This window comes from Bidens hawaiensis, unplaced genomic scaffold (genome assembly GCF_021521415.1).
Source record: "Bidens hawaiensis isolate Kalapana, Puna unplaced genomic scaffold, B.hawaiensis_p1.1 tig00005944_1, whole genome shotgun sequence".
In the NCBI taxonomy this organism is placed as follows: domain Eukaryota; kingdom Viridiplantae; phylum Streptophyta; class Magnoliopsida; order Asterales; family Asteraceae; genus Bidens; species Bidens hawaiensis.
The window spans coordinates 917,738-989,826 of NW_027491393.1; the positions used below are offsets into that span (position 1 = coordinate 917,738).

The window sequence follows — 72,089 nt, forward strand, 5'->3', positions numbered from 1 at the left end:
TAAGGTATACTACTAGTTGCTTCATTGAATCTTGGGAAGTTATTCGCAACAAACCCAAAGCACATTTTTCTATTAAACGGTGGGGACAGAATTGCTCTAAGATTCATTCGCCTTAAAACAATAGTTTGTAATCTTGATTGATTGTCTTATACAAACTATATACTTTATATACTATCCAGAACCACATAACCAACAAGATACACATTTAATGTTTTCAGTTCCGAAATAAACAAAAACCAGCTAGTAAAAGGGTGGGAATTCGTTTCCAGTTTTTTTTGGTTTTATGTTATGAAGAAAGGACTTTCCAAAAAGCATGATCAAACAATTGTTTTTGTGTAGAAAGAATTAACTTTTTGTGTAGTCTGAAACGTGATGGTTATGAATGGAAGACCTTTTGGAGGCCGACTTTGTTGAATTAGTCAAGATGTGGTCGGATAAAGGGGAAGGGAACACGTAAACTAAGGCTTCAAAGTGTGAAATTATTTAATAATGCGCAGGCAATGTTATATTCACCGAAGTGTTTAAATATTGGAGCTAGTGACATCGTGGTGGACACAATTAAAGTTATAATTATTCTATTTCTAAACCGTGTTATCACTTCACTTTGTTAGCGTGAATTGCAAAATATATTTGTTAAAAGATGATATTATGATTCAATCACAAGTCCCAGCCACTTCACTTTCTTTTTTAACCACCATTTAACCTGGGATTTGCTTTACCATCATGCAAACTACTATCATTATACTACCTTTATCATTATATTTGGTCATTGTATTTTACGTGTCTTTTGTTCTTTTCAACTTTCTTATTTCATTACCTATTGTATAAACCTGAAGAAACACCAGTCGAACCCCGACAGATTACGAGTAACCTGAGGGTTAGATAGACGTTTCCCACGAGGGGTTAATTCCGGCAAGATGGTTCTTCCGATAACCTGCAAAACAGACACCGTGAGCTCGTCACTAAGAAAGGGGGGGGGTTCCTCCTTGTGACCACCCTCCGGCGTGAGAATCAGTCTATATTACTCTTTGAATATAAAAGTATATTATTAATACTAGAGCAGTTATCAGGTAAATTATACAAGATATTAGATGATGAAATGATATTACCATTTGATGTCTTTTATAGCCGAATGTGGGTTTCCAAGGAGGTTTAGCCGGCCTACTACTCTGCCAACTGTGGCCTACGCACGTGCTCTGCTGGTAATTGGTGGATAGGTAGCGGCTGACAGTGACCAGGCGTGCTGTTCACTTTTCCTTTTCCACCAACTACAGGCTAGGCACGTGGTATGGCAGGAGTTGGTGAGCAGGCGGCGGCTTTTGGTCACAGTGCTGTGGCGTGTTGTCTGCCATGCTGCTGTCAGTGAGCTGTCGTATCGTTGGTCAGATCTTTTGTCCATACCTCGTCAGGTATCACACAAAAGATCCTCCATTATTATACGGACTGGCTCATTTAGGCGGGAGTTTTCCCCCACCCGCCTTTATGCGGGAATGTTCCCGGCTTTGCTCATTCCTTCTTCAGGTGACTACTGAATTATTACGAGTCTGAGCCTTATGCGTGTAGCCATGCTGCGCGGGTGGCCAGTCCCTAATGGCGGGTATCCGCACCTGCGGGAACAGGGGATACTTGGAAACCATAGGGAGGCATTTCCTGCGGGACCAGCTTGCGTACCGCATGTGAGGTCGTCACAACTCTGAGCGTGGTGGGTCCTGCGGGTCTGGTAGGTCGCGGCGCAGACGTCCTTATGGTGAAGTCTGCGGGTTCAACTGCGCAGACATCCGTTTAAGGAGTCTTGCGGGTCCTAACCACCTCTGCTGGGACCTACCTCTTCAAGTCCCCCCAGTCCAATGTTCTGCTCATGAATGTTTAATAAAGTGAGGTGAACTTTTGGACTTAAGCAAGGGGTTTTTGAAAAGGGTTTAGTTTTATGGGTTTTCCGCGGGAAGTCTTACCCACGGGTTTCCCAATGTCACACAGAATTTCCCAATGTTCTGCTTGATCTCTGGGATGATGCGGATAGGTCTGTAACCTCCCTGCAAGTCAGGAGCGTTTAGAACCTTTTGTGTAGATTCTCCATGAGGTCTTGGGTGGTTTTGAACATAGTGATCAATCATGTTATAACCACCAATTCCATCCTGAAGTTTCAAACAATCTAGTTCTTGACGTTCCCGCTATGCGGGGATGTTAATCCCGTTTCTGCAAGCATGGCCCAGAAGATCCTTCTTGGTTTCAATTCCCATGGAGTGCTCGGTATGCGAAGGGTTTTGCCTTGACGCTGTACCCGCACTTCGTCTTATTAGTTACTTTACTCCCAAGGTATCCCTGGCGTTAAATCCCTGCAGGGCTAGGTGCGTGAAGGGTTTTGCCTTAACACTGTACCCGCACCTGACTTATGGTTGCCGAGGTGTTCCTGGCGTTTAATCCCCTGCGGGCGCTAGGTATGTGAAGGGTTTTGCCTTAACACTGTACCCGCGCCCGACTTACAATTGGGTGCCGAGGTATGACTTTTTACGGGTGTTAGGTATGTGGAGGGTTTTGCCTTAACACTGTACCTGTGCCCGTTTTGTAGTTGGGTGGAATGCCAAGATTTTCTCGGCTTCACTTCCCTGCGGGTGCTAGGTATGTGAAGGGTTTTGCCTTAACACTGTACCCGCACCCGGCTTCATAATAGGGTTTTTCCGGTTTCCGTTCCCTGCGGGTGCTAGGTATGTGAAGGGTTTTGCCTTAACACTGTACCCGCACCCGGCTTCATAATAGGGTTTTTCCGGTTTCCGTTCCCTGCGGGTGCTAGGTATGTGAAGGGTTTTGCCTTAACACTGTACCCGCACCCGGCTTCATAGTTGGGTTTTTCCGGTTTCCGTTCCCTGCGGGTGCTAGGTATGTGAAGGGTTTTGCCTTAACACTGTACCCGCACTCGGCTTACGGTCAACTGGATAGCCAGGGTAAGGGGTTTTTCCCGCTTACTTTTCGAATCTTTGGGATTTGCGCATGCATATTTAAATTTATTCTAGCGCTTTTCCTCATATTCTAGATAGGTTAACCGTTCATCGCGTGGTTGTCAATAGATCTAGGTACCTTTCATGATTTATGCGGTTAAAACCTGCATTTTCATTCAGTAGGGTGACCGACATATAACTATGACTGACCTGCATGAAGGTTTTCTATTCTTTGGGTTAATGCGAGTTTTGCCGCTTTCCCCATGCAACGACTTTTGCACTTATGTACGCGGTGAAGACCAACATATCCGTGTGAACAGTTTATATATGAATGCAAAACCATTAACGTCGATGTTTTAAGGAGAATCATTTCCATTAAAAGCGGCTCTTGGCCGGTACAAACTTGGAATTGATCTACATGTAACATTTGCGTAATTGAGCTCCGTTCCATGTTCGTGGGACGGGAGTGCCATCGAGCCTTTCAAGCCGGTATGCGCCCTTTCCCAGAACTTCTTTGATAATGTACGGCCCTTCCCAGACCGGTGCCAGTTTTCCTGGGCGTTCTTGGTTTGAAGCCTCGTTGTTACGCAATATGTAGTCTCCTACATTGAAGTTGCATAGCTTCACCCGCGTGTTGTAGTACTTTTGCATTTGTCGTTTGTAGTTCTCTTCACGCGCTGCAGCTAAGTTTCTGCGCTCCTCGGTCAGCATAAGGTCTAACCGTCTCTCCGCGTCGTTGTCCTCTGGTTTCATCATGACCCTTGGTGAAGGCAGACCAATTTCGACCGGGACCATGGCTTCGGTGCCATAAGTGAGGCTGAACGGTGTTTCTCCTGTACTTGTCTTTTTCATTGTTCTATGAGCCCACAGTACATGTGGAACTTCGTCCACCCAGCCAGATCTGTGTTCCAGCAACCTTCTCTTTATGCCATCAACGATGCTCCTATTTGCTCTTTCCACCTCACCATTACCCTGCGGGTGTGCCACTGAGGTAAAGGTATGGGTGATTTGAAGTTCTTTAAGCCACCGTTGTAGGTTCTTGTCAGCAAAGTTGGTGCCGTTATCGCTCACCAAGTTTTGTGGAAGCCCGAAACGACAGATGATAAACTCCCAAATAAATTTTTTGATATGTTTCGCCGTCGTTTGGGCTAAGGGTTTTGCCTCTATCCACTTGGTGAAGTAATCGATGGCCACCACTAGGAATTGAACGTTTCCTGCTGCTGTAGGGAATGGGCCTGTCACATCGATGGCCCATTTCTGAAATGGCCATGAAGAGGTGACTGGAACAAGATCATTCTTCGGGCGATGCGTGTTAGGTGCGTAGAGCTGACAAGATCTGCACCTTCTGATGTATGCCAGCGCATCCGTATGCATCCCCGGCCAAAAGTATCCCGCGTTGTTCAGTTTGGCTACAACTGCGCGTGGACCTGCATGTATCCCGCAGATGCCTTCGTGTACCTCCCTTAGGAGGTAGTTAGCATCTTGGTCGTCAACGCATCTTAGGAGGGGGCCGAGAAAGTTACGTCTGTAAAGTATGTCATCGATTAGTTGATAATTCAGTGCTTTACAGCGTAGTTTTCTCGCCTGTGCTTTTGACTCTGGCAGTATACCCGCCGCAAGGTAATTTATTATTGGTGTCATCCATGTTTCTGTGCCGGTTTGGATGACACATACCTCTTTGTGCGGGACTGATGGTGCGCCCAGGAGTTCGATGCGGATATCTTTTCCCAGATGGGTGAAAGCCAGTGACGCGAGCTTACTTAACGCGTCCGCAGACTTGTTTTCGCTACGCTTGACGTGTATGACTTTACAACTGTTAAAATCGCGCATGAGGGTTTTTGCTTGAGCGAGGTACAGGGCCATTGTGTCGTTCACTGCCGTGTACGTCCCGTTAATTTGATTGGCGACTAGCATGGAATCTACATGGGCTTCCAAGTTTTTCACTCCCATCTTACGCGCAATCCTTAACCCGGCCAAAAATGCTTCATATTCAGCTTCGTTATTCGTGCTTGGGAAGTCTAGCCGAATAGCGTAAGTGTACTCTTGGCCTGTTGAGTTGGTCAGCTTTAACCCTGCGCCTGAGCCCTCGCTGCTGGACGCTCCATCAGTGTAAAGTCGCCAGACCTCGTCGATGTCTTGTGCTGGAGAGGGCTGAGCCTCGTCCTGGCACTCCTTCTCTTGCGATGCGGGGACCTCGGCAATAAAGTCTGCCAAGACCTGGCCTTTTATAGCTGGTCGTGGCTTGTATTTTATTGCATATTCCCCCAATTCTATTGCCCACTTGGCTAGGCGTCCCGACAGTTCGGGTTTGCCCAAAACGTTTGCAAGTTTATAATTGGTGAGAATAGTAATTGGGTGACCTTGGAAATATCGTCTTAGCCTGCGTGAAGCCTGCACCAGCGCTAAGACTAATTTCTCCAGGGTAGAATACCGAGTTTCAGCGTCCGTTAGGAGGCGGCTAACATAGTAGATTGGCATCTGGATGCCTTTTCGCTCGACTAACAGGACGGCCCCGGTCGCTCTGTCTGTTGCGGAGAGGTATAGGATTAACTCCTCTCCCGCCTCTGGTGCTGTGAGCGTTGGAAGTTCGATCAAGCGTGACCGAATTTCCTGAAAAGCTGCTTCCGCTTCTGGTGTCCAGCGGAAGTGCGTTTTCTTTAAACAGTTTCTCAGGGTCGACACGAACGGGAACGCCCTTTCCGCATGATTTGCCAAGAAGCGGTTAAGCGCAACTAGGCGTCCGTTCAGTGTCTGAGCTTGCTTGATGGTAGTAGGTGATTCCATTTTGACAATGGCCTCGACCTTTTCAGGGTTCGCTCTGAAGCCATCTTTTGTAACGATGACTCCTAAGAACTTCCCTTCTTCCATCCCGAAAGAACATTTGCTCGGGTTAAGCTTCATGTTTATCCTCCTAAGAGTGTTGAATGTTTCTTCGATGTCTTTCAACATCGCTTCCGGGTCAAGACTTTTGATGACCAGATCATCCATGTATACTTCCAGGTTCCTTCCGATTTGGGCGTGAAACTCTTTGTCCATTAGGCGTTGATATGTGGACCCGGCATTCTTAAGTCCGAATGGCATCATTTGATAACAGAATGTGCCATCGGGCGTCCGAAATGCGGTCTTATCTTGATCGTCAACGGCCATGTGGATTTGATGGTACCCTTTATACGCATCAAGGAAGCATTTAAGGCGAAACGGTGCTAACGAATCTACCTTGAGATCAATTTCGGGTAACGGGTAACAATCTTTGGGGCATGCTTTATTCAGATCTTTGAAATCTATACACATGCGCCATTGTTTGTTAGCCTTCGGTACCATAACGGGATTTGCAACCCAAGTTTGATATCTGCTAACGCGTACGATGCCTGCGTCAAGGAGTTCCTTGACTTGGGTTCTACACGCGTTAGCTTGCTCTGCCCCCATTACTCTACGCTTTTGTATGACCGGCGTAAAAGCCGGGTCACATTTGAGCTTATGCTCCGCTTTATCTCGAGGTACACCAGTCATATCTGCTGGTTTCCATGCGAAGATATCAGCGTTCTTCTGTAGTAAGCGCTTGAGTAAGGTGCGTGCGGGGTCAGTGATTGTTGGGCCAATGGTGACCGCCTGATCGGGGTATTTGCCATTGAAAGCCCATTCTTCTGGTTCGGTGAATGTGTGTTTGGCCATTTTTGGTTTGGGGTTGGAAGAAACAGATGCGATACATACCTGGGGAACGCCGGTGATCATTGCTACACCTGCCGCTGTTGGCCATCCCATCATGCCATGGACCGAAGATACAACGGCATTGAACCTTGCCATCCCATCTCTTCCGAAGAGGGTGTCATATGTGTGATGTGGTTTTCTCAGGACAACGAAATCCACATCTTCTGTGCGTGAGCGGTTCCCATCCGTAAGAGTGACGGGGAAAGATAAGATACCCAGGGGGGTGTTCGTGCTGCCATCGAATCCTTCCATCGAGGCGTAGACCGTTTCTAACCGCCCCTTGTCTTCCTCATCTAGCTTGTCAAAGAACTGTCTGTACATAACCGTTGATGAAGCGCCGTTGTCAACGAGAGTGCGGGAAGTGATGTAATGCCCCAGCTGGGTTTTGATGATGATGGGGCCCTCTTTGCTAGGTCCTCCTGGCACTCGTGGGAAACGTACCTCGGCCTCTTTCCATGCACACGGTTCTGTCGCTCGTCTCTTCCTACCCATGATGTTACCCTGGACCATGTGGATACTGATGTCAACTGGCTTTCGCCCGTTGTTTCTGTATCGGTTGTCATTCTTCCCTCCGTCCTTGATTGATGCCACCAGGTGTCGGAGTCTGCCATTCTTGATGAATGTTTCGATAACATCTTTCAAGGAGGAACACGTTTCAGTATTGTGGCCCTTTATGCCATGGAAGTCACAATACTTGCTTTGATCTGCATCTGGATGCTGTCGGATCTTCGGAGCTCTTGGCCATGGGAGTTTCTCCGTGGTGAATACCTCCGTGACACTTTTAGTGAGCGGCGTCCACCTGGGGTGCTGATCCAACAGCTGTGTATTACCTCTTTCGCCTGCGAAGGAGCGAGAGCTAGATGAGGTGTCAAAGTTTACCCTTGACTGCCACATGTGTAGCTTCCTCCTTTTGTTCCGCTGGGCGGTTTGGACATTCTCTCTAGTTCTTTGCGTATAGAAGTCTGTAGTCTTGGGCAGATCTCTACCCAGTTGCTTCTCTGTTTCGGCAAAGCGCTTGGCTGCCGTCATGATGGCATCCCATGTGGATGGCATGCCATCTTTACCCGTCAACGTGCGGATAAGCTCTGGGTAATCCGCGCCTTGAATGAAAGCTGCGCGAACAAGGTCTTCGCTTATAACACCCAGACTCAGCTTCTTTGAGTTAAAGCGAGTAATAAAATCTAGCAAAGGTTCGTTTTTATCTCTAACGCAGTTGAGTATTGTCCATTGTTCTTCAGTATATTTCCTCTGTTGACTGAAGTGTTGGCTGAACTTGTGTTGAAAGTCCGCCCAATCAAAGATGTGGTGGACCGGTAGACGGTCAAACCACGCTCTTGCTGCTCCAACCAGTGTCATCTGGAACATGTAACACCACGTGGGCTCCGTCCAGTTACTGACTGTTGCCCCCGCTATGAATCTGTTCAGATGATCATCCGGGTCGGATATGCCGTCGTAGGTGCCAATGTTGGGCATCTGTTTGGCGCCTTTTGGGGCGATTGCTTCCGCAATGTCCCTTGCAAACTTGGAAGTTCCTGCGTTTGCAACCGTAGGTCTAAAGGTTTTGGAAAAGTCACGAGACTTTGCCTCCGCGTTCCTTTGTTCGAAAGGCTTTCCGCAATTTCTTGTTTGGAAGTCTGTTCCCTTACGCTTCCCTTTCACCCTAAGGCGAGGGTTTGCGTCGGAATCAGATTCCTCCCAATTTTCATCCGAGGATTCGCATTCACTGCTCATGTTGAGCTGGTGTGTGCCTCCAAATTCGTAAGCCTGTTGGACGGAACGCAGGCGTTCGTCTAGCTCGGCTTGGAACTTTTTCTGACGTGCCTCCGCCCACGCCTTAACTTCATCAAGAGTTTGGTAGGGGAGCCTCGTTCGTTGTTTCTCTATCTGGGTATCAGTGAATCCCAGTGAACGATTATTTACTCCACTTGTCCCGGCTTGGGTAGCTGGGGTAGTGTTCGTAAAGTTTGTGTGCTCGGTATTCCCCCTTATAGCTGGGGTCATAATTACCGGAGTCTCTTGGTTACTCGGTTTCGGGACCGGAGTATCCTTAACCATCTTTCCAGAAGTTTTGAAAAAACTGGAGAAAAATAAAGTTCTAGCTTTATGCACGGATGGCGCCAATGAAGAAACACCAGTCGAACCCCGACAGATTACGAGTAACCTGAGGGTTAGATAGACGTTTCCCACGAGGGGTTAATTCCGGCAAGATGGTTCTTCCGATAACCTGCAAAACAGACACCGTGAGCTCGTCACTAAGAAAGGGGGGGGGGGGTTCCTCCTTGTGACCACCCTCCGGCGTGAGAAGTCTATATTACTCTTTGAATATAAAAGTATATTATTAATACTAGAGCAGTTATCAGGTAAATTATACAAGATATTAGATGATGAAATGATATTACCATTTGATGTCTTTTATAGCCGAAGGTGGGTTTCCAAGGAGGTTTAGCCGGCCTACTACTCTGCCAACTGTGGCCTACGCACGTGCTCTGCGCAGACGTCCGTTTAAGGAGTTTTGCGGGTCCTAACCACCTCTGCTGGGACCTACCTCTTCAAAACCTTTTTCTTTTTACATAGGAATTTCCAAGCATCACATCACAATCTGCAGCACTGTATTCTTCAGAGAATGAATTGCTTTAATTTTCTACAAAATTGTTTTTGTTGGTAATTTCGGACTCTAAGTCAAAAGTTGGTGAATATGAGCAGGGCCGACCCTAAGGGTGTGCAAGGTATGCCACCACTCAGGGCACATCTTCACATAAGGCCATTTTTTTTTCACGAGAAGAAGAATGGTATTGTTTACAAAACTTTTCTGGCTATTAGCATGGAGTTGCTGCTGTATTTTCTGTAGAATTGAGAGAGAAGACATAGTAATAATAATATAGCATGATGATGGTGATATCCATACGAAATGTAAGAAAGAAAGTATTTTAATATTTTATTATTTTGTTTGAAAGGTGTGGAAGCCAGCTCTGTTCTATTTTACTACTTCGTTGATTTTTTAGTTGTATGTTATAAATTCTCATCTTATCTTCTATCTCTAAACTAAAAGTTATACTAAAATTCATTATATTTTCTTTCTATTTTAATAAAATAATACTTTTTATAACTTTTATCATTACCTTTTCTCTTTTCTTTACTTACAACCACTTTCAAAATATATTAAAAAATTATAGGAGGTGAACAGTAGCTTTTCAAATATACAGAAAAATCACTACTTTCTCTAAAATATAAAAATCTTCACTCATAACACCCTGAATCACTCTCTAAATTATAATAACTAAATAAATGTATAAAAGTTGAGTTTTAGGATTTTTTTTTTGTATTAACGAACTAGCTAATTATTATGTTATCATAAACTTTTTGATTTTTATCATCTTATTAATATTTAAGAATTTGTTGTTTCTATATAAAAAATAAAATGTCTTCAAAAATATACGCTAAAAAACCCAATATTATCTAAAACAAAATTTAAAACCCAATACTATATAAAACGAATTAATTCATCTACGAAATTTGCTTTTAATAATGTTAGGAAAGCCTCGCTATTAATTTAACCTTGCTTTATTAATCAAAACAATAGCAAAATGGCAAACGAAATAATAACGATCGAATGAATCAAGGGCTTAAAGACTTATTTTTTCTACCGCACAACGGCAAATTAATAACAGGTATCATCTATTATTGTTATTTATATAAGGGGCCCATTTTTTAAACCCACATAGGGTCCCTAAAGGCCCAGATATTCTCAGGGACGACCCTGAATACGAGGGAACAATATTGACAAGTAGATCATAGTTAGTTATGTTTTCTAATTACAATATGTTTCCTAATAAGTAAATGATACTTTATGAAGTGTTTCATCAAGACAGAGTGCAAACGAGAAACAAACGTACTACACCGCAGGCCATTTTTGAATAGTAAAACTCAATCTTTTAAACACTATATCGATAGATCTTTGAGTCATAACAATACTATGTATGACCCGTTGGACTCAGCTAGCAATTATAATTATAATAGGTAATATATGTATTGCGTAGCAAGTTAGGTTAGTCTGTATAAACCGATTTATGGTTAAACATTATAAAATATATGTCAAATGCAACCGAGTTAATGTTCATCTAGAGAACACATAAGACTCAACCGAGTTAGTGTTCATCAAGAGTCAAACCAAATTAGGGTTTAAGATATTGTTATTAGTTTTTTGAGTAATATTTTCTAATTAATAAGTACGTGAGCGTTATTCATTTAGTTCATGTTTGATTATCGATCGGGACTTGAATTGGTATTAGAGCAAAGTTCAAAAAATCGAAATCAAGATTACTGGAGAGAAGAATCAGAAGCACGTAATCAAAGAAGATATAGAAGCTGCCGTTCGAAGTAAAATAGCGCAAGCAGCACGTGAAGATTTTTTTTCTATTCTTTATTTGAATCAGAATTATACTTTTTGATTGGTTCTTTGGTAGTTTGGTTAAATGTCAAAAGGTCACATTCTTGAATATTATGGTGCATGAGGAATTTGAAGGAAAAAGAAGCAGGTTGTTTGACTTATGTGGCTTCCACGAAATCAAAAGAAAACAAAAAAGTTATTTTGATGCTGAATTTATATTGGTTGTTTATTGGGTTACGAGAACTAAAGAAAGGATAAAAACGATAAGTTCGTTTGTTTTTCCTTTGTTGGTTGTTTTTCTTCGACCTAACAGGGGGTGTTTGGGATTACTTATTTTCATTAACTTATAACTTATTAGCTTTTAGAAAAAGAATAAGGTGTTTAGGATTGCTTTTAATATGAGAGGAAAAAGTTAGTAAGTTACACTTTTGTAACTTATTAACTTAATGAAAAGTTGTAAGGATGTAAAATAAGGAATCCGAAACACCCCTAAGTAATTTGTTTGTTGGTTAAACAAGTTGTCTGATCACTGTTATTGGATTTTTGATTTTTTTTATTTGGGTTGGATAAGTTGGTTCAATTTAGAGTTCGTATTATTTACGGATTGAACGAGTTACGTTTAGGCCCAGAGTTTGATTTGTTGGATCAAACCGGTTGCTCACTAAGAAGATCAAGGAAGACGGGTGTTCATTCAATTAGATGACCAACATTGCAACCAAAGGAGTGGATATATGATCAGTTCATACGGCCGAGTGATTGGTTAGGGACAAGGTCACATAGGTGGTTGAGTTCGGGAGAGCCGAAAAAACACATCTATAGATCAAGAGAAGTTTTGGGGAGGTCTGGATAGAGAAGATGAGGATCAAGATGGTTGCGAAAGCTGAGATGGTCAATCTCTACCTATTTCGAGTCGAAAATTAGAGGTGATTGTTGGTAATTTGGGATTCTAAGTCACAAGTTGATGAACTTGAGGGACCAATATTAAATTATTGACAGGTAGATCATAGTTGGTTATGTATCCTAGTTGTTTTGTGATTATAATAGGTAATGTTTTGGATATCAAATTTGGTTATTCTGCGTAAACCAAGTTATAGTTAAACATTATTGAATATATGTGAGATGCAAAGGAGTTAGAGTTCATCTAGAGAACATATAAGATTCAACCAAGTTATGGTTTATCAAGAGTCAAACCGAGTTAGGGTTTGAGATATTCTTATCGATCAGTTTTTTGAGTTATATTTTCTGATTAATAAATAGGAGTTATTCGTTTAGTTCGTTTATGATTATCGATCAAGACTTGAGTTTTGACCCGTTAGATAATGTACTTGAATTCCTTTAATTTTCAGTAATTTATGCTTACAAACAATAGCTCCAGCTTTCCTTCCGAACGGTTATTATTATTGTTGGCTTACTTTTTAGATTGATATTCCTTCATAAAATGATGTTGTTGCTTATGTTTTTGTGTTTTTTTGCATAATCACATGTACAGGTTTGGTGGCGGAATTAAAAAAATGGGTTGATGGACAATCAATCAATCATTCCCAGTAACAATCTCACAAATAGCAAAGCTTAGGGTCTGGGGAGGGTGGGATGTAGGCACACCGTACCCATATCCAATAAAATAGAGAGGTAGCTTCCAGAGAGACCCTCAGCTCTAAAAATCACATGTATGTAAAAATTAACAGGTAAGCAAAGTTCAATAATAATATAATTAATAGTAGCACTTAGTAATAATAATAGTAGTGATAGTAATAATAATAATATTATATAGACATATTGAAATACTAAGAATAAAATACAAGAAAGAGACTACACAATATATATGAGAAGAGAATAACATAATGTCGTGTGACCAAAAATAAGGTCAATAGAAGCACCTAGGGTATTACTTTCTCCCTAAAAGTCAATAACCTTAATTCTACGTCTCCAAGAATTTCTATCCTCAACTATGTTCTCAGAGAGGTTTAGGTCTAGCAAATCATGCCTAATCCTCTCATCCCAAGTCAATTTAGGTCGGCCTCTACCCCTCCTCCCCTCTATAGTAATGTTTTCTACCGATCTAACGGGATTCGTTGCCTGTCTTCTCTTCACATGTCCAAACTATCTCAATCTCCACTCTCTTATTTTGTCTGATATGTTAGCTACCCCTAATCTCTCTCGAAACACATCATTTCTTATTCGGTCTAACCTTGTGTGCCCACACATCTAGCGTAGCATTCTCATCTCTGCTACCTCCATCTTCCGCTCTTGTGCCTTCTTAATGGCCCAACAATCTGTTCCATATAACATTGCAGGCCTAACTGCGACCCTATAAAACTTTCCCTTTAGTTTAGTTGGGAATCTCCTGTCGCACAATACACCTGTGGCTGCTCTCCATCTACACCATCCTACCTGAACTCTATGGGCCACATCACTGTCTAACTCCCCATCGCTTTGGACAAACGATCCTAGATACTTGAACGTCGTTGCCTGCGGAACCACTTGCCCTTCAATGGTGACCTGGACGTCCTCATTGTCATTTACTCCACCAAAATCACAGAGAAGGTATTCCGTTTTAGAGCGACTAGTCCTTAAACCTTTTCTCTCTAAGGCTGGACACTTCATAGCAAGTGCCAAAATATATACTTATAGTTTAAATCACAACGTACACTGCTCATAGAGATATAATATAACACGTATGTATAATTCAACCATCACATAAGCATATACGGAGGAACCTAAGTGAAAGCGTACATAGAAACGAAAGTTTTCCATTTTTATGCATGCGCGTCGATTGCTTTAGCCCTTGATTATGATAGCGGCCGGAGACGGTTCAAAACCCCCTGGAAAAAGAAAAAAAGACCAAAAGCATTTTCATATTGTGAAATCTCAGTTTACATTGCAATACAGAAAACGTGGAAATAAAATATATTAAGAGTCCCAAGTTTTTATATTGAGGCTATCAGATTAAAAACCATATTCATGCAAAGTGGCATTGAAAATAGGACACAAAAAACAATTTCATCCTCACTTTTTTTATATATAAAATAAACAATATAAGTAGTTCTGTCACCAATTCCTTGTTTCCGTCCCCGTTAACGTGAACTTAAAAAATAAAAAATATATATTCCATGTTTGGGTTTATTTCTCGGCAGATTCCTTCAATCGATACCCACCATTATAAACATAAACACCTCTTACGGTTTCTGGTATAGTCATTATTCTTTTCGAAAATATGAAGTTACTCAAAGCTTCCCATTTTCTCATTTTCCTTTCAATAACAGCAACATCCGTTGCAAGTCAGAAGTTCGCAAAGACAGGGTGCAAAGATACATGCGGGAACGTGAGCATTCCATACCCTTTTGGAATCGGAGCGGATTGTTCCGTGAACCACTGGTACATCGTTGATTGTAACTCCTCCAGGCCTTTTCTACCAGCACTTAACCATCTCGAAGTTTTAAGTGTAAACTTGGTGAATCAAACAGTCACTGTTAATACGCCAAGGATCACGGACTGCAAAAACGCAGTTTGGAATAGTGGTGAGATAATGGGTGTCGATCTTGGTGGGAGCCCATTCTTGTTTTCCAAACAAGACAATATATTTGTTTATGAGGGGTGTGGTACCGCTGCTTTGATGGATAATGGGAGTGTCGTCGCAGGGTGTTCAACGGCTTGTTTCAATGTTACACTTCGAGAAAGAAACGACTGTTTTGGAAACCGTTGTTGCCAAACTGCAGTTCCTCATTATCTTAAGTCATACAACATTAACTTGACAAGCTCTGAAAGCCAAGGGGAGGACGGAGCTTGTGCGTATGCCTTCTTGATCGATAAAACTTCATATAACCAAGGAAGATTTTCTGACCCACTTATATTCAGGAATTCCTCTTTTCTTCCTGTATCACTTATGTGGATTCTAACAAATTCGGATAACTTTACATGTTGTAATGAGGCAACCCCAGAAGAATGCACAACGGATATTTATAATGGTACTCCAGTAGATACGAGGAATTGTGGCCGATACCATGCTACAGAGGACCCTATTTGAAAGACGGATGCTATAGCTATGGTAAGTAAATCAGTATACATTATCAGTTCTCTTGTTATTTTGCTTTTCTAGATTTATGACTTTTACTTTTAAATTGAAATTAAATAAATATTTAATGCACTGTAATCATTAAAGAACGATAACATGAATTAAATGAAATTAAACAAGGAAGAAAGGTTTATTATCTCAGAAAGAAAATTACAATGAAAAATTGCACACACAAGAAATAAGAAATATATATATATATATATATATATATATATATATATATATATATATATATATGGTTTGGATCAAATACAAATGAAATTAACGTGCTAAACGTGAGAATCAGGTAGAGTAATTATATATACAAGTAGAGTAATTATGTAATTACACCATAGAGTAATTACGTAATTACTCTATGGTGTAATTACATAATTACTCTACTTGATTCTCACGTTTAGCACGTTAATTTCATTTGTACGTTAACCATCTCTTATATATATATATATATATATATATATATATATATATATATATATTTATATAGGAGATGGATCAAATACAAATAAAAAATTTGTACTAAAAATACAAACTGAACAAAATCATCACACCACATCTCCATCTTCTTCCTCATTCAACCACCAGACCTCATCTCCATCTTTTTCCTCATCCACCACAAAATCACCAGACTCTAATCACTCCACCGCCAACCTTCGCCACCTTTCCTTCAACCAAGGCTCCGTTGCCTCGCAATTCCCCATGGCAGCATCGACCTTCTCAATTCCCCACGGCGCACCTTCTTAATTCCCCACCACGCAACCGCCTCTGCCTAATTCAATTGATCCTCTGGCCACCATGCCTCCGCCTCAAACTCCCAACTGTCAAGCGCTTATCAATTTTGTCACTGTCCGCATCCATCAGATTCCGGCCACCGAACCTCGTCGATCGTTGTTTCTTATTATCGTCATTCGTTCCTAGGTTACAATTTTGTGAATCAAATTGAATCTTTTGCGAATATTGATTGCTTAATTGAAACCTACAAATTGAAGTAATACATCAATTGAAGCTAATTGATATTTCCAATTGAAGAAAATTGCCGTGGATATTTGAGGAAGATGAAGAAGCATATTCAATAACTACTCTACATACAATATAATTACTCTATTTGAAACATGTAGTGTAATTTGAGGAGGAAGAAGCAGATACTACAATTACTCTACTTACAAAATAATTACTCTAGTTGAATTAGTATAATTTGAGGAGGAAGAATCATATACTACAATTACTCTACTTACAAAATAATTACTCTAGTTGAAATAAGTAGCATAAATTTGGTGTAATAGTATAGAGTAATCTGTGTTAGTAGTGTAATTACATTTATGAGTAGTGTAATTATTAGTATACTAATTTATTTTTTGTCGCAACTCTATTTGAGAACTGTAATTACACTATGTTATTTATATGTTTAGTATGTTAATTTAATTTGTACAAAACCTTCCCAAATACACACACACACACACGGCGTATATGTCTTCGTGGCGTAAATGACACCCCCCCCCCCAAGTTGGAGATTGAGAAAACCTCAACTTGCACAAGAGCTCGCTAAAATGAGGCACTGGTAAGCTTTTTGTAAAAATGTCAGCAAGTTGATCTCGGGTGTTTGTATGCACCAAAGTCACGAGGCTCTCTTGTAACTTCTCTCGAACGAGATGACAATCGATTTCAATGTGCTTAGTCCGCTCATGAAAGAAAGGATTCTTTCAATATACATTACAACTTGACTATAACATCTGAGTGTGACAGGAGTAATGTTAAGAACATTGAACTCTGAGAGAAATCTTGCCAGCCATGCAAGTTCGGCAGTTACGCGTCGAAGAGATCGATACTCGTCTTCAGCGGAGCTCAAAGAAACAATAGGTTGTTTCTTAGATTTCCAAGAAATTGGAGATCCCCCAAGTGAAATATAAAAACTACCGATCGATTAAAGAGTACTAGGACAAGCTGCCCAATCCGAATCACAGAATGCCTATAAAGCAAAGGAAGGATTGTTGTTGAAGAATAATCATTGAGATAAAATGTCTTTAACATATGAAAGAGTGTGAAGTGCTGCATTCCAATGAGACATTCTCAGTTCTTGCATGAAGTGACTCAAAAATTGAACAGCAAAAGCAATATAAGTCTTGTGTAGTCTTGTGCGAGTAAGGTAATTAAGTTTACCAAGTTTCCTGTATCGTAAAGGGTCATCATGAACGACTCCCTCATGAGTTTTCAGTTGTAACTGATGAGGCAATGAAGAGTTAGTGACAGAAAGATTGGAAGTATCAAATTCGGAAAGCATGTCCTTGGCGTACTTGCGTTGGCACATGATAACACCTTTTGTAGTGTAAAGAACCTCCATTCCCAAAAAAATAATTGAGACGTCCCAGATATTTGATTTTGAAAGATGAATCTAGGCAAGTCTTGAGACTATTGATCTCTTCCAAATTGTTCCCAGCAACTAAAATGCCATCGGCATAGACAACAATATAAACCATTGATGATCCCATAGACTATGAAAACAAGGAATGATCATTATGAGAACCCACATACTCCCCTTGACTTTAATGCGGAAGACAATTTCTCATACCATTGTCGAGAAGCCCATTTCAATCCATATAACGATTTATGAAGTTTAAGCACCTGTTTACCAGGGAGTTGCATACCAGGTGGCGGTAACATATAGATATCCTCATTTAAATCCCCATGAAGAAAAACATTATTAGCATTAAGCTGAAAAAGAGGCCAACTTCGTTTTGTAGCAATAGCTACAAGGATTCGAATGGTGGTCATCTTGATAACAGGAGAAAAATTTTCATTATAATCAATCCTCTCTTTTGAGTATTGCCTCGCACCACCAATCGTGCTTTACAATGCTAAAGTGTCCAGTCAGCGTTGTGTTTAACTTTAAACACCCATTTGAATTTAATAGCCTCCTAGAGGAAGAGGAAAGATAGCCTAAGTATTAGTCTTTCCAAGAGCTTGCATGACATTTTGCCATTCAGGAATACCGACAGCTTCTTTATACGAAGTAGGCTCATGTATATCCAAGATCGCTTGAGTGACAGACTGACTGGAAGGAAGAAGAAGAAGAGCAAGAGATAGGAGAGGAGCATGAATTAGTGAAAGTATGGAAACAATGATGAGAATTTTCAGAGTTGTTACAAACATAGTCACTTAAGTATAAGGATGGAACAGAAATTCTTGAAGATTGTCGAACAGGTTCAGTAGGATCATTAGGAAGAGAATTAGGAACGGGAGATGAAGAATCAGGAACATGAGCAGGAAAAGAAGAATAGGATGGATCATCAAAAAATTTATTGATGAGATCGATGGACGGGAAAATGAAAATTTCTTTGGATTTAGTGATTGAAGGAAATAAAGCTTCAAAGAAAATAACGTCTCTTGATATGATAACCTTGTTCGTATCAAGATCATATAATCTATGAGCCTTTTTACCAAGAGGATATCCGAAAAAAATACAAGGCATAGCCCTTGGTTTAAATTTATCTCTTCCATGAGACAATGTGGAAGCATAAGCAAGACAACCAAAAGATTTCATGTGAGCATAAGAAGAGACATTTCCAGTTAAAACCTCATATGGGGTTTTATTATGAAGAATTTCGGTAGAAAATCGATTGATTAAATGTGTCACAATTAAAACACAGTCACCCCAAAACTGTATTGGGAGCTTAGATTGAAATATAAGAGCTCTTGAGGTTTCAAGCAAGTGTTTATGTTTTCGTTCAACAATTCAATTCTATTGAGGGACAACTACAGAAGTGGTTTGATGACTAATGCCTTTACTCAACAAATAAGCACTTTGAACACACCCAGATCCCAGTTCAAAAGCATTATCGGATCTGATGCATTTCACATTAGTGCCAAACTGGTTGCTAACCATTTCAACAAAAGATTGAAGAATGGGAAATGCATTGCTTTTAGTTGAAAGCAAATGTGTCCATGTGGTTCTACTATAATCATCCACAATGGTTAAAAAATATCTAAACCCATTGTAAGTACCTGTATGATAAGACCCCTAAACATCAATATGGATTAGCTCAAAAATTTTACTGGTACATGTGGTACTAGTAGAAAACGGCAGTTTACGTTGTCCTGCCTTAGTACAAATATCACAATGATCAATAGATTTTTAAAGAAGCATTAGAGATAAAACGTAATTGCTTTAGTTTGTAGCTTGGTAAATGACCAAGGATGTTTTGCCAGAGTTCAGAACTTACAATAGAGTTACAAGCATTATTAGAAACAAAAACAAGAAGGAAATTTCCTAGTGGCTTCCAGGAGGTAAAGCCTATTCAGCATATCACCAAGAACATGTGGGCTCTTCAGAGAAAGGGCCTCCAAGACACATGTGGAGTTATGAAAAAAAACAATACCATCAGTGTCAGAGCATAATATTGACACAGATAAAAGATTATTTCTAAAATATGGAACTAAAAGAACATTTGACAAGGAAATGTTATCAGTCAAAGGAACAATCTCATGTTGATGGACTGTGACAGATGTTTCATTTGGAAGGGTGATGAAAATTGAATTTTTGAGAAAAAAAGCGCTTGAAAAAAGATTTTGATCATGAAACATATGATCATTAGCACCAGTTTCAATAATCCATTTGGAATAATATTTTGAAGAATTGCAAGACATTATATCTCAGAAAGAATCCTGATTAATTTTCGTGGCACTGTTAGCAGCATATGTGGTTGAAGTACCAGGTTGAACTTTAGATTGCTACAGTAAAGACATCAGATCATGATATTGTTGCTGAGTGATACCTTGCTGGTCAGACTGATTTTGATCACTCTTTCCTTTGATCAATTTTTTTCCCTCAGCAAGATTAGCAAACTTCTTTCCTTTAGTAAACTTGATATCTTTTAGAAAGCCAATTAGCATATAGAATTTATTCACTGAATATCCATTTCTTTTACAGTGAGTGCACACCAAAATCCTCTTATTCTCCCCCGTTCTTTCACTGGCGGGACCTCCACTACTTGCGTTCATAGATGCAGAATATGCAGTGATAGTAGTGGTGGTGTGAATTTCCTATTGCTTCTCATCCTGCATGAGAATCCCATATGCACGATTGATAAAGGGAAGGAACTATATCATCAAAATATTACTTCTGATCATGTCATACCTAGGATTAGGGCCAACAAGGAACTGAATAAGCCTCTGATCCTCATCTCTTTTAGCAAAAGAATGGGCATCTCCATAAGTGCATAAAGGAATGGTATTAATTGCATTTAACTCATCCTAATTGGACTTCATCTTAGAAAATAAGTAGCAATATCACTACTGCCCTGAGTGATTTGGCAAAGGTTCTTTTGTAATTGATAAATCTTAGCACCATTTGCCTGACCATAACGAGAATTAAGCTCATTCCAAAGAATCTGATCAGTTTCAGCATATAAAACACTATTACAAATATCATGATTGAGAGTGTTAATAATCCTTGATATCACCATATTATTGCATCGTTGCCACAAAGCAAGATGTGGTTCATTAACCGGTATGATTACATTATTGTTAATGAAACTGAGCATGCTTTTAGATGAAAGAGCAATCGTTATTGCTCTTTTCCAAGCTCCAAAACCATTTTCATCAAAAAAAAAAATTGGAAACAAGGATCATATCGGGATGATCAGAAGGGTGAAGATAAAGAGGATTTGAGGAATCAATGATTGTTTCGGAAACAATGAACTGTTTCAAGCTGCCATTGGAAAACATAGCAAAACGAAACAAGCGTACGAAAGGAAGGAACAAAAGACAAGACTTATGCGTCGTATAACATATATGGCGCATAAGAATATACGCTTGAGACGTATGCACCGTGTAAGTAAGAGAAACTTATACGGCATATAAGAGATATACGCTCACAAGAAAGAATATTGAAAGACTTATACGACGTATAAGACAAAGATCAAGACTTATGCGCCAAGAAAGATATATGGAAGAAACTTATGCGCCAAGGGAGCCAAGAAAATTTTTGACAAGATTTTGAGTAAAAATGAATAAGGAATGATCTGAAATTTTGAAAAACATATAAAAACCAAGAAAATGATATGTTGAGAAAAATTGGTGAAATTTGAACGGTTAAATCTTCTGAAAAAGAAAAAAGTTGATAGAAAATATTTGAAAAGAGGTATATCAAGAAGGTTACAAGATCAATACTTGAACAAACACATAGAAATGATCAACAAGATGATCGGAAGATCAAAAACAAAAAGCTGATGAAGAGGGAAAACTGGTGAATCGAGAAAAAAACGGTTGAAACGAAGAGCAGGATTAAGAACTTTGCTCTGATACAGTGTAATCGTTAGAGCAGTGACATGAAACGAAATGGAAAGAAGAAATGAAACAAGGAAGAAAGGCTTATCATCTCAGAATGAAAATTACAATAAAAAATTACACACAAAAGAAATAAGAAACCTATATAAATAGACTAAACATACACGGCGCATATGTTATACGGCGTGTAAGTTAGACGTCATATAACATATACGGTGTATATGTCTTTGTGGCATATATGTATACACACATACCCTTGCATGCACACCGTTGCTAAAAAATACTCCAAGATTTAGAGTAAACTTGTAGGTCCGGGCACGTCCGTGAAATTTTGGGTACTGTCCCAAATGAGTACTAAAAACAGACCCCTATATATAATTCCCCCCCAAAAATCTACGATAATTGTGTTAACGATAAACCAAACAAAACTGTTATAGCAATAAACAAATACAAAGCAAAGTTAAACGATAAACAAAGACAAAGTTAAACAAATCGAATGACTCCCCTTAAATTCTTCAAAACAAAGTTGTTGATCAATTCTTCGTAAATTATCCTCTCTAGTCAGTGATAATTCATTGATTAAAACTGTCAAATTAAAGTCACCCTCATGCAATGTTGTTCAATCGATTCATGAATTGCGCCCTCACCGCCTCACACCTTGTTGTTCGACCAAGATTATTAATGTGGCATTCGGCCTTCACGGTTCGTTCTCAAACTGATATAGGTTTTCAAACAAAAATATTGGTATTTGGCTAATTACTAAACATATATATTTTGTTTTCTTAAAATAGACAATAAAATAAAATAAAATATTGTGGGCTAAACAAACTGAGTATTGGAGTAATAGGCTCTCTTACTCTTTTGGTTTGTTATTATTGTTTTTTCTAAGAAAAATTATAACCAAAAGCTATAAGAGCATTCACAATGCAATCTCAATCCTCATAATTTAATCCAAATACGCATTTATGCATGAAATTTGTTCATTTTTAAAATTAAATTTTCAATATATATATTCATAATCAATTAAATAATACAGATGTTCACTCAAAACCATATTTAAGTATAGCGAAATTTCTCAAAATAAGCATTTATGAAAATAAAGTTCTAGTTTTAGGTATCATTTACAAAAAATTCCAGAGATAGATATTATAAAATAGACGTGACGAGTAGTTTGTAGAAACTAATTAGAACTTGCCACGTGTCCTTAAACTAACCATAACGAGCACGTTCACTAATCATTTACTTGTCACGACTAAATAAGTTTCATGCCTCGTAATGTACGCCCACGAGTAACTCATAAGTCATTTAATCGTGATGAGTAGATTATAAGATTAAACTAGTCGCGATGAGTTAGCTACTAATAAACTACTGGTGTAGTGAATTTAAACCGGGTAAACTAGTCGTCGCGACTAAATGACTTATGAATTACTCGGGGGCGTTGATTACGAGGCATGAAACTTATTTAGTCGTGACGAGTAAATGATTAGTGAACGTGCTCGTTACGGTTAGTTTAAGGGCATGTGGCAAGTTTTAATTGGTTCTACAAACTACTCGTCTTGACTAGTTTATAATACCAATTTTTGGAATTTTTTGTAAATGATACCTAAAACTAGAACTTTGTTTTCATAAATACTTATTTTGGTAATTTTCCCTTAAGTATAATATGGGGTGAATAGTGAACACTCAAATATGAGGTTTTACTTTAGTTTCCCATATTATTCGGGGTATCAGGTAGGAGATGAGGACTACAACATACGAGTGAAAAATGAACAAAATTACTTATTTACTTTAGAGCAATGTTGTAAAAGTAGGACTATAAGGCCGAGTACTCCTTGAGTACTCGATACAAGGTATGTAGACGAGACGAGTTTCTTTAATTCCACCTAGTTATTAAGAATTGCGCTAAGCTAGACAAACTCAGCCAGAATCACATCTTATCGGTGAATTTGGGCTGATTTTGACTCAAAAAAATAAAACATAATTCGTATTTCAAGAATATTAAAAGACAAATATCATTTTTTTAATTAATAATTAACAATATTAGAACATTTTATTATTTAAAAATGTATTTCTTTTTTTATATTAATATTCACCTTTTTTGTTATAAATATTAGTATACTTATGATACTTGACATATATATAATATCCATAAATTAATTTTATTTATATTTACCATGTATGAGTACTCTCCGAGTACTCCTCGAATACTTCGATTACATCCAACTTCCCAGTCGGCCGCCTAGGGTCCACCTATCGACTTTTGCAAGCTTGCTTTAGAGTGAAGTGCCAAAATCACTGATGTGCTTGAAGTAGTTTAATATTTATTAACTAAATTAACTGAAAAATAAACACTAAGTAATACTCTAAACTCTCTAAAACTCGACTAAACTACTAACTGGCAAGTGAACCGATCGACTCTAGTAAAGCTAAGTAAGTTCGGATATCAAACCCACGAGACTCTTTAAATTACATTTATTAGCTAATTAGACTCGACTACAAAACACGACTTATTAATTATATTTGTTTGGGGGGTTTTTATTTAAAATACTAATTTAATACTATAATTAAAAACTAATTAAGAAAACAACTAATTTAAATGAAAGCAAAGTTTATTATGAAAATAAGATGATAATAAGAAAACTACCTAGGCTAGAATCCCCTAAATTTCAGTAATGAATTAAACCGGGAAAATGTTTAGTTTTGGAACTGGGATCGTAAATTAGACACTTAAAAGAAAACCCGAACATGACCCCTTGACCCTTCTCAAGAGACACGTATGGATTTCTAACAAGTTTTAACGCACACCCGTCAAATTATTTATAATTTAGTTCCTTTATAATGAAATCATACCTTACAGCGCGGAAATCAAAGACAATTTACTATATTTAATTGATTTGATAAACAATAATAAATAATCAACCCTAGACGGACTCCCTACGAAGAACTAAATCTAGCAAGATTAAATAGTAAAGACTTATCAATAACCTAGCACTTTACAGATTTAGGTTAGCAGCACACTTAGGTTTATTCGACAATATTATTCCTATGACCTTATCATGACATCAATCATAAAATAATCAAGAACACAAAGTAATTGACCTAATAGCAATTCTATCATATGAAAAACAATAATCAAGGAAAACTATGGAATAAAACTCATCAAACAATCCTAAGCATTCATACGCATCAATCAAATATAAAAAAATCTTTTACTAAACCATAAAAACCATAACGATAAACAATCCCAAAGTCAAATCAAAACTTCAAAATAAGTTCATCTTAAGCCTAAGTAGTTCATGCAATTTAGCCTAGCATCTTCGGTTTAAACAAAACAAGCAAGTAAGAATTCATGGCGTAAAATAAATGAAAACGAAAGAAACAAAAGATAAAACCCATGTTCTTCGCCTTCAACCAATATGCGCAACACCAGCTGATTCTTCGACTCCAAAGCTGCCAAAATCTGCCCTCGAACTCCTCGGAACTCACCAAAATCGTCTGGAACTTCAGGGTATGCTTAAGGGTGAGTTTAGGGGTCATTATATAGGAAACAGGGGTCCAAAAATAAATAAGGCGGCCAAACGAACGAACATTCTGGAATTCCACACCGCCTCGCCACGCGACGGCCACCTTTCCCTTGGCCACGAGGCGCTCCGGCCTAGGGGGTGGTCACCTGGTACGGTTCACTCCTGGTTCGGTCTGGTTCGTTTCCTGATGGCTCGGTTCTCCTGTTCGGCTTGTTTTTGCTCCTTTTTCGCCATCTTTTCACCGAATTTCAAATCCTAAACCTAAAACATAAAAATATGTTAGTAGTATACAAATCTTACGAGAAACTGAAAAAAATTAATAAAATAATAAATAAAATGTACACGGAAATTAAGTATATTAAACGTTATATCAATCACCCCTGAGGTTTGCTCAGTTATGTGACGTTCGTCCAAAATGGTTTGTTTGTGCAACTAGACCTTTCTTGTTTTATAAGTTGTCAATTTTGTCTAAAACAATAAAGTTGTCTATTTTTTAACTTTAATGAGTAGAAAATAGTCTTTTTTTATTTGTTTTTTAAATTCGATAAGGGATTTATGTTATTTTTTCAATGTTTATGGGTGTATATTGAAAATTTTTTAAAGTTTATGGCTGAACAATTTTAAAATTTTTACTAATCTATGTGTTTATGAAATTATTCATATCTTATGAATCTATAAGATATTTTATTATGTATAGTATTAAATTTAATTTTTTTTGTTTTATGTTTTTAACCACCCGTGTATCACACGGGCTATATCCTAGTAACATACTATATTAAAAACTGAAAATATACAAACTAAAATTAAATTAAAACTCAACTACAACTCATGTTATAAAAAAATGAGGAATAAGCGAGCCGATTTATTGAAAAATAAAATAATCTGGAAAAGTTACAGAAAAGTCTCCTTTTAAAACCGAGCTTAAGCGAACAAGAATTATTAATTAATTATTCCCTTAAATCTAGTTATTGAGAAAGCTATAGTTAAATGAGTGTCGGTTCGTTGTTGACCCGAATGTCGGTATGAGACCGGATCCGGGTCAGTTAGGTTAAAAATGATGAAATATGACTAAAACATTAAAGGGTCAGAGGCTAGTTCGAAACGATTCATGATGAAATCGAAAAGCCTCGAACTAACATTAACATAACTTCTAACGAGTCGGACTGCACTTGACCCCCCAAAATTCTAACGGGCGGGCCTGCCTTGGTCCTCTGCGGTTCTGCATGGCGCGGCGGACCTCTATCGGTGGGGTTGTTTCTTCCTCCTTCGCGCGATGCGGCGGAGCAAAGCCCACACGCCGCATGATGCGATTGGGGGATGGGGGTAACTACCTTTGGTTTAGATAGTTTCTATATTAGACTGAAATGCGCGAGTTTTGAGTTAGGAAATTATGTGTATGTGAAACTATGTGGGCGAGCCATAATTAAGAAACTATTAAGTATTTTGGAAAAAAAAACTAATCTCAACAACTAGATCCTAGATTTAATTACATATATCTATTTTTACTCTGTATAGAAAACTATATCTTTTTTACTTAAACTCACCCTTATATATATATATATATATATATATATATATAGGGGAGGGTTAACATACAAATGAAATTAACGTGCTAAACATGAAAATCAAGTAGAGTAATTATATATATAAGTAGAGTAATTATGTAATTATATCGTAGAGTAACGATATAATTACATAATTACTCTACTTGTATATATAATTACTCTACTTGGTTCTCATGTTTAGCACGTTAATTTCATTTGTATTTTGCAGTAGCGTAATTACTTTATTCATAGTAATTACGAAATGTTATCGAGTCCTAGTTTTCTTTAATTCATATTCCTTTTTTGGAACTCATTTTTATTTGATTAAAATCACACACACATGTATGTATGTATTGGGATGAGATCAATAGAAAACTCCTTTTAAAAAGAAAATTTAAAAAACTTTTAAATAATTATTTTTAATTTATATATATCAATATATATATATGTGTGTGTGTTTCTATTTTATGCGCCCCGCTATACGGCGTTGGCCAAAACCACATTTATATAATTTATACATTTTTTGCTACAATCCTTGATTACAAATACGAAGTTATTTCAGACTTGCTATTTAATTTCTCTTTTCCCTTTCAATAGAAACTCCAAAATATGCCAAGACAGGATGTAATGATACATGCGGGCGTGTGAGGATTCCATACCCTTTTGGAATTGGCACGAGCTGTTCTCTTAACCAATGGTACACAGTTGATTGCCACTCCTCAAAGCCATATCTATCTGCACTTAACCACTTGGAACTCTTGGGCGTGAGTTCGGAAAATCAAACAGTCACTGTTAGTTCGCTTAAGACCACTAATTGCCAAAACCCTGTTCTGAATAGCAGTGAGATTATGGGTGTCGATCTTGGTGGGAGCCCCTTCTTCTTTTCCAAAGAACACAATATATTTGTTTTTGAGGGTTGTGGTATGGCTACTGTGATGGAAAATGATAGTGTGCTCGCAGCTTGTTATGCGGCATGTCATAGTGTTACACTTAGGGATAGAAACAATTGTTTTGGGAAGTGAAATATGACGGTGATAATGGACATCTCAGTCAGAAGTTCATCACTTGTATTCCTAAAGGAGAAGGAACTTCACTGGGTGTAATTCTAATGTCTTTAATTTCTTCATGCTTAAAAATTTTACACCCTATATTCGAACGATCAGATTTTAATTATGAACAATCAAAGTGGTGATCGATCAGCTGGAATTCAAAAGATTCACACAGTCAGTCTTACAGTCTACTTTTGATATTCAAACATTTTTATGAGTACAACACTTATGTTGAAATAGGATGGAAGCAAAAATACTAGATAGGAATATCTTTGTTTATGGGTAACATCTGTGACCGAAGCATTAATTTTATTCGCAACGATTTAAATGAAATAAATTAAGCCCCAGATATATTATAACTAACAGACATAATCAAATAAATAATTAAACTACCAATTTAATAAAGTTACAAAACCGGTTATTTAAAAGTGTTGGAGGTCTAGATGACAAATAGAACTTTTCATCTCTAAAATAAATTTATTAACTTCGAGTAGTGGGTCAAGTTTTTTATTATTAACTTCTTTAGTTATTCTACAAAATGAATTAAAAGGCTGAGAAGGAGTTGTAGGAAAAAAAAACTCTAAAAATAATGAAAAATTAATAATAAAAATCGTAACTCAAATTTTAATACAAAAACGGAAAATGTAAAAAAATAAAATAAAATGTTTCCACTGTCTTTCTCGTTCTATAAAAAAATGCACAATGCTAAGTGTCTTTTATTAGAAATGGTTATTTGATTTGTGATTTTTCCATAAGCTCTAATTAGTTGCATCTTATGGCAACATAAATTTTCAACGTTATAAATTTTTTTAGCGTACGGTGCGATAAAAAGAAAGTTGGAACACATAGAAGAATATATGAAACCACTCTGCAAATATTTAATTATGTGTACTTGTAAATTAGCATTTTTTAGAAACTGCAAAACAGATTAAGACGTAATTAGAGAAGTTCAGCTAGCCATTAGTCTACTTACTAACGGTTGGCTTTGTATTGGCTTCATTCAGGTGTAAGTATAAGCGTGGGTGTACTTTTTTTGGTTGCAATTAGCTATTTCTTGTACAAGGTGATTAAGAAAACAAAAGAAAGGAGGCGACGAAAGAGATTTTTTAAACGCAACGGTGGATTACTTCTAAAACATCAAGAAGAAGTTGACCCGTCTTTAGTTGATAAAAGTCATAAAACAATACTTTTCACATCACGTGAGTTGGAGAAGGCCACTGACAACTTTAATAAGAACAGGATTCTTGGAGGAGGAGGCCAAGGTACGGTCTATAAAGGCATGTTGGTGGATGGAAGAATTGTGGCTGTTAAGAAATCAAAAAAGGTTGATGAAAACCAGTTAGAACAGTTCATCAATAAGGTGGTAATTCTTTCCCAAGTCAACCATAGGAATGTGGTCGAACTATTGGGATGTTGCTTAGAGATAGAGGTGCCGCTGCTCGTTTCAGAATACATTCCGAATGGTACCTTATATGATCGGCTTCACAAAGAAACTAACGAGTTTCCAATTTCTTTGAACATGAGGTTACAAATAGCTACAGAGGTTGCAGGAGCACTAGCTTACTTGCACTCAGCAACTTCCATTCCAATATACCATAGAGACATCAAAACTAGCAATATACTTTTGGATGACAAATACAGAGCCAAAGTTTCCGACTTTGGAACTTCACGGTTGGTCACAGTAGAGCAAACACATTTGACTACCTTAGTTAAAGGTACATTTGGCTACCTTGATCCCGAGTATTATCGATCTAACCAGTTCACTGAAAAAAGTGATGTTTATAGTTTTGGAGTTGTTTTGGCTGAATTGTTAACCGGAGAAAAGCCAATTTCCAAAAGTAGAGTTGGTGAAAGGAGAAGTTTAGTTACACACTTTATGTCAGTCATGGATGAAGGACGAGTTATGTCTATCTTTGATGCAATTGTGATTAAAGAGGGTACCAAAGACGAGCTTCTAAGTATAGCTAACTTGGCAATGCGATGTTTAAATATTAAGGGAATGCATAGACCAACAATGAAAGAAGTATATGTAGAGTTAGAAACCATACGTATGTCGCACATTCCCTCTACAGTTCAAATGAAAATCAGTCCCACTGTGTATGGGGAGGAACTATCAACGATAACTTATGGAGAATCATCATCAACATTCCCGAGTTTTAATGACATCAGTCATTGATGCAAAAAATCTTGGTCAGCGTTTATTGTTCAGTAAATTTATGTTGACATATATTTTCAGGAAATGTAACAGAATTAACTTAGTGTCATATATAAAAATGAGTTAAGTTTGAGAAAACAAAGTACTTTAATTTAAGCAGTTATTCTTTCACGAGTTAAAAGAGACATGTAATCAATGAGAAAAATACAAAGCAACGATTCAGCAACTGCAATGGTGATACCCTATAGCACACCACATACTCAGACGAAGAAATATGTTGATGTTTATACCATCAGACAACAAGGTATCACCAAGAAAAAATTGAAAAAAATTGAAGGTCGTGAAAATGTTTTAAAGCATGTAGTGACAAGAACTCAATATAATCTTTTCATTACTCTTAAAAGAAAGTTACAATCTCCAATAACCAGCCACCAATCTTCAATAGCAAAATAAGAACAAACCAGACAATAAAAGCACAAGAATGCGACAGAACAATCACAAACTAAGAGAGGAGTGAAAGGGTTTGTGTCTGGAAGAGAATTATGTCGGCTGCACATAACCTACAACCAACCTCTTGTTTATATCAGAACCAAACGGGCCTGCTAACATGAACCCAACTGGGCCTTCAACACAATATATCAGCAACATGTTTAATACAGCAGCCCACTTCAGGTATGCACCACCAGGCTCAAAAGAAAGCTCCAGCAAAAATAACCGAGACATAAAACAAAGAGTAAAAAACATAAGAAAATATAAAACTACCAAATATAAGATATAAAACTGAAGTGTTGATATATATTTTAACACCCCCCCCCCCCCCAGTTTTATATCCAAAACACATTAACTAGTCCCAAACTTTTGACCATAAAATCATGCTGAATTACATGTAATCCTTTTGTAAGAATATCTTCAAGTTGCTGCTCAGATTTAATAGAAACAGTCTTAAACATTCCAGAAGATATCTTTTCTCGTAAGAAAAAAAATCAACCTCAAAGTGTTTAGTATGATTATGAAACACAGGATTAGCAGCTATAGATATAGCTGTTGAATTATCACAGTGTAATGGAACAGGAACATCAACGGCCACTTTTAACTCCTTTAATAAATTTGCAACCCAAATCACTTCCTCAGCACAAGCACACATTGCATACTCTGCTTCGGAAGAAGGGCGAGAAACAGCGACTTGTTTCTTACTTTCCCAAGAAACTAGATTAGACCCAAGAAATATACAATACCCGGTAACAGATCTTCTTGTGTCAAGACACTTTGCCCAGTCTGAATCTGAAAAAGCCTTTAGACCAAAAAAATCTCCTTTCTTGAACAAAATTCCCATCCTAGGAGCCTTTTTCAAATACCTCAATAGCCTAATTGCCAATTACAAATGTGCATTTGTTGGCTTATGCATATATTGGCTCAAAAACTGAACTGCATAACAAATGTCAGGCCTTGTATGGAAAAGATATATTAATTTACCAATTAATTTTTGATACCCGGTGACACTTTTTAAAGCAGACTTATCTTTTTCACAAGCATTCATAACAACATAGTTTTGTTCAATTGGAGTATTAACCGGTTTACACGCACTCATGCCATACTCGGCTAGTAACTCCATGCAATATTTTCTTTGTGATAAATAGACCCCTTGATCTGTTCTTATGACCTCTATTCCCAACAAATATTTAAGTAATCCTAAGTCTTTGGTTAAAAATTTTGATTTCAACATTTGCTTAACATTCTCAATAGCAGCCGAATCATTTCCGGTTAACACAATGTCATCAACATAAACTAACAACACCAAAAATATAGACCCTTCAGATTTGATAAACAAGGAATGATCACATTTAGACTGAACAAAACCAATGTCACATAATGCACTAACAAGTTTAGCATTCCACATTCGTGGAGCTTGCTTTAAACCATAGAATGATTTAACTAATCTGCACACACGAGTATCATCATTAGAAAAATAACCCTCGGGTAATTTCATGTAAACCTCCTCATTTAAATCACCATACAAGAAAGCATTATTTACATCTAGTTGGAACAATGGCCAATCATTGGCTAAACTAATAACACATCTCACAGAAATCATTTTAACAACCGGAGAGAAGGTTTCATCAAAATCAACCCCTTCTCTCTGGCTATAACATTTAGCCACTAATCTAGCTTTATACCTATCAATTTCACCATTAGATTTATACTTTATCTTATACATCCGCTTACATCCTATAGCTTTTCTATCCTTAGGCAAACCAACTAATTCCCAAGTATTATTTCCATAAAGAGCACGCATTTCATCATTCATTGCATTAACCCAATTCACATCTGTCGAAGCCTCTTTATAACTTGTAGGTTCAACACATTTATTAAGGTTAGACACAAAAGACATATTCTCAAAAGATAGATTCAAGTAATTAACCACTTTCTTAAGTCCATATTTAACTTTCCCTTCGACAACAAAATCACTTAGTTTTCTTGGAAAACCAGTGTTTCTAGTTGACTTCCTAAGAGGAGGTTGACAACTAGTACCCTCAGAAGAGTTTATATTTTCACGCTCAACTCTAGTTGGATCTACCCCACTAGAGCCATCACTAATACTTCCAGATGTAGAACCTGCAGTTTCATCGTCAGCCCTAGAGTTGCTACTAGGTTGCTGATCCTCACTAGAGCGATCAATGTTCACCCCCAAATCATCATCGGGATTTAATTCATTTGAAGATTCTTTAGTTGCTTCATCATCATACAAATTGAAAAAGTTCAAATGATTAACAAACAAGGATTCATTTGACTCAACAGATTTTTGAAACACACTATTTTTAAAAGGAAAAACATTTTCATAAAATTTTACATTTCTAGAAAACAATATTTTCTTGTTATCAAGACTCCACAACTTATAGCCCTTTTTTTGATTTGAGTATCCCAAAAAAACACATTTTTCAGCTCTACTTTCAAACTTATTTGTAATATTTAAATTTGTACTATAACACAAGCAACCAAAAACTCTTAAATGTGACAATGAGGGTTTAAAACCAAACAGACATTCATAGGGGGGTTTGCCTTCTAAAACAGATGATGGTGTCCTGTTAATTAAACATGCGGCAGTTAGAACACACTCAGACCAGAAAGAAAGAGGAATTCCCCCTTGAAAAAGTAAAGCCCTAGCAACATTCAAAAGATGCCTATGTTTTCTCTCCACAACACCATTTTGTTGTGGAGTATGAGTGCAATAAGTGTGATGAATAACACCATTTTGTCTAAGGAAATGTTGAACTTGATGGTTTACAAATTCAGAACCGTTATCACTTCTGATGATCTTAATAGTTTTGTCAAACTGATTTTTCAACAACATAAAAAAACTTTCAATATTATAGAAAACTTCCTCTTTACTTTTCATTAAGAAGATCCACACTGCCCTAGTATAGTCATCAACCACAGTTAAAAAATATCTAAATCCATCTTTGCTTTTAATTCTATAAGGACCCCATATATCCAAATGTACAAGATCACCTATAGTTTTAGATTGATGATCACTAAGTGGAAAAGGTTTTCTGTGTTGTTTAGCTTTATGACAAACATCATAAAGATGATCATAATTTTGGAACTTGAAATTCAAATCAGTTTGCAAGACTTTTAAAACATTATCAGAAGGATGCCCTAACCTAGTGTGCCAAGTATTTAAAGTATCATAACTATTTAAACACACCTTAAAAGACCTAGAATCACCACCACAGAAATAAAGACCGTCTAACTGGTCACCATTCACCAGGACTCTCCTTGTGAGTGAATCCTGAAGATAACATTTATTTTCATCAAACACTACTTTAATTTTATTGTCTTTAGCAAGTTTATAGACAGATAACAAATTAACATGATACTCTGGACAATCAACACATCACTTAAGATAATATTGTCACACAGTCTAATACTCCCAAGTTTAGACACCTTAGCATTAGATCCATTCGGATGTTTAACAAACACATTATATTCAGATACATCTATCTGGTCAAAAATATTTTTTTTCGGTATTAACCATATGTTGATTAGCCCCAGAATCAACAATCCAACCAGTGTTACTTAACGAAGGAAAGTTACTAGCAAAGCATAGAATTCTGTCACTAAAACTACTAGCAGAGAAAGAACCAAGACAATTACCTCCAACATGAGAACTAAAAGGCCCTTCTCCTGTTTTCTCATTCAGCAAACTAAGAAGTCTAGATACCTGATCAGGTGTTAGAGAAGTTCCTGAACTAAGATTAGACTGGTCAGACGACTTATTTTGAATAACGTTATTAGAAACAGGAGATTTATTCATCTGGTTAAATGATTGACTTCCCTTTGGTCTAGGACCTTGGGGATATCCAACAATCTCAAAGCACCTTTCAATAGTGTGCCCAATTTTATTGCAGTATGTGCATTTAAGATTGGGGTTTGCCCCCCTGCTAAATTTTTTCTTGGTGTCAAAAGATTGATTAGACTTGACACAAACCCCATGTTTTGGGTTTGTGACCTAGAAGTCCCACTAGAGTTCTTATGAGACTCTTCCCTAGAAATGATAGAAAAAGCTGTTTTTATAGTAGGAAGAGGGTCCCTGGTTAATAGAGACGTTCTAACAGATTGATAAACATCATCTAAGCCCATTAAAAACTGCATAAGTTTTATTAATTGACTAAAATCATTAAATTTTTCTGAGGCAATTACAAGTCGGTAGTTGAACCATGGCATCAAACTGTTTCCACATAGTATTAAGTTTGTGATAATATTCAGCCACAGAATTACCATTTTGATTAACAGGGTTTATTTTTTGATATAAACCAAACACAACAGACCCATCAACTTTATTATAAGTTTCTTTTAAATCTCGCCAAACACTTAGAGCAGACTTAGAAAACATTTTTCCTAGATATAGTTTATCGGAAATAGAATTTAAGATCCATGAAAGAACAACAGAATTGCATCTATCCCATTGTTTAGCAAGCACATCATCCTCAACATATTTAACACAAGTTCCATCAATAAAACCAATTTTATTCTTAACTTGTAAAGCAAGAAGCATAGCATTAGCCCAAACCGTGTAATTATCAGTCCCTTTTAATTTGATAATTATAACTGTTAGAGTGCTAGAGTCACTTGCATGAAGATACAATGGATTACTAGCATCCAATATTAAACACACAACATGAATCACACAAAGATCAACAAACTAAACAAAATACAGGGGATGCCTCTCCCTGTAATCTGGTCCAACTAGCCTAGTAACTCCAAAGGCCTAGTGCCAAAAGAATGTAAAGACAAAAATAAAAGATATGGAACAATCTCACCGAGATTTAAGCAGCAATCCAAGAGCAGATAATCGCCTTAAATGATTTACAGCAACAAAGAACTCCAGATTTTTTTCTCGATCGGACAGAAAACTAGGGATTCAAAAGAAACCCTAAATTATTAGACTTAATAGCGGAAGAACCAGAATCACGTCAGCGAATAATCGACCAGAGCCCTTAGAGCTCCGATACCATGAAAAGAACTCAATATAATCTTTTTATTACTCTTAAAAGAAAGTTACAATCTCCAATAACCAGCCACCAATCTTCAATAGCAAAATAAAGAACAAACCAGACAATAAAAACACAAGAATTCGACAAAACAATCACAAACTAAGAGAAGAGTGAAAGGGTTTGTGTCTGGAAGAGAATGCACATAACCTACAACCAACCTCTTGTTTATATCAGAACCAAACGGGCCTGCTAACATGAACCCAACACAATATATCAGCAACCTGTTTAATACAACAGCCCACTCCAGGTATGCACCACCAGGCCCAAAAGAAAGCTTCAGCTAAAATAACCGAGACATAAAACAAAGAGTAAAAAACATAAGAAAATATAAAACTACCAAATATGAGATATAAAACTGAAGTGTTGATATATATTTTAACATTTAGGTGAGTTAGAATCAATATAAGCAAGTAGAGCATCTTACCCATAAGTTATTTTAAGACAACAAATCTTCTCTGTTTTAATAAAGATGGTATACAAGAACAATAAATCAAATGAATGAAAAGTTTTGTCAAAATCTACTTAATTTTATCCACCATAAGCGGCAGGTTGATATCGTGTCTCATATTTGCTGATCTCATGAACCTAAATGTATAACCAACAGTTGATACATTTTTATTTGTTTAGAGTTATTGCGCAGCAGAAAAATATTACGTGTGACAAATACAAAGAAAGTGTAAAATTACCCAATGTAGGTGTGTTCTTTGTGTCTAGGGAAAAGTGACGTCACAAATAGAAAACGGATCAACCAACGTGTTCTTGGATCAATCTCCTCAAGAGCTAGTGGAAATCACTCTTATGTAAACCGAGATCTCGGATCTTGTAGGGGTTTTTTATGGACCGCTTGTAGTAAGAAAGGAGAAGGAGAAGGGAGTTGGTGAAAGGATAAGGTAAACAATATTCTCAAAATATTGATATGTGCATGGACGGATGCACTATTTATAGTGCATCTCGATGCCCATGTATTTCATTATAACTGGCCCAATGGGCTCATATTACAAGGCCTCAGGCCCAAACATTATTACAAGTAAAGAAAGCTATATTAAATACATCGGGATAAACATGAAAAATACAAAAGACTAAATAAATAAAACGGGGCTCTACAATTAGTCTTTTCGTATTATCTTCAGCTTCCATCTTCAATCGGTCTCATATATATTCGAAAGGGGCGAATATCCAATAGTTGATTGTCAAAACAATAGTGAACGAACTTGTTGAACTTTCAACTATTTTGTCAGTGGTGTCCCTCCAAACATCTTCCATCGTGGACAAAGGAGAATTGTAAAGCTTTAAGAAATCCTCGTTGTCGAGACCCGCCAGTTCATGTTCGTCGAAGAAACGAAGCGTGTGCATGATCTCACAATGGATGACCACCTCCCCGTGCCGTTTTCGAACTCCCATGCAACAAAGTCATATAGCATGTTGGCAGTGAACGGTTCACCATGGTAGATCGGCTCTCCATGGTCTGCAGGCATCTTGTATCTCCATGCCTTTCTTCTCTTGCCGGTGTTGGGGTCCACTTTAGTGGGATGCATGTATGATCTACCCTTGTTGAGTGTGAAGTTAGGATAGTCATTCTTCCACTCTTTGTTTAATAAGCGCTTGAACCAACCTTCCAAGTTCTCGTCATAAGTGCCTCTTCCTACAACTCTTCTAAAGTAATTCATGTCAAATTGTGACAATGAATACATATCGGAGTAGCTCGAGTAGGTCAGCACCGTTAACATGCCTGATTGCCCATCTTCTACTGTCGGTGTGCCATTTGAAGTATAGAATGGGTGAATCATTGTGATACTGGTAGTTTCGGCATCTGAGACTTGATGATTTGCCGATGACATGCCACTTCTTCTTTTTCTTCGGCACATGAGAAGTTGCAACACCAGTTGTTGCAAGAGCCACCACAGCCATTGGCTCTTGAACCGTTACTTCATCAGCACGAACCGGAGTGTCCACTACCATTAAGCCCAAAACACGTTGGTGATTTAAGTGGTGGGGCATTTACTTATGAACCAAGGATCTCTCCTATCAATGGCCGATATGGGATTTTCCTAGGGTGTTACAAACACCCCCCCCCCCTTTTGGACTCATCGTCCACGATAAGGTTTGCCCTACCATCCAATCCATGATGTGGGATTCACCTAAGGTGTACCTCGCGACACCCCCGGGGACTCACCGTCTCTAATGAGGTTTGCCCCATCATCCCGAACAGCATAGGAGTAGCTCTAATATCACTTGTAACGCTCGGCCCCCCACACCACCAATATTGTCCGCTTTGCCTACGAACTCACGGATTTATTTTTGGTTGCCCAGGTGGAGACTTCCTAGGAGGCCTGCTACTATTCCCACCTGAGCACGCTTAACTGTGAAGCTCTCCTCTCGTCCACTATCTTTAAGCCCAAAATGCGTTGGTGATTTAAGAGGTGGGGCGTTTACTTATGAACCAAGGATCTCTTCTGTCTACGGCCGATGTGGGATTTGCCTAGGGTGTTACATCTTCATTCACTTTCATTTAAATTTCATTCAACCTGTCTTGCTCACCCAACATTTCCTTCAACCTGTCGACCTCGGATCGGAGTTCGACGTTTTCAGCCATAAGAGTACCGACATTCCTTGAGGATCCTTGATCACCCTCAAGTAAGCTGATCCTGGCTTCCAAACATTCAGTCTCTTGCAAGACTCGATCCATCCCCTTCTCCAAGTCATCTTGTAACTTAGCTTGAAGACGAGAAGACGATGGAAAGTCGCTCTCGAGAAAAGAGACTCTCGATTCAACCCTCAAACCTTCATCGTGCTGCCTAGATAGTGATAGAGATTGATCAGTCAACAATTTTTGTTGACTGTCAACTCGCTTCTGGAGAGCCTCGATCCACAATCATTGACTTTCAGTGAGGCCTTTATCCACCTCGCGCTCACTCTACATCTTGGCAACTCTTTCCACCAAACTGGCCTCTTTCTTCCTTTGTTCCCTGACAAACTCAATCATTAGTGAGAATACTCAACCGAGCCTTATGGATCTAGTTCATGTGATTACAACAAGTGATTCGAATGTATACGATTAAACGTTTACTATTAGGACGATGAGTATACGATTAGTGTGTGTAGTGTGTGTGCCTAGAGAGAATTCTGCAGAGTAACAGTACACAATCATAAAATAGGAATTCTCATTATGTTAAGAATAATGTACATGGTATATATAGAGGATGAGTTCATTCGTTAAGCAATCCTTAACGAATGACTCATTCGTTACATTAATTGATACGAATGACCAACAGTCATTCGTTCTTAATTACATTTACACGAATAGCCTTCAAACTTTAGACTGGGTAACGAATGTGACTTACATTAAACAAATGGACTCATTCGTTATGGGATAACGAATGAGCCTTAAATTTAGGCAAATGGGCTAATACATTAATTACCAAAATGCCTTTGATACATTAAACTAGTATAATAATATATTATAAAGACCGAGGTGTCGAATCATGTATCAAAAATTAGCAACTCCTTCTTAGCACGTTTCTCGTTTGATTCCTCCAATGCTTGAATCCTTTCAAGGATAGGATCCGTGTACACCGGAGCCTTGGTATACTTTCCACTTGACAACGGGATTGGAGTCATGAAAGTAGCTTGGGTAATAGTGGGGGAAGTGGTTTATTGTGTAGGTTCTGCTTGGGTTTGGATTGGCATGGTTAAGGTTTGGATTTGGAATGATGTGGTAAGGGCTAATGGTATGGTTATTGGCTCTGTTGGGGTTTCGGTTATAGGCGAGGTAACTTGTGCAGTGGTGGAGTGTGAGGTAAAAGTTTGTGACCAGTATGTAGAGGTTTTAAGTGGTGAGGTGAAAGCTAGCGATCATATGGGCGAGGTTATTCAAGGAGGTGATTGGGTTTGTTGCATTAGTGAGGTGTGGGTTGGAGGGGTAACAGGTAGGTTTTCAAGGATAGAGAGGGTTTGTCTGGTCTAGATGGAGAAATTTTGAGTGAGGTTATGGGTGAGTTGTGCAGCTTCCTAGTTGTATGTTTGGTCGTTGATTTGGGTTCAGAGTCCTAGGAAGTTTGCCTTTCTTGGCGGCTAAGGTGAGCAGTAGGCTGTAGGTGAGGTAGTTGTTGGGTCGGTAATGTGGTTTGTGGTGGAGGTGTGGCTGTTTGGGCTGGCTGTGTTTGTGTCAAGGTGGAAGTAGGAAAGATTACCTTTAATGAGGTTGGCATATTTGAAGAGACGGGCTTCTAGGAGTCCCTGACTCTCCTCAAATGTTTGAGCGATTGTTCGGGCTCTTCCTCCTCTTCGGTCTGATGAGAAGAACCACCAGCAGAAGGCTTATTAACAGACTTTCTCTTTCGCTCGTGCTTCGTTTTCGACCTTCTTTCCGGCTCCATTTCTGGCTCAGTCTCAGAGGCCTCATCATCAGGCTCTTAATCATCTCCACTATCATCATCATCACCAACATCACTATCATCACCAGACTCTTCATCAACGGGCTCGGTTTCAACAAACAAGCCGAACTTGGTACCAGGAACTTGTCCCTAATAGTCAGAACCTCCTCTCACATGTGGTCCAACATCGCCTTGAATACCGTATGCTTCACCATCTTTGCATGGTAAGGCTCTGTTGCTGGCTTCGGCACCTTAGGCATCATGTCATCCAAGGATTGTTGGTCAACGCGTTTGCATACCTACACAAGAAGAAGTGTATCTGGTAGTAGAACTTGAGTTGGTTTGTAAGACATGCCTGATGTGGCCTAAAATATACATACTATTAAATAAATATTTCCTACACTTTTAAGTATATTAAGCTAAGTTTTTATTGAATATTACTCAGGTGGCTCATATATTAAACCAGAACCCAATGAATAAATATTTGAGTATAGTATTGTCGTTATTATTAGAATCATTGTTAATTGCTACTGTTATTATTGTTCGCCTCAATTGAATAATTTAAATTGTGAACTTTCTTAATTTTAATGATTTAGTTTTGATTCTAAAATTTCAATACATGTCTTTCGTTTGATTTGTGTGGACAGGGATTTAACAAAAGTCAAGATACATGTCTTTTTAATTTATATATCAATAATTATTTGAAAGTGTTCATATTCCCAGCCCACTATATTATATATTAAAGAAAAAACCCAATAAGAAAAGAAATATGACGGTGAAGGAAATTGTAAAGCAAGGGCATTATTAATATAAAAGGAGGAGGACTCTAACATAGAAAGGGGGAAGGAACCCTACGGACAAGGAAGAAAAAGATCGACGGGTTGGGGGAGTCAGCCATCACAAGGTTTTAGAAGAATAAGAGAAGATGGCACTATGGTTCAAGTAGAGAGTGTCCGGGTTCAACACCTACTCATCCAATCATCTTTATTATTCGGTTCGAGTTTATTATTGTTTGAACTTATTTATTGTCTTTTGGTCTTGAGTATGGTTGTTGGCTAGACCCTTAGACTGCCTAGGCTATGATGAACCTTTGATTGATGTTTGATTTTATTTGAGATTTGCTTTTCGTTATCGGTTTATGAATCAGTAAAGAGTTTAATATTATTTATGTGATGCATATGTGTGCTTGGTTTTATTTGATGAATTTTATTGTTTCACAGAGTCTTTGGTGGTTGCCCGTCATATAATAGGATTCTGTTAGGTCATTTACTGTGTGTTCTTGACTAGTTTGTGATTGATTTATAATAAGATCATAGAAACAATATTATTAATCAAATAAATAAAAGTGTGCTGCTAACCTAAAATGTTGTAAGGTAATAGGTTATTAATAGGTCTTGGTTGATTAAGATTGCTAGATTTAGTTCTTGGTAAGGAGTCCGTCTAAACTTGATTTTTCAACTTTGTCTATTAATGTCGAATGAATTTATTAAATTGCTTTTGATTTTCGCGCTGTAAGGTAGGATTTCGTTTAAAGGTACTCGTTCATAATTGATTAGGTAATCGTAAGGAAGTCTAATATTAAAACTTGTGTGTTTAAGAAGTTAATAGAAATCCATATGTGTCTTCTTGAGAAGGGTCAGGGGTCCTGTTTGGGTTTTCTTTTAAGTGAATATTTTATGATCCCAGTTCCATAATAAGCATTTTCCGATTAAGTGATAACTAAAATATTGGAGATTCTAGCCTAGGTGGTTTTCCATCATCATCATCTGCATTAAGTCTAAGATCTAAGTCGAGTCGTCTTTAGTTTTATTAATTAGTTTAATTTTAGTTTTTAGAAAACCCCCCTTTTAATAAATAATAAGAAATAAATAGTCGTGTCTGTAGTTGAGTCTAATTTAGCTAGTTAACGTAATTTAAAGAGTCTCATAAATTCGATATCCGGACTTACTTAACTGTACTAGCGTCGACCGGTTCACTTGCCGGTTAGTAGTTTTAGTTAAGTTAAGAGTCTAGAATTATTACTTAGTGTCTAGATTAGCGTTTATTAGTTAATAAATTAATAACTACTTTTAGCACATCAAGTTTTTGGCGCCGTTGTCGGGGACTCTTGGCGATTGCGTTCATTAGCTTTGATTAGACTTGCTTGATACATCCGTGCTATTTGCATTCTTTTTCTAATATTATTTTTTTAGTCGTAGGAGTCTAAGTAGATTTATATTAAGTAGTTTTTATTTTATTTTATTTTATTTTTCTTTTTGTTTTTTTAGAGTCTTTTTGAGTCGTAGGAATTAGGATAATATAGTTTAGTTTAATTGTTTTAAATTAGTTTTGTATTTTTCTGCAATATATAGTTTATTTCACTATTATCTGGTGCCCGTGATCATTTTCTATTTAAGTTTATCTTTGCAGTGATCTTCATGGAGTGCTACTATGTGCCCAAATTTTGCCTGATATATGATAAGATGGGGAATGTTGTTGGTTGCAAGGACCCATCTGGTGCAATGATGGATTACATACCACATCCAGAAGAGATATTCATTGATTTCATGTGTGTCGTCCGTAGCATTAATCCAAGTACACCGCTTTGGAATTTTATGGATGAGTTTCAGTCAGGCTTAAAGAGTCGAATACAATTTAGTGAGCCGATGATAGAGTTTGAGGATGTTGGGTTGCAGAAACAGATAGAGGAGTGTATTCTCTCTTGTGAGGATGAGCTTAGGGATGAGTTTGGTGAAGATTTGGTGGGTTTAGCTGATATTGATGAGAGAGATTTTAACCTCGAAAGAGATATTAAGGAGCTTGAAGTATTGTTATTCGGGGAGCCGGTTGAGAAGCTAATTGTCAAAGAGGAGTCACAAGAGATATCCGAAGAAATGAAGAATAAAGAACTGCATCACATAGTGAAACATCATCCGCGTGTGTGTGGTAAAACTAGCAGGTTTTTAGAGATACTCGTTCATGGATCGCCTTGTAAGCTAAGAAACTCAAGAAGGAGGATATATGGAGTCAGAAATCAAAGTGTACCAAATTTGTCACATCTTCAGAATTTCAATAATTGGTGGATCAAGCTGAATGCTTATTTTTGTGGTTACATGAGTTTGGGAACTAGTTCCTTCACAACTAGTTGTAAAAGGAGAGTGTTGAAAAGCACTGATGGGAAGAAGATAAAGGAGAAACCTCCTGATTGAGGTTTCGGGAACGAGTCCAGCTGAAGACTCTTTTATAAACTTAGCGTTTCCCGGGAGGCAACCTGGTACTATGTTTTCATTTTATTTTTATTTTTACTTTGGTGTTATTTCTTTGCTCTGTCGGGTGTTTCTTCTCTTACTTGCAGGTTATTCGAAGGTTGCTTATGAGATTGTCGATGAGATATGATTATAAATAAGTGTGGGGATGCCACTTGCTTCAGTATTGTCGCTTTTGTTCGTGAAAGATGACGTTATTTGAAAAGAGTTTGATGATTGGGTTCATATTTGATGGGCACTGGACAAGACTTACGAGGCATATCGTCAATTTACCAGGGGAGTCTATTCCAATTCATTAATTCATTTTTATTTTTTGCATAATTTTATTTGTAATTTCCATTTTCTCACATTGAGGACAATGTGAAATTTAAGTGTGGGGATGCGAAATTGATGTTTTTCGGCAAAAATAAAAATATGAAAAAAAATTATTAATTACAAAAATTAAAAAAAAACCTTAAAAAAAGCCTAAAAAATTTTTGAAAAATGTCCCAAGAATTTAATGAAAACTTTTGCATTATAATGGAAAATGATAGAAAAAATCGGGAAATTGGTTTTTCAAACTACTAATATATATGAGATAATATAAAAAGAAAGCGTACTAAGCTTGGGATGTATCGGTAGGCCCAACTAGTCTTGAAAGGTTTTCCATTGCATGTTCTTAATAAACCTAATTAATCTTAGATTTTGTGGGTTCTCATCCTAGGGGGGATGGTGAAGCTGAAATTCGATAAGGCATAGAAAGTATTACCATAAGCTAATTACCCTAAGGTAGTGAGAATTGAATGCACTTTAAAATCAGCACGCCACTCCGTTTTATGAAAATAAATAAAGAGTGCTAGCGCCCCGCCTTGTCCAATTTTATACGAGCTTAGAATTAGTTATATATTTATAGGTAAAAGATGCCTAAGTGCACAATAAATTAAAAAAAAATAAAAAAATATAAATAAATAAAAGTATTCCAAAAATTGGTCTGAAAAGCAAAGTGAATGAGAAAAGCTACGTAATGAAAAATGCCAAAGAAGCATTCTCAAAAATAGAAAAAGAGACCAAAGTGCACATACTAAACGAGACTGAGAGTTTACGTGTTGCCAAGGGGATGGCGACTCTGAGGATACACTATTGGAGCTCGAAAGTTTTTAGTCGATAAATATTATTTTAGGGAATATATAAGACAAAGTCCAATAATATTTAGGGCATACTCGTATGACCTCACTTGACCTATCATCCATAATTCCATCTAAGGGTATTTTCTTTTTACCATTAAGGGATTCTTATCTTATGGTGATATGTTGAACCAGTTTGCTTCAACTCAATTTTTAATTGTCTTTACTATGCTTGAGATGAGGTAGGTGGATCTTGACTAAAAAGGTGTGAGACCCACAGGCTTTTTGATATCACTTAAACATAATTGCTAAATGTGCATAGAGGCTTGATAGGCTGGTGGCTGGGTTTAAGTGGACAACAATATCGGCAATCGCGGTTTTTGCGTTTATCTGAGCTTTAAAATAACCTATATGTTTTTAAGACCATATTTTCCGATTATGATTCCGCTGCAAGTACCTTTTTCAGGGACGAAAAAGATTCAAGTGTGGGGATATTTGATGTGGTCTAAAATATACATACTATTAAATAATTATTTCCTACACTTTTAAATATATTGAGCTAAATTTTTATTGAATATTACTCAGGTGGCTCATATATTAAACCAGAACCCAATGAATAAATATTTGAGTATAGTATTGTCGTTATTATTTGAATCATTGTTAATTGCTACTGTTATTATTGTTCACCTAAATTGAATAATTTAAATTGTGAACTTTCTTAATTTTAATGATTTAGTTTTGATTCTAAAATTTCAATACATGTCTTTCGTTTGATTTGTGTGGAAAGGGATTTAACAAAAGTCAAGATACATGTCTTTTTAATTTATATATCAATAATTATTTGAAAGTGTTCATATTCCCAGCCCACTATATTATATATTAAAGAGAGCCCAATAAGAAAAGAAATATGACGGTGAAGGAAATTGTAAAGCAAAGGCATTATTATTATAAAAGAAGGAGGACTCTAACATAGAAAAGGGGGAAGGAACCCTACGGACAAGGAAGAAAAAGATCGACGGGTTGGGGGAGTCAGCCATCACAAGGTTTTAGAAGAATAAGAGAAGATGGCACTTTGGTTCAAGTAGAGAGTGTCCGGGTTCAACACCTACTCATCCAAGCATCTTTATTATTCGGTTCGAGTTTATTATTTTCGTTATGAATTTATTGTTTTTACTTATTTATTATATTTTGGTCTTGAGTATGGTTGTGGTTAGACCCTTAGACTGCCTAGGCTTATGATAAACCTTTGATTGATGTTTGATTTAATTTGAGATTTGCTTTTCGTTATGGGTTTATGAATCAGTAAAGAGTTTAATATTATTTATGTGATGCATATGTGTGCTTGGTTTTATTTGGTGAATTTTATTGTTTCACAGAGTTTTTGGTGGTTGACCGTCATATAATAGGATTCTGTTAGATCATTTACTGTGTGTTCTTGACTAGTTTGTGATTGATTTATAATAAGATCATAGAAACAATATTATTAATCAAATAAATAAAAGTGTGCTGCTAACCTAAAAAGCTGTAAGATGATAGGTTATTTAATAGGTTTTGGTTGATTAAGATTGCTAGATTTAGTTCTTCGTAAGGAGTCCGTCTAGACTTGATTTTTCATCTTTGTCTATTAATTTCGAATGAATTTATTAAACTGCTTTTGATTTCCGCGCTGTAAGGTAGGATTTCGTTTAAAGGTACTCATTCATAATTGATTAGGTAACCGTAAGGAAGTCAAATATTAAAACTGGTGTGTTTAAGAAGTTAATAGAAATCCATAGGTGTCTTCTTGAGAAGGGTTAGGGGTCCTGTTTGGGTTTTCTTTTAAGTGAATATTTTATGATCCCAGTTCCATAATAAGCATTTTCCGATTAAGTGATAAATAAAACATTGGAGATTCTAGCCTAGGTGGTTTTCCATCATCATCATCTGCATTAAGTCTAAGATCTAAGTCGAGTCGTCTTTAGTTTTATTAATTAGTTTAATTTTAGTTTTTAGAAAACCCCCCTTTTAATAAATAATAAGAATAAATAGTTGTGTCTGTAGTTGAGTCTAATTTAGCTAGTTAACGTAATTTAAAGAATCTCGTGAATTCGATATCCGGACTTACTTAATTGTACTAGAGTTGACCGGTTCACTTGCCGGTTAGTAGTTTTAGTTAAGTTAAGAGTCTAGAATTATTACTTAGTGTCTAGATTAGCGTTTATTTAGTTAATAAATTATTAACTACTTTTAGCACATCAATGCCATAATGCTGACCTAATCTGTTCTTACTTGTTGAACCCTCCCTTCTGGTCAGACAAACAATTCGCAACAATGTGGAACAAATACTTCCAGTAGGGTGGCAGATGCTTCTTCTCACACGTTGTCTATAACATCTCGGATTTTCCAAACCCGTATTCTTGTACGATTAAACCCGACCTGGAAATTTTTTAGATATTTATTATTAATCAAAAATCAACTATTTATTAAGTATTTAGGTTCCAATGTTCATTTTATACCCTTTACAATTCACAAGACATTCATTTCTTGTTTTATGCGTAAAAAGTTCAATATTTAACCAATTCTCAAACCACAGGACCAAAGCTGTCAAATTATGAAACTCCACCCTTAGGAGGCCGGAGCACCACGTGATGGGTGGCAGCTAGCCCACCACTGCACCATGGACATGCTGATCAGATTTCATGCTCGATCTTGTTTCCTAGTTCGATTTTGGCATTAAAATCATGTATTTTAGGCATATATAAGGGAATTAAGGCCCAAGAAAACATATTATAACCAAAATACAAGTCCCTAATAGTTACTTACTAATCAAGATCAAATATTTATGTTTATTTCAGTGATTTTGTCATTAAAACGATATTTACTTGCTAAAATGAGTAAATCTTCCAAATACGGTTCGTTTTTGCTATTCTAATACAAAAAAGCCTCATAAATTCTGCCACAAACTTTACATTAACCCTAAGAGACCTCCTCCAGCTGTCCTACCCTCTGCTCTTCATCAAATCCTTCGGTTTTTACTTATTCGTTGAAGATACAATGCTTGTTCGTTTTGCTTTTCTTAAGTGTGGACCTTTGACTCTTCGTTGTGGTTGATTCTTTCACTTTCTGGGTAAGTTGTAAATTGTAAAATTATTCATATACACTCCCTAGTCAATAACCTTCAATCAATTTCGGTGTTTGAAGGGTGTTGACTGATTAAATCGTTTAAAACTCGTTAAAGGGTAAAATAGTCAACTTGTTTGACTTTACGTTTTCTCATACTTCTGGTTGGATTCAATGTTTGGTCCAGAATACTTTTATTCTCACAACGAAATTTTAAGGCTACTGACCAAAACCCGACTTCCGACTCGTTGTTCGGATTCTGGTCAGTACCAGCTTGCTTAAATCTTAAATATAACATAACTTGAGTTCCAAACGTACATTTGGATTGATTCCAGCAGCCACAAGTTTGTTTTTATTTATATCATCATATATAAAATATTCTGATTCTGATTGATTATAGCATTTGACGTGTAGTGGACGACTCGCTTATTCGTCAGCTCGTTTAATCGCATTTATTAATCGTTTGTCATTAATCTAAGGTGAGTTTGATCATTCCCCTTTTTATCTACTGTTTTCAAATGTTTTGAGGACATATGCGTACTTATTATATTTCCTATCATATATATATATACACAAACTCGCAAACATAATCATTGTGTGTATATCAATTAAATGATGTTTGCTAATTGCTATTTGCTTACGTGTATATTCTATCATTGTCGGAGAGGTCCACCGTATTCCCTTGTATAGGGTGCTCATTAGTATGATCATACGACCGTCTTAGTAACCGGAGCCTTATTCGCTTGGCAAAGGTAAACTGACAAATATTAGTCATCGTAATCAATGCCCGATTCGCTTGGTAACGATTCATTGGCACACTAGCAAGACTTTGGTTGTGTATATGGTTTATTAAGCTTTGATTGAGTATTACCACATATGTTTGTTTGCGTATTTAACATTTATCATTATCATTTATCATTTATCTATCATATATATATATTGTTGTTGTGTCAAAATCTGGTGATCATCTCACTCAACATGTAACGCCCGTTAATTTCCAACAAAAGGTTTAATCTTGTAGTGTTATGTACACCTTTCGGGCTTGACCCGGCATTCTCCCGGGAGCTCCTTGCAAACCTCGTAAACGTTCTCACTTAACTTTCCACCCAAGTTGCTACATACTTCAATTTGGAGGGACTTGGATGTAACTATTTTATATCATAAAACAAAAGAAAACTCTAACACTAAACCTATTTGCAGTCGTCGGACCTGGACCCCCCCTGTTCGTTTTTCTTCTGCCCAGCCAAGTTTCAGCCGTGAAAACTTCAATTCAAGGTCGGTTTTATGATTCCCCATGTCTTTTACACCTTAATTGATCATATTAACGCGCTTATTGGTCGTTAAGATTGAGTTTTAATTATAACAGCTTGCTGACAAATTCGTATACGTTTATTGTAGGGTCTGTAACGCGATGTTAATCCATTGCTTTTGATCGATTCTAGATTCCATGATGTTCTACTTTGAGTCTAGTTTCCAGAAAGGTATAATACGTAATTTTTGGACGATATTTGAATAGTTTTTATGATTTTATAAAATCGAGTGTCAAAGCTGATGTGGGATGTCGGATTCTGATCTGTCTTCCCGACATCATAACCTTTTTTCGAAAATTCTAAATTGGTTGGTTTCACTTCTGGAAGTTAATATTTTGAGTTAGGAACCAAACCCAATTGAATCGTTTAATTTGGCTGGGTAATGAATTTTATAAAAATAAAACCATTTTGTTGCGCAGCTAAAATAGCTGCACATACCTTTCTGTGTTGGAAGAATTTTTATGATTTTTGTGTCCACTAGAAAAATATAATAAAAATATTTTTATAAACTTAATTTATTTATGCAGCACTGGTAAAAATTTAATAATTTAATTCCATGGTTTTCCTATATAATAAAATATATCTTTGCATGCTAAAATCTGCATGTTATATTCGTATTGATCGATAAGTTCGTTTTAGGCTTAACCGGTGGCTGCCCTTTCTCGCATCTTTCGGGGCTGTTATAATTGAAGTTCATGCTCTGTCAACTTCCTAGGTATGTCACTTGCATCATACTAAAATTTCTTGGCCAATGGAGGTGTTTAGGTCGGTCAATCGATTTTAGTTCGAAAACTAGGGTTTATCGGGTGTAGGATTGGCAATTGTTGAGTTTGATGCGTTAAACGATCGGAGGACCGACCGAATTAGTTTGTACAGCCCTAGGGGGGTTTAAGGGCTGTGGGAAAATTATATTTTTGATGCACGGGGCTGTCGTGGTTAGTGCTTCGTTAATCGAGTCGGCAATACGCGAATTTTCGTTTAAACGTTAAAGAAAGAGTTGTAAAAAGGAACCGTCAACCCTATCAACTCGGGTGACATAATCTTGGTGAATGAAAATATTTAAAATGGAATTTGGTCCATTCGGGGCTGATTCGTTTAACAAATGGTTTTACGGTTTATTTCACGCGCATTCGACCCGATTTGATTATCCTTGGGCCTTGGGCCAAGTTGTTGGGCCTTCGGCCAAGTGCTGGGCCTTGGGCTGAGTTGTTGGGCCTTGGGCCAAGTGCTGGGCCTTGGGCCGAGTTGTTGGGCCTTGGGTCAAGTTGTTGGGCCTTGGGCCAAGTGCTGGGCCTTGGGCCGAGTTGTTGGGCCTTAGGCCAAGTTGTTGAGCCTTGGGCCAAGTTTTGGGACTTGGGCCAAGTTGTTGGGCCTTGGTCCAAAGTATTGGGCCTTGGGCCCAGTTGTTGGGTATTGGGCCTGAACGGCTCATTAGGCTAGAGTGTTCTTACAGTCTAGTTTAGTAACGCGTTGGGTATAATTTACAGGCCCTTGCTTGTGATTGTGCACTTAGGGATTTCCTAGCTCGTTGCAGGTGTTCGATTGATTCAGGTGAGTTCATGATGCCCTTTTTACTCTTTTACGTTTTGGGCTAGCATACACACCGAAATACAATTTTAAACGATTTTACTCGTTACAACTATTTGGATGGTATTACATAGCCTTATTCATATTTGTCCATTTATTAAACTATTTGTGAACTATATTTTATGCCTTAGGATATTGTAGACTCGTTTATGGTCTTATATTCCTTAAGGTTATATACCTGAATATGGTCTAGACTCGATGATGTTAATAGGCTTGGTAGTAATTGAATGCGAGTAGACCTATTTACTTAGTTCATGTATTGGACTGATTAATATATATTACCTTATGGCCTATAGGCTTACTTGTAATTTGGAATGTCTTGGGATGATATATATATATATATATATATATATATATGTATGTATGTATGAATGTATGGAGGTATGTATGTATGTATGAGTATGTGTTACCTTATAGCTTACGATTGTGTGATGATATTTAGTTCCTCGAGACTAAGAATGATGTGAGTAGGCTTATTGATGTGTGTATGCATGGTAATCACGGCCGGGTCAAATTTATTACTCGGGTACTAAAATTACTTGTGGTCTAGGCTCGAGGTTGCTATTAGGCCTAGTATTAAACGATTTTTCCTGATGAAACGTTTAAACTATTTTATATAGGCTTGTTAGTATATAGTTGGCCTTGGAATGTTATAGTATGTATATATATATATATATATTTATTGTTTGGCCTATATTTGGCGATGTTGTAGTCGTTTTGACTACTGATGTGTGTATGCATACTTTGTGTTTGCATGCACTGATGTTACGTGTTGGGTTGTACGTGTGCTCGACCCTGATGTTATTACTTGGATGAGATGTTACGTGTTTGGGTTGTACGTGTGCTCGACCCTGATGTTATTATTTGGACGGTATTTATAGGGATATAAATATATGGATGTATATAGATGTCTAAGTACGAATACTTAGTGTTGATGATGGCCTAACTGTTCGTATCCCGTATTATATTTTAAACTCTTGGAATGTTTTATAATCCAGTTTTTATATTTAAACTCTTGGAATGTTTTATAATCTCGTTGTTATATTTAAACTCTTGGAATGTTTTATAATCCCGTTTTTATATTTAAACTCTTGGAATGTTTTATAATCCCGTTTTGATATTTAAACTCTTGAAATGTTTTTAAACGAATTTATATAGGCTTGCTAGCAATGGTAGGCCTTGGGATGTTAAATATATATATATATATATGTATATACATTATTGCTTGGCCTATATTTGGTGATGTTTTAGTCGTTTCGTCTACTGATGTTGTGTATGCCTACTTTGTGTTTGCATGCACTGATGTTACGTGTTTGGGTTGTACGTTTGCTCGACCCTGATGTTGAGCCGTGATCGGGTCAAATATATTACTTGGGGAAGACCCGGGGTGAGGGGGCCGTATCACGTGCTTGGATGTATGAGTCGGGATCGGGTCAAATATATTACTTGGGGAAGACCCGGGGTGAGGAGGCCCGTATCTCGTGCTTGGATGTATAAGCTGTGACCGAGTCAAATATATTACTCGGGTTTGACTCGTGGTGGAGAGGCTCGTGTCATATGCTTAGGTCTTACCGCGTCCGGGTCAAATATATTACTCGAGTCTTGACTCGTGGTGGAGAAGCCCGTGTACGTGTGTTCGACGATGATTGTATTACTTGGTGAATTATATATAATTTATTTTATTTATACCTTCTCTATTGTTTATAACTATAGCTTTGAAATAAAGTATGAATTATTGTTTATGAAAACTTGAACTCACTCAGCTCAAGCTGACTTTGTGTGTATGTTAGATTGACTTTCAGGTTGAGGATTAGAGATTTCCGCTTGGACGTGCTAGAGACTACTCGGACGGTTGAAGGCACATCTAGTCGAAGAATTAATAACGCAAACTGTTTCTTTTAAATTATTACCATAAGTATTTAAATTTTGATTTTGGACACCTGTACCTGTGTTTTGGGATTTTTAATACTTAAACTTTTCCGTTATTATTTACTCTTAACTTGTTTTAAATACAAAGAATCGTTTGGTTTTACATTTTTGTGAATTTGTGGATGTGATTACCAACTGTAGGATTCCCGGGATTCGGGGTCTTACACAACATGTGTTGTTGATAAACTCTTTTATTTTCTACGCATATGCAGGTTGCATTGTATTGAAGATTGAAGTTGGACACTTAGACAAGACCTTAGGATTTAAAAAGGAAAATCATTGCTTAAGTTTGTTTGGAATCATATTTATGTATTTGGAATTGTTTGTTATAATTGGATACTCTTTGAACAAAATAATTAATTAGATATTGTCATTTATATTCATGATAGTATATTCGAGCTGTGAGCAATCGGATCACGCTCCGATATTTTTGTCTTAGGTTCGGGTGTGACATTGTCCACTTCACGTCACAACCAATTGCATCAACAAATTCTTGTAAATACTTCTTCAAGCGGTTAAAGAGGTGACCCTGACGCGTCCTTGATGATCAATGCTCGCCTAACATCCTCCTCTTTTATCAGGAGCTTCTTTCCCGCCACTTCGTTGAGATTATATTCCCATCTTTCACGGCTTGGGCCTTGGTCCAGGATTCTTCAACCCAACTCATATAAATTTCCGGATTTGCAGAAATAGCATGCATAAGCAGAGATTCTCCCAACCCCTTTATCATTGATATGAAACTCGTTGTTTCTTCTTCCTTGGGAGATCTAGAGGACAGAACATGTTATGTTGCTACAATGTCATCATTAACAAACATTAGAACTGATAAGTTAATAAAAAGAAAATTTTAAACTTAGAAAAAAAATATTCAAACTGAAAAATTTACAAGTAAAAATGAATCGAATCGAATTTTGACGATTCGATTCTATTCAAATTAACAAAGTAAGGCAGACAGAAGATATGTACTGAAAATTAACAAGGGAAAATGAATCGAATAGAATTTTGGAAATTCGATTCGATTTAAAACTACAAAGATAAAATAGAAAATAGTCTTTGAAATAACCAAGTCAAAAGGAATTGAATCGAATTATCAATTGAATCGAATCAAATCGAAACGAAACGACTCGAATTTAAACGAATCGATTCGAATTTTGAAAATTCGATTCGATTTAAATAAACTCAATTATTAAATTTATTCGATTCGATTTAATTTATCTCAATTCATTTTAAAGTAAATCGATTCGATTTAAATTATATTCGATTTGATTAAATTTTGCTTTATCCGGAATTCAATTCCTTTGAATACGAGATTCACCCAGGGCCGATATTCATTTTGTATAAGTTTCATGCTCGTTTCTAAACCTAATCGAAGTCATATACACACCAAAAAGTCTAAGTTTTTCAAAACAAAAACCTAAAAGAAAACAAGTTTTGTACAAAAGTACATTCAAATAAGTTCAAACAACATTTCAAGATGATGATAACAACCCACAAACACTGATTTTGTTCAACAAACAACAAATCTGGGTTCAAAAATCACATCGGTTCATCCATTGAACCGAAACCCAAGAATAAGAACAAGAACAAAACATCATAAATATGATATGCTAAACATAGATGATATTATACCGAAGGAGATGGATCAATGGATGAAGATTATCAAATGTAAATCAAAGAACAAAGCAAGTTTGATTGTGTATAAGGTTTGAAAGGATGGCGTCGGTTTTGGTTATTTTAGAGGGAGAGAGAGAGACAGTATGGAGAAGTTTAGAAAATGTTAAGTGAGTGAATGAAAAAGAGAAGTTGGTTGACCTTATATATAGAGTCAGCCTATTTCACGATAAGGTCAAAAACCTCTCATGTTTTAAACGATTTTGCACTCTCAATCCCCAAAGTTTGAAACTATTTACAGATTCAAACACGAAAAATATTTGTACACCGAATCCAAACACTTCATTATATACAAGATATATTTTGTTGGTTCACACGCTTGACAACATTTGCATAAGTGATCTTCCGTAAAGCAAATATAATAAAAGAGAAATAAATCAACAAGATAAATTAATATTATAAATAAAGTAAATTAAAATAAAAAATAAAATAACTTAAAATTAAGTCTTCACGTTAAAAACACAAAATAAAACAAATAAAAATTAAAGTTAAAAATAAAATGGGAGTAAACAAGATTTTCAAGTTATATTCGTATTTTTGCGAAAAAGATCAAGACATGGAATCACATTCTCTTATAACGTCCTAGATCGCACTTTTATTTCAATAGTATTATGCCAAAAACCCAAAGTTAATAGTAGATATATTAAACTTAAGACGTATTTTGATGTCAAAGTGATACGCTAAGGTATATAGTAAGCACAATACTTATATGGTCCCCATTTAATCCAACATGCTACTGACTCCATCATACCTCGGACATAAATTGTGTTTGTCAGATCACCCCAAATTGACTCCGACCCCCTAACGATTGATCAAAACATTTTCATAACATTTAAGCTTTTGCAAATTTTACAAGCATCAAACGTTGAACCATGGACTTACATGCCACGCAAGTCGAACTTACATGCCTTCATTCAAGGTGTTTAGGACTTTCTTGTTTGCCCCACCTCAAGTGGTTCTAGATCCCTTTTGTTTGTTATTTATCAACTTTTGTTGACATTTATCATTTAAGCACGCGTTTTCATTTGATTTTTAATATTTATAAGCAAAAATGATTTTGTTGTGACCAATCACTAACAGGCTCGTGTATGACCGACTAATAACATTTTTGTCTTCATTAATATGTCTTTACATGAAGTCATGTAATCGCTTCATAAAAGTAAAACCACTAGCATAGACAGATGATTTAATTTATATCACTATGATACTTGCTCATTTGTTAAGTCATGTAATCGCTTCATAAAAGTAAAACCACTAGCATAGACAGATGATTTAATTTATATCACTATGATATCAATCAATGATCTTCTTGGCTTTTAATCTACTAGTTTCATGTGCTAGGATCATTCAAGACAATTTCTTATCATTTTTTAAATGTCAGATCAATTTTTCAAAATTTTTAAATTTATCCGACTCTCACTAAACAGGAGCTCCCTCTAAACATGAAAACATCTTTTGAATCAATTTTTGATTTTCTTAAAGTAAATAAAATATTTTTGATAAGTCAAGTGATTCAATTTTGTTTTTCTAAATACAAACTAAAAAATATTTTTAGTGACTTAAACTTAACTCATTTTTTTCCTCTAAAATTGTGACATATTTGAAAAATATTTACAAATTTTAAAACAAAAGGATAGTTTTAATCAAAACAGATCATGCCAAGCGACTCTACAAGATATAGAAATCGGGCACGATCGAAAGCTTTTGTGAATAGATCTGCAAAGTTGTGGTCAGAATGGACCTTTTCAATATTGACAAGTTTCCGATCAAAACAATAACGAATGAAATGCATTCGGATGTCAATATGTTTTGTTTTGGAGTGTAGGACTGGGTTTTTCACAATACAAACTGCTGCCTCATTGTCATAGTTGATAGGAGTGTTAAAGAAATTCAAACTGTAATCCTGCAGCTGATGTTGGATCCATATTACTTGTGAATAGTAGCTAGATGCGGCGATGTAATCTACTTCAGCCGTGGAGGTGGACACAGTGACTTGCTTCTTGCACTATCATGAAGTTAGCCGGTAACCCAGGAACTGACATCCTCCTGTAGTTGATTTTCTGTCTAGATTACATCCCCCATAATCACTGTCGACGTAAGCATGCGGTTTCAAAGGAGAGTCCTTTGGATACCAAAGACCCAAACGTGGTTTTACTTTGAGATACTGAAAGATACGTTTGACATCAACTAAGTGGGATTCTTTTGGATCAGATTGATATCTGGCACACTGGCAAACATGGAACATAATGTCCGGTCTACTTGCAGTGAGAAGGATCCAATCATGGACCTATACAAGTGTTGGTCGACTGGCTTTCTGGATGGATCTGGAGCTAACACAGGTCTTTTAGCAATCAGAGTGACAAAGAAATGCATCTTTAAACCCAAATCTTTGAATAATTTCGTGGACGTATTTCTCTTGGTGAATCAAAATCCCATTCGTATTTTGTCAACTTGTAAGCCTAAAAAGAATGTCATTTCTCCTAAAGCACTAATCTCAAACCGACGTTGCATAACCTCCGAGAACTCTCTACACAACTTATCATTCATAGACCCAAAGATAATATCATCAGTATACACTTGGACTAGGATCAGTCATTTCCAACTTTCTTGACAAATAGTGTTTGATCAATAACACTTCTTCTATAGACGTGCTCCAAAAGATGTTCAGCCAGAATAGCATTCCAAGCACGAGGTGCTTGATGAAGGCCATAAAGAGCTTTGTCAAGACGGTAGATATAGTCGGGACGACCAGAATCCTCAAAACCTGGCAGTTGCTTGCCATAATTTCTTCCTTAACTTTCCCACACAAGAAAGTATTCTTAACATTCAACTGATAGACTTTGAATTTCATGTACGAAGCATAGGCCAAAAAGAGACGAATGACAAGTATTACAAGGCCCCAGGCCCAAACTTTATTACAAGTAACAAAAGCTCTGTTAAATACATCATGATAAACATGAAATAATACAAAAGACTAAATAAACAAAACGGAGCTCTACAATTATCGTCATCTTCTGAATTGTCAAATCTTTGAGCTCTGAATTCATCTTCTTCTCCAATTCCATTTGAACGAATTAGAGTTTCTTTGTGATCTCTGATTGACGCCCCTTTGGTTTACTCATTCTCTCTCAATCGTTCACTTGCAGAAGTGAAGGATGGGAATAAGACGCCACACATGTTAAGTGAATAATGTGAAGAAGCCAGAGACTAACACATGTTACGAGGCGTGTCAAGAAATGAAAGCAAAAGAAGTTCGTACACCACGCTTCGCTACTTGGACAATTGACAAACAATTACAAATTGTGAGGCAAAGCTCCTTTGACAATCAATATGTATTGACATGTTATATGATTTTAAAAAATTAAAAAATTTGAACTCCGTAAGAACGCGCCCTGGACGGACGGTCGCCCACCCCACATATGCACAGGGCCAACCTTGTTTGCATGCCAACACGTTATGCTCCTTTGAAGCTTAGATCTTTTCTGCCTTATTTTTTTATGTTTAGCTGATTTTGGAAAAGTATACTAGCTATTGTATCAGGTCGTCATCAACTAGTGATTTGATTTTTAGAAAAAATACTGCTTTCTATTAAATATATGTGTTATGTTACATCTAGATTTATGGATTGTATGGGTTCCCAGCCGAGTTTTGCACAATCTTAAGCAAAAGTTTGTCCGGTTAAATGTATCAGCCAGGTTTAATTTATCAAATTCATTTAGTAGGAACCAAAACACCAAGATATAAAACTGCTCTAAAAAGGTCAGTATCCATTGCAGCAACCAACAATTAGTAATTACAAGTCAAAGTCTACTACTATCTAGCTAACTGCTTCCATTCTCGAGTTGCATCGGGAAGATACTGGACCTACAGTGACACAAACAGATAAGTCACAGAATTAGTCGCAAATAACTTGAAATTAGTTAAAGTGAGTTACATGAACCTTACGCCATTAATCTAAAGTCAATTAGAAATTTTGAAATAAGTTAAGTGAAATACCTTTGAGGCATTTCTATGAACCCAGAATTCTGAAAATTCAAGTTGCTTGATATATTTGTGACTCCATTGTTTTCTCCTGAAATTGAAAAAAATGCCTGATGCGTAACGAAATAAATTTCAAGCATTAATGGCTAAAAATCAAAAACCTATTAACTTACCTTGGTTCTCTACTGTAATGCCATTAGAATCATTGGAGCTGTACCCTAGATGTTGTGATAGATACACATTAAGGTCATCCGTCAATGTTCTTTCTAAGTGATGTGGATTTAAATCCATGTTGCTGGATGATGACACAGATGCAGATCCATTATTCACTTGAATTCCATTACATTTCATTCTTTGTTCTATCATCCCAATATTCAGGTTCTGAGCCAACAACGTATTAAACGGATAACCAGAATAATTGTTGAAGCCACTACTCGATGGTAAATCAGATGGAACTGGTTGCACTGCAAGATTACATGCATGAGGTGGATTCAGATTATAACAATAATTAAGTCAAATCTATATGTAAATGGAAAGCAGCTTACTTGGTGGACAAGTAACCACCTCATTTTGGTTCAACTGATTCATTAATGAAGCTTGTTTGTCAAGGAGGTTATTGAACCTTGTTATTTGGTCTATCAGTGCCAGCCTCAGATTGTAGTTCCTGAAGAAGTCTTTATTTTGTTCTTCAAGATTCTTCCAAACTGAAAGAAACAAATTATATGTATATATGTTAAGAGAGAACTTATGTAATTGTTAATGTATTTGATCATTTAATGGTCAAAAGAATGTAGGAAACATATATAATTACTTACTGATCTTGGTAAAGCAAGGCTCAATATTATGTTGTTGATAGAGAACATCAATGACCTCCTTCATTTTCATGTACTTCAGGATACACTTTTCTGTTAGAATTTTTACCTGGCACAACACAAAATTAATTAGGAGTCATATTATTAGACAAAGTAATGTATAAAATGACACTAAATAAATAATACAGTCATTTCAAATATCACAAGTCTCCTTACCTTCTCAACCTCTTCAACAGTAACCTTTCCGCCATCTCCGGTAGACATTTCAAGCAAAACCAAATGACTCCAAATCTGTTTAACAATTAAGGAAGATTTATAAAGCCCGACTATTCATTCAATCGTGTATATATATATAAGAAAGTTTGGACGGGTAAAACAAATCACTTTCGGATCAGGTTAACTAACATAAACACCTTTCTATTGAATTGCATGAAAAAAAAACCCAGATATAATATAGTTGCATTAAATGTAATTAATACAATGATATGGTTTAAATAAAAACAATTCAGGAGCAAGTTGACATAAACCATATTTCTTCAGCCCAGTTCGATCATCAGTGTCTATGAATAAGTTCCTCATAATTCTAAAAGTACACGGTATAGGTGTTTTTTTGAAAATTTTGATAATTTAATATATCATCGGTGAAAATGTAAATACAAATTGTTAAATTTTTAGGAATGAAACTGCATTATAAAACGTTAAAATAAAAGAAAATCATCATAAGAATTATACATCAATAAATACACATTTTTACGTAAAAAAAATGCAAGAATCGCATCAAAACATATATCAATAAAGACCCAATTTTACGTAAAAAGAAGGCAATCTTGAAGCGTATTATAATAACCCAGAAGTTAGTTATTTAAAAGGAAGACCGCCATTGATGGTGGTTATTTAAGAACTCCATCAGTAACTAACTGATAAACAACTAATAACTGAAAATTTTAAAGTGATTGATTTACCTGAAAGTTTGCTCCGAATATCTTGTTTGATGTTTAAAGAAAAAGAATCTGAATAACAAATAAATATATATATATATATATATATATCGAATTTGTTGATTGCTGATCGTACGTACATTTCGGATACAAAGCGTAGTCCACTTATAACTCTGACTCTTAATTAGACAATTAAAAGTCAGCCCCTCTTTTATTAGTTTCTTCCTTATTAGCCTCTTTTATTAGTTTCTTCGTAATATATGTGTACGTGCCCCGAGCTCGTTAGTCGGTTTACATGTTATATATGTAGGCATGGATTAAACTAAAGAAAAACTAGATCGAGTATTAAATGATAACAAACTAAAAGATGAAAATTTTAAAGGAGTTTAAACATTATATATACATATTTGCGGTATGCTATTAGGTTGCATAGTATACCGTGCTCCTATATCTATCTGCGGTCTGCTCTTTCAACTACGACTTATTTTATTTCCACCTTGCTTGTAGTCAAGAACACGTTGTTGGTGTAATCGATAATGACCAAGCTCCTTGATCACAATTTTAATATGGTTGATATAAATTTATCTTGTTCGGGTAAAAATCTACCTTTTATCATCCATTCATATATTGCCACTCTGACATGATGCCATAGGATATCTTAGATCATTTTCCTACCAACCACGTGCTCCAACACAGAGTTTGGACTTTGGAGCCGCCAATCAAAGCCGTCCATGAGAATGCATGGCCCTTCACAGCGGGTAAAAAAATGGGCCCTGGAATAGACTTTCATGCGCAAGCGCACGCACACGCACACGCACACGCACACGCACACGCACACACGCACACGCACACACACACATATATATATATATATATATGAGAAAGATATTTTGAAAACTTACTGAGTTGTAAAATTTTAAAAACTTAATTTGGACCACACAATCTTTTAAATGGGTATACTTAATGTAGCTGAGATTAAATCTGATTAAAAAATAAATTATGAAAGAGAACAAAGATTTGTGATGATTACACTAGTGTAACGTTAGTTACACCTATGTAAAAAGTTGATTCGGTGTGTAAAAAAAATATTGTAATTTTTTTACGTATATGTAACCTACATAATATATATAAATATATGTAAAAAAATTAAAAAAAATAATTGTTATGTTGAGTTCTTTCAAATTCTTAAAACTTAAAGTGGTTCTTAAAAGAAATCAACTATACACACACACTCACTCACTTGCTTTTAACCAGCGTGTTACGCGGGTTTTGTTAGGTTTCTGTTTTTAATAATTTTGTTAATTTATTTTTGCTAATGATAATTTTTTATATTTCAACAAAGTTTTGTTTTTATTTTTTTGTACAGAGGTTTGTTTAGATTTAATACATATGAATTAGTCCGTTTGTCAGTCCTCCAATGATTTTTTTGTTTGAATAAAGATATGTGTTTGTACCTTCTTTAGGTTGAATATAATTTTATTGTTTATACAGTATGTTCATTTGTGTTCATTTAGGTGTGTTCTATTATGTTTGTTTAACCTAGTGCTAACGGTTCGTTTAGGTTTTAAACGAACTAACATGAACATACTCAAGTTTTAATCAATGAACATGAACATAAAATTCTGTTAGATTATATGTTCGTGTTCTGTTAAAGTTAAACGATCAAACACGAACATGCCACAATTCGTATTTGTTTCACACCTAATAAATGCCAATGTATTTCACAAAGGATCCTAATTTAACAAAAACTAACATTAATTTAGAATTCGTTGAAAAGCTACTATACCCAGTATATACCTCGTGTACCACGTGTGCAGGGGGGAAAGCTATTATACCTAGTATATACCTCGTTCACCATAAATTTTAATCAATGGTATTGACTTTTATAATTTTGTAACTTATTCATGTGATTATGATATTAATTATTTTAATTATTGTTAGAATTAAAAAACTTATTAAATTTACTAGGTTTAAATTTTTCATCGTTTCTTTTTTAAAAAGCACATGCTTCGTTCAAAAATCATAACGCTCCCTATCGTTTGTAACTAGATTATTCGCCTAATCTATAACCTACATTTTTTGTTTCAAAAGGTTTGTGAACGAAAACTCTACACGAGTGAAAATATAAGTTTAAACCTGGCATGTATTTGTAAGCTTAGTTTTCAAATAATATTACAAAATCTGTTACTAATGTGTTTTTTTATTTTTTTCAGGTATAATGGTTCATTTATGTTATATTATTTCTTGTTTACTAAATTATTTATTTATAAAGTATTTTCTTTTTATGTTATAGACATAGTTTAACATCTTTTTTAATATCTGCTGGTAAAAAACTTATGTCAAATATTTGTGTTGATTTAATATGTTTTTTACATTTTATATTATTTCTTGATATGTTTTCCACCCGTGTGTAATACGGGTTATTATCCTAGTTTATAACATATTGTAACAAATGAAAAAGAATTAATAAATAACTTTAAACCAAAAATTAAAGTCGGACACTCATTTAAAACCAAAAGAGTGATCACACAAACCTGATACTTAAAACTTTAAAACACTTGAACAAACCTTTAAATGTTCAGAAGCTCATATCTAAAATTAAACTTTCTGTAACATGAAATTGAACCCTTAAATCACTTCATATAATCTCGTAATCATAAAAAAATAATCATTCGACCATCGATTTGATCATCGAATGAACAAATATGGAACGTATTTAAACTTTTATCAATTGAAAACAATTCCCAAATTTCAATTCAATTGAAGTGGTGTCTGCAAATGGTGTTGGTGGCGATGGTTGAATCGGCGTAACGGTTAATTGGTATGGAAACGAGTTGAAATAATTTACAAATTTGTCACCATGTGTTTTTTGTCAAGGGTGTCGCGTACGTAATGTACAATAAGAGATTATTGTACTGGATCCTTTATCTATCTATATATATATGTGTGTGTGTGTGTGTGTGCGTGCGCGTGTGTATGTATGTATGTGTGTATGATAGAATGTTTGTATGATAACATTAAACGATACAGTCCTGTTGTAGAATTTATAAAAGAGCAATGCTAAATAAATAACTTCAACTTTCAAGGATTAATAATATCATAACAAAACCACGTAATCAACTTTCATGAATCAAAGTTTGCTTTAATTTCAGATGATCATAATTCATGTAATTGCCGATTTCGCATGAAAAGTTTAGTATAGTGTATATTTATAGAAGTAATGAAAACTTGTAATAATATTAAAGTTTGAATCAAGATATAATGAAGAAACACTAACCGGACCCCGGGCAGATTACTGGTAACCTGGGGGTTAGATAAATGTTTCCCACGAGGGGTGAGACCCTGAGAAGATGGTTCTTCTGATAACCTGCAAAACAGACACCTTGAGCTTGTCACTGAGAAGGGGGGGGGGGGGTTCCTCCTTGTGACCACCCTCCGGCGTGAGAATCAGACTAGATTGCTCTTTAAATATAAATGTATATTAAGAGATTGCTAGAGCAGATATCAGGTATAGTATGATGATATAAGATAAGATGAGATGGTCATACAATTTGTGGTATTTATAGCCGAATGTAGGTTTCCAAGGAGGTGTGGCCGGCTGCAACAGTATTCCTGTTCCACCAACAGTAGCCTACCCACGTGCCTGTTGGTAGTTGGTGGGTAGGCAGCGGCTGATAGCGACCAGGCCTGCTGTATACTATTCCTTTTCCACCAACTGCCGGCTGCGCACGTGGTATGACAAGAGTTGGTGAGTAGGCAGCGGCTAATAGTGACATACAGTATAGGAGCATGCTGGTCGCCATACTGTTGTCCATAAGCTGTCGTATCTTTAGTCAGATCTTTTTCCCATACCTCGTCAGGTACAGTACAGAAGATCTTCCCGTATCGTACGGACTGGCTTATTTGGGCGGGAGTATTCCCCCTCCCGCCCTTGTGCGGGATTGTTCCCGGCTTCGCTCATTCCTTCAGGTGACACTGAATGATTGAGAGCTAAGTGCCTTGTGCGTGTAGCCTTGCTGCGCGGGTGGCCTTCCCTAATGGCTTGTATCCGAGGCTGCGGGGACAGGCGGAGTCCTTCACCATTGGGAGGCATTTCCTGCGGGAACAGCTTGCGTACTGCGCTTGAGGACGTCACGTCTCTGAGCATGGTTGGTCCTGCGGATCCAGTTGGTTTCTGCTCAGACGTCCCTGTTTAAGGTGAGTCTTGCGGGTCCAACTGGGCTCTGCTGGGACCTACCTCTTCAAAGATGCAATTAAAGGGGTTTTACGAAAATTTTATTTTTATAGTTTGAAACCAAATGAATTATGAAGCAACCTGTGTGGTCTGAAATGAAACTTGGTCAATTAATTCCCGTAGTAACCTACCCTAGCCTAACCTTTTTCTCAATTCTCGATTTCCGTCAATTGCCTGTACCATCCTAACGATTTCAAGGTGTTTCTACGTCAATCTTGGTCAATATTAGCTCTAGTCATTCTCGCATGCATTTGGTCACTCTACTGTATATATTAAAGAATGCCCCCCCCCCCCCCCCCCCCCCCCCCCCCCCGCAGTTTAGTTGGCCCTGTGCGACTACACATCCTGCACAAGGCAAGATCCGAAACTGCTGACAATCTCCACTTGTTGCTAGGTTCATCCATGATGTCGAAGAACATCCTAACCTCGTGTAAAAACCCAAAAATTATGCCAAATTTGGCAAGTTTGGAAGTTCAATAGCCAAATAGTCATCAATCCAAAGTTAAAGTACAGGGTTTAAAACGTAATAATGTAAAACTTAGCCCAACCGACCATTATCCAATTCCCCAGCAGACCGTTAAGTTTATTGACTCGGTGAAACAATCAATTGGTTAATGGCACGTGGTAGATGATGATGCGATGATTTGTGACACGTGTCAATGAATCAGCACCCAGTGGACCACTAGCAGTGCCGCACACGCTCCCGGATGATGAGATTTTTTCTAGCGTGGTAAGGTGTTAGCACGAAACCTATGACGCGGATTCTTGGAGGTTGTTCCGCTTAGCCCAGTGGTCTACTAGGGGTCCTCGGAACAACCAATAAATAAAGTAATAAGAGATGGGAATTTCAATCGATTTCCCGACGATTTCTCTCAATATTCGTACCCCAATTCCGAGCCTCTACTGAGCGTTGCTTCCACTCCAAGAAATCCCAGAGTCCTAGCATTTAATTTAAGTGAAGGTTCTACCAGATCACCGAAGTCGTAGCCCGACCGAATAGCTAGTTGTTAGGCTTGTTAAGATACTGGTTATTGCTTTGGTGAATTATTATCTAAGCAAAGACCTTAGATGGAGTTATAGCCAAACCTTTAAAAGTTAAAACTATTGGTATTAATTTTTCATGTAAATGTTTAACAAGTGTATGTTTCTTCATAATGAAGAAACGTCTCTTTTTAGTAATAGAATAATGATTAGTTAAACAAAAGGTTGAAGACCCGTCTGTTATGATAGTCTATCAAGTAATGTTTTGAAAATAGCTTTAAACTATAAAACGATGTTAACGTTTTAAAACAAGGTCTAAAACTGTAAAACCAGACTCTCTAAAAGTATGAGTTTATTCATGTAAATGATCAAGTATTGAAACGGCCTATTATGATATTAGGTTAAGAAATATAATCAAGTGTCATGAGAACGACCATGATTACGAAAAGACCGATAAGGTGAATACGCTTTACTTTTAAAAATCTTTTAAATACATGGATATATGTTATCCTTATTAAGAGTCAGAATACGTTTACAAAGGATTGGTCCAACTACTTAAAATGTTTTGACACAAGGTACTAACCAGACATTCAGGCTAAATTGTATGTAGTAGATATGATGCAAAATGTTGGCCATGGGGCACGTAATTGTCCCTGAAGTGGTTTGGTGTGTATGTTTAATTGGCATGAGATGAGATTGAGACCTACTAAGTCGTTGAAAACTATTGGTGTAATGTCCTAACTATTTATGAAAATTCTTTTAAGTCGTAAATGTTATTCGCAAGCTATGTGTTGTCGTATTTACAAAAGTTTTTTCTAGTTATAAAAAATGAGGATAAAGACAATGATAGATGTTGGAGGAACTGAAGATCCCTAGGCATGGTTCGTATCTGATAGCTCAGATCATTTTGTAAACTGAAATATTTGTAACTTTTTAAACAAGAAAGTTTTATGAATAATTAAGGATTTTTAATTCCTATTGATATAATATATTTTATCAAACAATTTTATGTTTCGTAACAAATTTTGATAAATTCATAAAAAGTGGTATCAAGTATCGGTCATACGTCTAGACCTATAAGACCTGGTGTGACACCTCGAATATCCAGTGAACAGCTTCCAAGTTAGTGTTCCGGTGGAAGTCTTGGAATACCATCCTTGGCTGCCTGCACAGTTTCTAATATGTAATCACCACCATCATAATAAGTCGGTCAACCATCCTAATGAATGACGACCAACGGTCCTCCGAGTATAAAACTTTTTCTCCTCATATTCAACAAACTAATGAGAAGCGTATTTGTAATTTTTGAAATGTAAGAAACATACACGTAATTCACGCAAACCATAGTGAGCACCGGAGTAATTTACTAAATTATAATAAAATATATTACCTCCAATCATTTTAATAATTTATAAAGCAAGTTAAATTCGTGCAATTACACTAAAGAAATGCAACGCTAACGTCGAGGCCAAGAGTGTTTAGAAAAGTAATCATAATTGAATACGATATGTCATATGTGGTTCTATGTGGCATTAAAAGAAATTAAAATGCTAAAATTAGTATTGATTGTGGGATGACATCACACACATATATATATATATATATAATAGAAGTTTTTTTTAACTCAATTAAGTTTACAAGGAAATTAAATGTTGGGCTAAACTGTTATAAATGCGTCAGAAAAGCAGTTTGAGGAGGGAACGATAGAAGGGGGCGGGGCACCACCACTCCGATCAAGGTGAATTTTGTTGAGGACCGAGTCCGAGAGAGGTGGGGCAGTGTTCCTGGCGGTACCGCTGCCCTGTCTTTCTTGCACTCTGTCTACCCTTAATACATGAGTGCCGTTTAATTGTGCTCTTGTAATTAATCTTTGTGATAATTGGAGAATGCGATGGTGGCATCTCACATTAACATTAGCTAGTGTTGTTTAAGATGTATCATTGGTGAAAACTACCCGATGGTGCCATTCCCACTTTATTAATATAGTTGGGGAACGTCTTGTGGTGTGGCTTAGCGTTGTGTATAATATAGGTTTACAATGAGCATGTTTATATAGTTTTTCAAACATCAGTGGAAATTGCAAGTTTTGTAGTTGATTGACTAAACCTTGAAACACGAAGTGATTACATGCTTATCTTGTTTTTTTGCTTACTTTGTGTTTCTTGTTTCTTACTTCAATTACTAATAACTAGTTTGATTCATATTATTCAATATCTTTTAGACTTTTGTTTTATAAATCAAACAAAATGTGTTCGCCAACCACATGCTTATCATGCATATGATACGACTTAAGTAGGTTTTTGCAATTCTTGAAGATGATCATCAATGGTAAGGGTATTTCAGTCAATCTATAAAAACCGACAGAAAAAATAATGCCAGTAGTGTTTAAGACCAAATGCATTACAAGCAAGAAAATAGTAACTAAGTCTACCTATGGGCCAAATATATAATTGTTTTGACCTAAGATATTAAAAATTCATAATTAGGGGAAAGTTAACGTACAAATAAAATTAACGTGCTAATTGTGAGAATCAAGCAGAGTAATTATAATTACATCGTAGAGTAATTATGTAATTATAATTACTCTGCTTGATTCTCACAATTAGCACGTTAATTTCATTTGTATCTGATGTAAACCCTTCATAATTATTTTGCAAAATATATTCATGATTCATCCTTTATAGGGTTCCTGGTTTAAATTGTTCACATGAAAACTATGTATAGGCTAACTATGTTAAATATAAAACAAAAAACATACATATAAACTAACTGCAACAAATATAAGAATAAACTTTTGGACAGAGCCCATTTCAAACCATACAAACTATTATCCGTTTTGACCCAAACCCGTTTCTCAACCTGCCCAAGTGTGACTTGCTAAAACCAAAAAGATAATCGAATTCATTATAGCAAACAATCAAACATATTCAACTTAACAGACAATATAGTACAACTATAACAAACCCGGTCAACACGTATTTATACCATCCTTGCAGTCTTTGGTCAAGTTATAAAACGTCTCAACTTGCGTCTTGGCCCTATAAAACACCTCAGTATCAACCGCAACTCGCATATATCCATCAAACTCAACCGGCTTCCCATTTAAAATAGTCGTCTCATTATACCACTCACTCGTATTCCCCCATAACTCCTTATAATCATCAAGCAAATGAACCTTGTAATGAGACCTTAACCTATCAAAATAATTATAAAACGGTTCGTTTGTAGCAACATAAAGATTCCTCCAGGGTTGAATAACACCTTGAAGCTTCGCCACCAAAACATCCGGAGACGAATCTTCGTCAAGGTGGGGCCACAGCTCTTTATTTTGAGCCTTTTCGCCCCGAACCACGTGCACAGCATCAAAATCCCAGTCCATTTGACCGCTAATTTCAGAAACTATGTTCATAAGTCTTTTCGATTTATAAAGCGCATGCCATGGTCTCTGAATGTAATTTGCAGCTTTACTTTCACACACGCGATACCAATAGTTTTCAGGCTCGGGTGTATCAAATTGCCTCCATATTATCGTGCTTCTATCTTTTTTCAATTGCATTGGTGTAACTTTATAAGTTGGAACCTTTCGTACAGAAACTTTCTTTTTATGATTCTTTTCCCATCTTTTCCAATCTTTTAAAAACTCGTCTTCTTCAACTATCGAAGCCGATTCTTTCAAATGCTCAAAATCAAAGTAAAATCTGAAATCTTTACCTTCTTCGTCTTTCTTACTTGACGTGTACGTTGATGCCAAACAAACGCTTAAATCCATAACGAACGTGCGATTTAGATACTGTGCTTCACCGAGCGCACACAAGAAGCTCCAAATGTAATGATTCATGTTCTTACAGTAATCCCCACCGCGTGAATAATAAAGATACTTACCGTTTCTAAAAGCAAGATCCGAACCTAAAACCGGGATCGTGTCGTTGATCTCATCATCACGGTAAGATGGAGAAACCCTGGCCGTCCGTTCGGTTCTAGTTGCGTTGAATCTTGATCTGGGTCGACGCGCATTCACACCCGAATGCCATCCCTTTGCGTTCACCACTTTGTAAGTACAGTCATCAGTGTACCCGATTTTAAACCGTCTGAAATCTCTGTACCTTCTCCACGACTTCTCTCTTCTGTTCCTGAATCGCCATGACACATCACACTCGTTGGCGTTCGACCCGTTGACCGGCAGTTGGTAATCAAGAAACACTATCGACTTAAAATGTTTCAGGTTAAACTTCTTAATAGCCATCAAAACACCTCTGTCCGAACAATTCACCAATCTCGAATCATCACAAGTAACAGAACTTAAGCTCGTATTCAAATCCAACACTTCCGGTTTCTGAACAACCGCATCGGTCGGCTCAACATCAGCAGCCTCAGAAGGGGCTGCGGCTGGGGTGAGCACGGCCATTCCGACATCCTCCCCGGTTTTTAAAAGGGAGGTGTCGATTTGGAAAATGGCGTTTTCGACGTCGGTGAAAACCCGAGTGAGGGCTCGAGAGGATTCCCAGGGATCAGGGGGTTGGTATGTGATGGCAATGACAGTGATTACAAGGACAGTGAACACAAATACAGAGAAGCAGACATTGCTAATGAGCTTAATCAGATTTTGGCCAATTGGATCTGTGGTGAAATTGGGTTCTTTCATATTGAACAAAACCCTAGAAAGATTCAATTGCAAGAAAATGAGATTGAATTGATGTACATGTACTTACCGGTGGGGTTGAATTGGATCTGTGGATGGTCCGAATGTTTATTGAATTGGATCTGTTGTGGATCTAGTGAAAGATAATCGCGTGGTGGATGAATTACTGTAAGTACGACAGAGATGTGACCCCGACTGCAGACTGGTGACTGGTTTGAGTTCAAGACGACAACAATTCCAGGCAAATATTTGATTAACTCAAATTTGTATTTTGACCTTCAGCTAGTACATATTTACAAATTGGATCTTATGTTTTATTCCTCAAACCTAGAGGTGGGCAAATAAACCATTAACCGAACCGATCCGAAAACTGTACCGAAACCGAACCGGTTTGAAACCGATTATATAGAAACCGGTTTTGGAACCGATTAAAACCGTAGGTTCGGAACCGGTTTGTAATTTTCTCCACCAAAACCGGTTAACCAAACCGAAACTGGCTAAACCGGGCAAAAACAGGCCAAAACCTGAACCGAAACCAATCAAAACCCAAACCGAAACCGATTGTACCATGGTGAGAAACCGGTTTCAACCCGAACCAAAACCAATCATAAACCGGTTTTGACGTTTATTGATTAAACCGAACCAGTTTTAACCCAAACCGGTTTTGAGTTTTAAATCGGTTTGTGCACCTCTGCTCAAACCCAAACCCAATCCAACCCATCTATTTTATCATTTTTACTCAAGTAGAAAAAAGAAGCAAGTTTTTCAAGGTATAAATAATTATGCTCGCTTGTTGGAGTATTTGAAAAAATGATAAATGAGGCAATATTCTCCAACAACAAAGAAATTGGAGTCTCTAAGGTGGTGGAGGACGTCAAGTACTTGGGTTTTTTTTGGATAAAAAATAGGCCTGTAATTAATGTTTACTTTGAAGAGAATTATGTAATTTTTGTTTTTAATTCGTTTACGGTTTTATTATGGCTTCTACCTTCTTGTTAGTTGTCTTTTAATGAAAGTTGTCGTTCTAAAAAAGAATTTAACTGTGTCATGTTCATGCCGGACACACCCAAAATCAAGTCATAAACTCATTACGCAAGTTCTAATGAACATTTTTGTAATCGATGCTTTTATAATTACTTTTGTTTTCTTAACTATTAAAATTTAAAATTTGTCTCTAAAATCTATATGTTAAAACCATGTTACATGTTCAAGTTCAAGTTAACCCATTCCATTATTAAACAAGTCCCATCATGTTTACATGATTAATAAACAGGTTATATTAGCTAACCAAAATCTGTTTATTTTCGTGTCATGTTGAAGCGGTGTTAGAAATTGTAGTTCACTTTTTATTTAGCAAATCTATACTTCATGAAATCTTCTTCAAAATTAATGTTTCAAGGTTCATAATTTAGAAAGACCCAACAACCCCTAAACTACATATATCTAATCATCCTTACCCCTTCAGATTACATATTTAGTAGATGTAACATCATACAATACACTTATACAACAACAAAACACAATAGAAAACACAAAACAGGTGAAAATATAGCCATACATGCTTAGCAAACACAAGTATTAGCTCAAAGCAACCTCATTTAAAGGCGTGATTATAGTCATGAAAACGAAAGTTCTTGTTAACAAAATGTGACAACCATCTCGACCCCACAAAACACAAAACTGCAGCAACCGCAAGTGCATTTCTTGCAGCCACCGATACCATCCCCTGTTTGGTTGCAGCCACTGTAGCCACTGCAGCAACCGAAAACACCTGAAGAGCCACCTTAAGCACATTCAAACCTTTATATGCACCATTGCAACTGCTACAATTCACCACATGACTCCAGTACCTAATAAAAACAAAATCAATCAAAAAACAAATTAATATGCATATTCGTAACGCCATTTCATTTCGGTTAAACAATATGCAAACAACCTGTCCATAAGCTGGTCTCTAGGCAGTGTAGGCGTTAAAGATTCATTAAACTTGTTTCCCCAATCGATTTGACCGCCTGCATATTTCTTTAACCACTTTCTGTATGCAACCACATTAGCATCTGATTTTGTTGGCACAAAACACACTTTTTGCCAATTTGATTGGCCAGCTTCAATCAGTTTTTTCTCCTGAAAGTTGCATAATCTTTTTTAAAAAAACTGAATGCAACGGTTTGAATCGTGATCAGGGTTTATTAAGTGTAACGGTTTACCTGACCATGAAGAAGACATAAATCTGAATCAATAATCAAATTCTGCTGAATATGTTGTATCCATCTGGGAACCACTTGGTCTATCCAAAGAGCAAAGTTCCTAGGGAAAATGAATATTAATCTGCTGTTACCCGGGCTCACTGGGATACATATGAAGATCAAAAGCACCTTTTGAGGTGGTTTTTGTGCTAATTTCTCCTGAATCAATTAAATTAAAGGAATGATGTAGCAAGTGAGTAAATACATGATACGTTTTACATTTGCTATTTCTTTTCTTTATGGGTGTGTTTTTTATGTTTGCATGGTTGAGGACCAATATGGCCTTTTTTAATTTGTGTGGGTGTCATTTGTAAACTTGGATTTGCATGTTTTGGTTTATATTCAGTAACCGATATCCCTGGCGGCTATCGAAGAGAATTATACTTCCTTTTCTCCTAGCTTCTTCTTAATCATAACCCTAACCTTATCAAGGGTATCAGAGCCGTTCCGATCACTTGTCGGAACCTCTCTATCATGAGGAATACTCGCAATCAAGATGTCGACAACGCCCTCAAGAGTCACGATAAGGCAATAACAGAAATCCAAACAACATTAGCAACCCTAATGAAACAACAAGAACAATCATCCAAACAACAAGAAGAGATCTTAAAGGCAGTACGGGAAAAATCGGTCCACTCAGGTGGCAGTGTATTTAGTTTGGGCTCATCGTTTTCTGCCAGCGATGCCGACTCGAAGGGTACCCGACCCTTGCGAATCGGGAAGGTTGAATTTCCT

At 36.7% G+C, this 72,089-nt stretch overlaps 3 protein-coding genes and 1 pseudogene across 3 annotated transcripts in view; 1 reads left to right on the top strand and 3 right to left on the bottom strand.

The window, feature by feature from the left end:
- Positions 1–14,192: 14,192 nt before the first annotated feature.
- On the top strand, positions 14,193–57,190 carry LOC143631128 (wall-associated receptor kinase-like 6 pseudogene; annotated as a pseudogene).
- On the bottom strand, positions 29,807–37,165 carry LOC143631129 (uncharacterized). Its single transcript, XM_077099978.1, has 11 exons — positions 36,936–37,165; positions 36,568–36,859; positions 35,365–35,486; positions 34,369–34,804; positions 34,141–34,298; positions 33,874–34,030; positions 33,358–33,441; positions 32,774–32,985; positions 31,145–32,464; positions 30,643–31,018; positions 29,807–29,896 (listed from the first exon to the last, which is right to left on the bottom strand). The coding sequence occupies exons 1-11, from the start codon at positions 37,163–37,165 to the stop codon at positions 29,807–29,809; spliced, it is 3,477 nt and encodes a 1,158-aa protein (XP_076956093.1).
- Positions 57,191–67,416: 10,226 nt separating the features above from the next.
- LOC143631166 (uncharacterized) lies at positions 67,417–69,132 on the bottom strand. Its single transcript, XM_077100012.1, has one exon. It carries the CDS (start codon positions 69,109–69,111, stop codon positions 67,438–67,440), a length of 1,674 nt encoding a protein of 557 aa, XP_076956127.1. The 5' UTR covers positions 69,112–69,132; the 3' UTR covers positions 67,417–67,437.
- A 1,551-nt stretch (positions 69,133–70,683) lies between these two features.
- Positions 70,684–72,089, bottom strand: part of LOC143631168 (protochlorophyllide-dependent translocon component 52, chloroplastic-like) — a 7,485-nt gene continuing 6,079 nt past the window's right edge. Inside the window, exons 3-5 of the mRNA XM_077100013.1 lie at positions 71,316–71,513; positions 71,045–71,232; positions 70,684–70,958 (exon numbers count right to left, since the gene is read on the bottom strand). Of these exons, the coding sequence (XP_076956128.1) occupies positions 70,703–70,958; positions 71,045–71,232; positions 71,316–71,513 (642 nt within the window). The 3' untranslated portion in view covers positions 70,684–70,702. The remainder of the gene's footprint in view (positions 70,959–71,044; positions 71,233–71,315; positions 71,514–72,089) is intronic.

Excerpts from the sequence above, each read along its gene's own strand:
- LOC143631129 (XM_077099978.1), bottom strand. The coding sequence starts at position 37,165 with ATGGTAGTGGACACTCCGGTTCGTGCTGATGAAGTAACGGTTCAAGAG. Across the intron at positions 34,299-34,368 it reads GGAAACAGTTTGATGCCATG|TTTTTAATGGGCTTAGATGA; the intron begins GTTCAACTACCG and ends AAACTTATGCAG. Across the intron at positions 29,897-30,642 it reads ATCATACTAAACACTTTGAG|GGTATCACCATTGCAGTTGC; the intron begins GTTGATTTTTTT and ends GGTGTGCTATAG.
- LOC143631166 (XM_077100012.1), bottom strand. The coding sequence starts at position 69,111 with ATGAAAGAACCCAATTTCACCACAGATCCAATTGGCCAAAATCTGATT.